At 40.3% G+C, this 72,089-nt stretch overlaps 1 protein-coding gene across 3 annotated transcripts; it reads right to left on the bottom strand.

Moving 5' to 3' along the window:
• Window positions 1–27,919: 27,919 nt before the first annotated feature.
• On the bottom strand, window positions 27,920–53,926 carry DIRAS3 (DIRAS family GTPase 3). 3 transcript variants are annotated; one of them, XM_059924348.1, is made up of 2 exons: window positions 53,767–53,926; window positions 27,920–29,339 (listed from the first exon to the last, which is right to left on the bottom strand). In XM_059924348.1, the coding sequence occupies exon 2, from the start codon at window positions 29,272–29,274 to the stop codon at window positions 28,579–28,581; it is 696 nt and encodes a 231-aa protein (XP_059780331.1). In that variant the 5' UTR covers window positions 29,275–29,339; window positions 53,767–53,926; the 3' UTR covers window positions 27,920–28,578. The 3 variants fall into 3 exon arrangements, with proteins under 3 accessions (XP_059780331.1, XP_059780332.1, XP_059780330.1); XM_059924349.1 differs by lacking the exon at window positions 53,767–53,926 and adding an exon at window positions 47,502–47,517; XM_059924347.1 differs by lacking the exon at window positions 53,767–53,926 and adding an exon at window positions 30,098–30,386.
• Window positions 53,927–72,089: the final 18,163 nt, after the last annotated feature.

Genomic DNA, 72,089 nt, shown 5'->3' on the forward strand with positions numbered 1-72,089 from the left:
GATTCTTGTGAGCAATTTGTGTGACCATGTACCTCATGGGAGAAAATGCTTCGGCTTTCTTAATCCCCACCAATGATTTCTTGGGTGATCACAGTAAGACCACAGGCTCAGAAAACTCAGGCCATAATGATATCCTGGAATATATGGGTTGCCAGACTTAGCAGAAGAACCATAGTGCTTAATATCTGTTGATGCAACATTCCCTAAAATGCATTAATCTGCTTTTCTTCCAAGAGAAGGTCAGTATGCTGAACATGATTGATAGTCTCTCTGTACAAAGAAACCATGGTACAGTTTTTGCTTCAACTGTGATCTTAGAGGAGCCTAAGATGATAAATGGGGTGTATATGGGCCAGTATATACCATGAAATAGTAAAATAATAATGGATCTCCTGTCTTGAGTATGTGCCAGGTAATCTATACACATTATCTCATAATCCTTACAACATGTGTGTGAGGTAGTCACTATCGCCATCCCCATTTTACAGAAAAGGAAAGGGGCACATTTCAAGGTCACTTAGCTAGCAAAAGACAGAGCTAGTTTTCAAGTCCATGTCACTCTCTGTATCTAAAATCATAACCACTGTCTCTCCTTCTTAAGATAGGCAAAATGATGCTCTCCCAGCCCCCCACCCCTGGCAAAAGGTGTCCACATCTTAACCTTTAGAACCTGTGAATATGTTACCTTACAAGGCAAAAGGGGTTTTGCAGATGTGGTCAAGGAAAGAATCTTGGGATGGGGAGATTGTTTTTAGGATTATCTGAATGTACCTAATGTAATCACAGGGGTCTTTATAGGACGGAGGCAGAGGATCAGAGTCAGAGAAGATGCGACTATGGAAGCAGAAGTTGGAGAGATAAGGCCATGAGCCAAGGAATTAGGGCAGCCTCTAGAGGCTGGAAGAGTCAAAGAATTGATTCTCCCCTAGAGCCTCCAGAAGAAACACAGCCCTGCTGACACCTTGATCTTAGCCCTGTAGACCCATTTCAAACTTCTGACCTCCAGAACTGTAAATAATAAATTTGTGTTGTTTTAAGCTTTTAGATTTCTGGTAATTTGTTACAGCAGCAATAGGAAACTAATACAAAGTCCCATTGTACTTTAACTATACTCTCTGATATCACTATTTACCATGTATTATATAAATATATATATATTCCCTACCAAAATAGTTCCTCTATACCTAACAAATCTTAAGTTTTTTCAGTGCCTATATTATACTAGGCACTTTAAAAATAAAGACATTTAATTTTCCTAACAACCTGTGGTAGCGATAGCTTTCTATACAAAATGTGTTTTCCTGCCATAGTGCAGAGTTGTTTCTAGAAATTGGTTGTCCAACCAGAGACTACATTTCCTATAATATTTCATATATCTAGGTATGGCCACATGACTAGTTTTTGCCAGTGAAATCTGAGCAGAGGTGATGTGGTTAGGAAGCATGTATACCTTCCTCACTCTTCCTTTCCCTGCTACAGAGACCTGGAAAACTGTGTGTTAATAGGGGGACCATAAAGTAGAAGCAGCCTTGGTCCCTTTTCACCATTGCAATCTTTTAAGAGGAGGAAATAAACAGCTAGAGTGTAATCCACTGAGAATTGGGGATTTATCTTTTATATCAGTTAGTGTTCCTTAAACCATACTGCACCCCTATTAAGTGTACATAATTAACCTCATGCTTAATGGCAGTGAAATTAGAGCTCAGAATGATGAAATAATTTGACCAAGGTAACAAGTTTGAAAGTGGCAGAGGAAGAATTCTGACTCCAAAGACCATTGTATTTCCACAACGCTACAAAGTGTCATATATAAAACTGTTGTTCAATTGTCCGTTGAACAAATCCGTTTTTTAAAAAAGTCTCTGAATCACAGATTTTAGGTCTAGAGGCACTTTAGAGATTATCTTCCTTAAGTCTCTTACAGTACTTCAAAGACGAGAAAAAGGGGCCTAAAGATGCAAGTGACTGGCCCATGTGAGGGACCAGAACCCAAGCCTCCTTTTCTTCACCCAAATGGTCCTGTATGTCAACTTGCTTTTTAGTTAGAAATGGTTTTCAAACATTTTTATATAATATCACCCATGATCACTGAAGGTAGAGTTTCCTCTTTGGGATTAAAAAATATATTTTTTTTCCAAAAAACCTCTAAAGCTGTTGCACAGCATGATATATATTTTTAGAACGTATATAGAATACTTTACATATGTGTATATATACATACACACACACACATTGTTGTAATTTTAGTCTCTTATTCTATTGAGACTAAGTTATCCTCATGCTATAAAAATAAAAGTGGCAGAGCACTGAACAGATGGAGAGTTAAAAGAATGAGTTGAGGATTCCACATCTTGGCAGTCTGAAAATATGTTCTACTATAGTAAACATATTTTTAGCAAACAAATAATGGCAACCCACATGTTGATCTCTCACTAAAACTCTCTAGTTTGGCTTATTTGTTCTCTAAGTATAGCTGAACTTCTTTGCAATAAATGATGACTTCCCCCACTTTTCAAGCCTGGGAATGAATTTAAGATTGCCAGAGAACAGGGTAAAATTGTAAAACTACAATTATGATTTTGCACTGGGTGAAATTTTTCTCGTGAGATCAAAACATGCGTACAAGATGGACCACTTTGATTTCTGCTACTGAAATGATTTTTAAATTTAACATGGAAATTCTAGTATGGAGTGATTTCTCCAAAAAGTCATAATTTCTTTCATAATGACAGCTCTAGGAAAGGGAGGTCTGAAAACCTAAATATACAATATGTCATGAGATAACAGCAGACCCACTGTATTTGTGGTTCTCCATGATAAATTTTGATTTCAACTCAGCATATTAGCATCAAGGAATCTCAGTGCTGGAATAGAACCGAGCATAGAACTATTCCATAGTTCTACGGCATAGAACAAAGGGTCTCTCCAACTTCTATTACCTGAAAATTACCTTAAAGCTATATCTGCACACTAAATATGCTATTCGTTTCTTAGTAGCTTTTCTGTAATTAAACTTTCAAACTAAAAGTCAATTTAAAAAAATTATTAGCTTTCTTGAGGTGTAACCTACATAAAATTCACTCATGTAAATTCAATAATTTTTAGTGAATTTACTGAGTTGTACAACCATAACCATGATGAACTTTTAGAACACTTTCATAACCTCAAAAGGATCCCTCCTGCCCACTCTCACTCCTGGCTCCCATTCTCAGCCCTAAACAAACAATAGTCTACTTTCTGTCTCTTACAGGTTTGCCTTTTCAGAACGTGATATATAAATGGAATTCCACAATATGTGGTCTTCTGTATCTGGCTTCTTATGTTCCCTTGGAAGTCAGTCAGTCTGTCCAACTAAAACTTTGGCGCAGGTCACTCCTGGGACTCCCCGAGGGAGCTGGAAGGGCAAGCCACAGGTGACACCTCGGCACAACTTGATTCTTGATTGTGATCAGCTCGCCACACTGCATCAGATCCTTCTGCATAGTGCAGAGAAAGAAACAACAGATCTTGATCCGTCCCCATGTTCATTTATAGAAGCCTTGTTATGACTTCTTTTACAAAGTCAAATTCGACCATGTTCTCAGCGCTCCACCAGGGCCATGGCCATTGCAGAGGGGCTGATCCCCAGTGCTTTAACACCATATGGTCAGTAAGAGGGACTGACTGAATATATGAAGGGCAGGGACTCAATGAAAGTTTATGACCTGCACTTACTGGGGACTCCTCCTTCAGGAGGAATAATTGCAGTTATGGATTGGGAACTGAGTTCAATGCATTACCCACACCTCTGACATGTGTTAGGCGCACTCAGAGCTGGTCACTATAGTTGCGGCATCCCTGGCCATCCAAAGGCATCACAGAGTTGATAATGGTCAGTGTGAGGTGGCTGACCACCACTTGTCCCTGTAAGAAGCTGGGACACACTGGCTGCTCAGGGTCACGGAACTAGCTAACGTGCCAGAATCCCCTTCCTTATCAGAATTAACCAGATGAATCGCTCCATCAACTTAGAATGTTCAGTGGGGAGCCATCAATCTTGTCTGTCTGGGCTGGCCAAGGATCCCCCTGTTGAATCAAATTAAGTCACAGGTGCCACTGCTGGGGGTGCCCTTCTTCAATTCCCTTACGTTTAAGCTTTGCAACCATACTGCCCCTAGAACTCAGAGACTGGTTTCCCAGAAGCTGCCCTAAGTGTCGTGGGAATTACATTGTCACATAGCCTAATTTGCATTGCTTTATCTCTACCTTGATCAAGGATGAAAGTTAAAACATTCTTGATAAATAATTCTGTTTCTTCTGTCTGTACATGAATTTCACCTCTAGCAGTGCAATACAAATATCCCCCAGCTGTCCCTCAAACCATGGCTTCGGTTCTGAAGACCAACAAAACAGAACTCTGGAAACTGTGCCGCAATGAACACTGGGGTGCATAGAAGCAACCTAAATGTCCATTGACAGATGAATGGATAAAGAAGATGTAGTACATCTATACAACAGAATGTTACTCAGCCATTAAAAAGTGAAATAATGCCATTTGCAGCCACATGGATGGACATGGAGATTATCATACTAAGTGAAGTGAGACAGAGAAAGACAAATATCATACAATATCGCTTATATGTGGAATCTAAACAAGAAAAATGATACAAATGAACTTATTTACAAAACAGAAACAGACTCAGTCTTAGAACAAACTTATGGGTACCAGGGGGGAAGGGTGGGGGGATAGATTGGGAGTTTGGGATTGACATGTACACACATCTATTCATAATAGATAACCAACAAGGACCTACTGTAAAAAAAAAAAAAAAAAAAAAGAAAACACACACACACACACACACACACACACACACACAGAGGGACGTCCCTGGTGGTCCAGTGGTTAAGACTCTGCGCTTCAAATGCAGGGGGCGCAGGATTCGATCCCTGATCAGGGAACTAGAATCCCACATGCTGTGTGCTGTGACCAAAAAAACCCCAAAAAACCAAACAAACAAAACCCCACATAGAACTGTGGTCCTATTTCCTTATTCATGGCTGTGGTCTCCAAGCGGCTTGGAATGGCTTTGAATACTTTGCTTTTTTTTTTTAAAACAATAAACACTCTAGGCCCGTGGGACACTCAGCTGAGCACATCAAGGGTGTTCCAAGAGGCAAGCGGCAGGGACAAGCAGCGTGATGTTTCTGAGGTTCATCCATGGTGCAGCATGTATCAGTACTTCATTTTCATTGTATGTATGTACACAGTTTGATTATCCATTCACCAACAGGCATCTTGCTTATTCCTTCACTATTTGATGGGCATCAGGATTGTTCCCTCATTTTGGCTACTATGAATAAAGCTGCTATGAACATTCACGTGCAAGTCTGTGCGTATGTTTCATTTTTCTCGGATATATACCTGGAAGTGGAATTGCTGGGTCATATGGTAAATTTATGTTTAACATTTTAAAAAACTGCCAAACTTTTTTCCAGAGTGGTTGTGCCATTTAAAATTTCTACCATCAACGTACGCCAGTTTCTCCACATCTTCCCCCAGCATTTGGTGTTATCACCTTTTTAAATTTAGCAATTTTGGTAGGAGTGTGTGATATCTCATTATGGCTTCAATTTGTATTTCCCCAATGGCTAATGACGCAGAACATCTTTTCATGTGATTATTTGCCATCTGTAGATCTTCTTTGATAAATGTCTGTTTGTGTCTTTTGCCCATTTTCTAATTGGAATTTTTTACATGTCAAGTTTTCAGAGTTTCTTATATATTCTTCATAGGAATACTTTGTCCAATAGGTGATTTACAATTACTTTCTTCCAGCCTGTATATCTGTCTCTTCATCTTTTTAATAGAGTTGTTCACAAAGCAAAAATTTTTAATTTTCATTTTCATGGTGATGAAAATATTTTAATTGTTCCTGTTATAGATCATGCATTTACTGTGAAGCCTAAGAACTCTTCACCTGGTCCTAGGTTCCAAAGATTTTCTCCTATGTTTCTTTCTGAATGTTTTTTAGTTTTGTATTTTCCATTCAAGTCCATGATTCATTTTGCATTAATTTTTGCATGAGGTGTGGGGTTTAGGTTGTTTTTTTGCCTGTAGATGTATGTTAATCAGCTCAGGTTGCCATAACAAAATATCATAGACTGGGAGGCTTCAACAACAGAAATTTCTTTTCTCACGGTTCTGGAGGCTGGAAGCATGAGATCAGGATTGGGTTCTTGGTGAAGGCCCTCTCTCCCTGGCTTGCGGAGAGCTCCTTTCTTGCTGTGTTCTCACATAGAGGAAGGAGCGGGAAGAGAGGAAGAGACCCTAGATCTCTCCCTCTTCCTCTTCTAATATGGATTAGGACCCTATCCTTATGATCTCATTTAACCTTAAATACCTCCTAAAAGCCCTATCTTCCAAATATAGTCACCTTGGGGTTAGAGCTTCAACATATGAATTTGTGGGAGAGTGGGACAGACACTATTCATTCACAACATCCTATCTCTCCAGCACCATTTGTTGAAAAGGCTATTCTTGAATTGCTTGTGCACCTTTGTCAAAAATCAGTTGGGCGTTATGTTACAGGTCAGTTTCTGTGCTCTCTGTTCTGCCCCCTTGATCTGTGTGCCTCTCTCTGCCAATACCATACTGCCTTGATTACTGTAACTATGTATTAAGCCTTAACATTGAAAAGTCTTTATTCTTTATTCCTACTTTATTCCTCTTTTAAAAAATTATTTTGGCCATTCTAGCACATTTCCTTTTCCATATAAATTCTGGAATAAGCTTGTCTATGTCTACCAAACCATGCTAGTGTTTTTTATAGAAATTGCACTAAGTCTATAGGTCAATTGACTCTTATGGACTGGCTAAATACATACACAGGCCTAGAGAGAACATGGAAGGGTGTGCAGAAGCAGTGCCAAAGGGGCAGGTGGCCTAGGATGGGTTAGTGTGCATTTATCAGTGGCAATTCTGCTTTTGGCTGAAGGCAATTGGAGCTCTGTGCCCACCCTTGTTTCTAGATCCTACTGTGGGTTCCTGCCAGAGTCCCCGACAAACCAATCACAAGGCTAGACAACTACCATTGACCTTAGGCTGCCAAGTTTCATGAAAGCAACACACAGAGAACAAGCCTGGGGAAACGGACCCTCTCTATTATTAGCCATGATTTAGACCTAGTCCCTCTGTGGAACCCTTGGTCCCAATGAACAGAGCTGGGAAAATGTTCAGGACTCTTTGCCCCTTTAGCTTTAAGTCTAGGCTAGGAACTGCTTCAGAGACAGAGGAAGCCTCCCTTTTCCCTGAGCCCCTCTATTGGTGCCCTTGTGGCATCTACTTGACCTTCCCAGGGCACCGATACCCCTTCCTTAGCCCCACAGGAGAAGAGAGTTCCAAAGCCAAATCTAGAAGGCAAAAAGGGAAAAGTCAGAGACACCATGGCATTTGGATTCCAGCATTGTTTCTTGTTTTGTTTTTTAATCGTTTTCCTTATCACCCTGGAAGCTCTGCCCCAGCCCTGTGGCTTTATGTCCCAGGGCCTTGACCCCAATCAGTGCTCCAGTGTTCCATGGAGGTGGAGCTGGGGCCATGGGGGGAGGGTAGCCTCGGTCTCTCCTCAGAGGCTGCCTTTCCCCAGGCTCTTCCTAACTGCACAGCTAAATCTGTTTGCCCGTATTGGTGGAGAAATTGAGTTTCATAAATCATCATGCAGTTCACGTGGGCGCTAACATCAGATAAACTGCCTGACAGCCTAGCTGTAACAAATCATTGCTTGTTGCTATGCTGCTCCTTAGAGCTCAGAGAGAAAGATACCATGGTGCAATAACAACCGGTTATGTGTCCCAGGGGCAGCCAGAGCCGTGGCTTTCGCCTTTCAGTGCCTTTGCTCATGTTGCTGCCTTCGTTTCAGGGAGACCCCTCTATCCATCACCAAACCCAGCTCAGCCGCCTTCTGTGGGGTCTCCCTGCCCCCCCCCCCCCCGCCACTGCTCCCGCAGCAAAAGCGTCTGAATCATCCCCCTCCCGTTGCACTAACAGTCCTCTTCTATTATTGTTCTTCTAGCATGATTGGTTTTGTTCCTTATGATAGTAAGCTGTGGGCAGTGGGGAGCCAGGGAATGTTTCTGAGCCGGGCAGAACCCTAACCAGATTTGTGCTTCAATCAGATGACTGCTGGTAATGGAGCATGAGATAGCTGGGAGAAAAATCCGAGGCTGAGTCACTGGGGAGGTAGTTCTGACAATGTGAGGGATGATGGGGGTGGATCCAGCGTGGGGGGCAATCAGAATAGAGAACATTGACTTTAATTCCAATGTGTTGGTACGTTTTACCTGAAACATGTGATTTAGATCTCTCAATCAGCAAAACCTGGCAGGGACTGCTGCAGATAGATTACGGGAGATCAGGCATGTACCGCACCTCGTCCGAAGCCTGGCACTTGATCAGTAGCTGTTGCCCCCCTCCTCCCACTGCAGCAGTCACTTCTGGGCTCTCATCTTTGGGGGGGGGGGGGTGAAGTGTGATGTGGAAGCAAACCAGGGCAGAGGACTCATCGGTTACAGGTGAAAAAGACTGACCTAAATGGAGGCGGATGGATGGCCTACTCACTCTTGCAGCTCAGTGTTGTAATACATCTACTCATCCAAGATTTGAGTTTCAAACATGAACAAGAGTCCGAGTGTCTACACTAAAGAAGGCTGTTGAAATTCACAGAGCAGAGAAGCTCTTTAAGAGACAAGATTCATGATGGTCTTTTCACAAGGAAGCAGAAGATTTATTACAAGCACAGGTTCTAATGTACGTTGTGCCCGATACCCTCCCTCCTTAGCACAGGGAAGAGGAGAGACGCCAAGGGCGTTCATCTGGGTGCTCCCCATAAGCACCTCCCGTGTCCCTTGTTCATGGCTGCTTGAAGACAGGAAAGGCTGGAATTAAGTCACACTGACCACCAGCCACTGGTTTATGCTCTCAGAATCTTTGCTTTTTTACATCTATAGTTTGGAAGTCACCACACTTTTTCTTGTCTACCCTACAGGGTTTTGTTAAGATTGAGGCAAGGGAAAGGGAGCTACGACCTGGTGTCACATATCTACCCTAAGCCCACGCGTCGGCTACAGAGTTCTTTTAGAAACACTAACCTGAGTCTGTGGCTTAAGCCTTAAAACAGCCTCCTACTGCCCTTACAAAAGTCCACAGTCTTTAGCAGGTCCCAGGATGCTCTGGCCCTACTCACCTGTCACCTTCGGCTTGTACCATGCCCACCTCTGTTCTTGGTACTCAGCTGCATTGGCCTTTTCAGTTCCCTTAAAGATACCACACTCTTCCCAAAGTTCTAGGCCTTTGAACATACTGTCCCCCTGCCTGGAAAATTCTTGCTCCACATCTTCACTTGGTTAACTCTCATCCTTCTTTTAGGATTCATATTAAATGAACTTCAGTCATTCAAATCACAAATACACCCTTACATACGAACCTTCAATATGCAAACTTTCAAAGATACGAACTCGCGTCCCAACAGTGTCAGGCATGAGTGAACTTGCAGCTTGCCCTCCGTCTCCTATTGCTGACGATCCTTCAGCTCTACCATCTCCCACCCCCTCTCCCTCCTCCAGTCAGTAACTCTTCTTGCCTGTTCACTTGATGCCAGCCCCTGTATGCCAGCTGTTGTACTGTACTACTGTACTTACTGTACTGTAAGATAAAAAACAAACACAAAAAATAAAACATTTTTAATGTATTGTTTGTGTGAAAAGTATTATTAGCTTATTACAGTACAGTACTATATAGCTGATTGTGTTAGTTGGGTACCTAGGCTAACTTTGTTGGACTTATGAACAAATTGGGCTTATAAGCACTCTCTTAGAATGGAACTCGTTCTTATGTAGGGGACTTACTGTATTTGAGTACCTACTGTGTGCCAGGCCCTGTTTTAGATGATGGGGACAGTAGTGAATAGAAAGGCAGAGCCCTGGGTCCCATGAATCATATTCTAGCACTGGGGAGACAGAGTAAACAAGCAAACAATGAATGAACAGGATGATTTTGATGGTTGCTAAAAGACAATAAAGGGATGGAGGAACTCCAGGTTCTCTGTATACACTGATTGGTTCACCTCTTAGTGACCTGAGCTGTGACACGGATAAGAAGGATACACGAGAGAGGCAGCAGCAAGTGCAAAGGTCCTGAGGCAGGACAAGCTTTATAAAGTCAAGAGGCAGGGGGGAAGGCTTGTTCCTAGGGCCAGTGATGGAGATTGAAAAGTATACCATAGGTCATAGAGGTAGGTGGGGCAGATCATCTAGGGCATTATGGGTACAGGGCTCAGATTTTAAGTATAAATGGAAGTCACTGGGACATTTTAAATTATGTTTACATTTTTAAAAGATTACCCTGGATGCTATGGAGAATGAGTAGTAGAGATGACAGAGAGAAGGCATGGAAGGAGAACCTTTGGAGAACCCTGCAGGAGGCAAGGTGGACATGTCAGTGGTTCAGACAAGGGTAGTATTGGTGGAATTCAATAAAATTGGGGTTTATTTTAGAATAAGAGCCTGTAGATCTTGTTCATGGACTAGATGGTGGGGGTGAAGAAAACAGAAGTGACGATACAGAAAGTAAGGAGAAATACCCCTGGGGAGAAATGAAGATTTCAGTGTCTGCTACACTCAGTTACCTTCATACAGAAGACTTCCCTGATCTCCAGTCCTGGTTTGAGCCTTTTATTGGTTGCTCCTAGAGCAATGTATAGTTCTCATCGGTAACACTCCTAACTTTTATCATTTGTATTTGTTCAAAAAATTCCTCCACTAGACCTGAGGGGAGGAACCCACCTGTCTTATTTAACCTTGTTTCTCCAATGCTTTGCACAGTGCCTGGTAGTTTATAATGTAATGTATTGATATTAACAACACTTAAAGAGCAGTTTCACTGTGCCAGATACTATTCTGAGTACTTCACATGTATTAACTCATTTGATTTTCACAACAATCCCCTGAAATGGATACTATCACATCCATTTGACAGATAGGTAAACTGAGGCACAGAGAGAGTAAACTTGCCTAGGTCACACAGCTAGCAAATGCCAATAAATGAATAAAGTTATTATAAACAACACAGGATTTATGCTGCATGCCAGCACAGTGAGGTATGCTTGTGTTCCCTTCATCAGTTTGAGGCCAGTGAGACATACAGACCTGTTTACTGGGCCAATCATGGGAAGCAGAGTCAGCAGGGTTTGGACCATCTGGAGGCTAACTGAGGAAGGCTCTATTGTGGAGACAGCATAGTACAGTGGTTGAGAGCACTCACTTCGGGGCCAGGCCAGCTTGGTTTGAAACACACCTCTGCAACTTACTGTGTGACACCTGCGCTGAATTACTTACAGCCTCTGTGCCTCAATTCCCCCATCTGTAGACCCTGGCACCCTTAATAGTACCTGTCGTCATTTGGACCAGATGTGATAATATTTATAGAGCACTTAGCATAGTGTAGCTGTTATGGGAAGGAACTATAGTTTGCCTATAGGAAATGTCAAAACACGAGGGTTCTCTGCTCCCCCAATCTTCCCCAATAGGGCATTCATCCTGGATTAAGATGTTAGGACCAAAGAATCATTGGGGTTAACGTTGACAATAACCTAATTAATCCCCTCTTTCTCATCATACAGATAAACAAACTGGGGCATGCTATGAGGATAAGTGGGATGAAATATGACAAAACCCTGGGAGTCCCTTGGAGAAATACGAGGCCTTCTGTATGTTAGAGGTTTAAAGAAGATTAGACATGTAATATACAGAGCTAGAAATATCCGGCATCATTATGATTGAAAAAAAGTTCTTCCCAATCATTTCTAAGACAACTTCTCAATTTTCTGTGATTTGAGGGTCAAAGAGCAGGGATTATTAGAGTGTTCACTTACGTTCTAAGTTTATTCTCCCATCAATCAAAAAAAAAAAGCTTGGGCATCTTTGATTTTCTTTTCCTTTTACTCCTTCATTCAGTCCTCTGGTGGAGGTGTTAATGAAAAGTGAAATGGTCAAATCCCATCTCATCAGAAGGAGACAGAACAGGGCTAAAAATTCACAGTAATCAGGCCCTAAATCATCAGGACTGCCTACGTTAAAGCTGACTTAAAAGTAAGGTGTCTGTTTCATTAGGTCCCATTTGTTTGTGTTATTTCCATTTCTCTAGGAGCTGGGTCAAAAAGGATTTTGCTGTGATTTATGTCATAGAGTGTTCTGCCTATGTTTTCCTCTAAGAGTTTTATAGTGTCTGGCCTTACACTTAGGTCTTTAATCTGGCCATCATCAAAAAATCTACAAACAATAAATGCTGGAGAGGGTGTGGAGAAAAGGGAACACTCTTGCACTGTTGGTGGGAATGTAAATTGATACAGCCACTATGGAGAACAGTATGGAGGTTCCTTAAAAAACTACAAATAGAACTACCATATGACCCAGCAATCCCACTACTGGGCATATACCCTGAGAAAACCATAATTCAAAAAGAGTCATGTACCAAAATGTTCATTGCAGCTCTATTTACAATAGCCAGGACATGGAAGCAACCTAAGTGTCCATCATCGGATGAATGGATAAAGAAGATGTGGCACATATATACAATGGATTATTACTCAGCCATAAAAAGAAATGAAATGGAGGTATTTGTAATGAGGTGGATGGAGTTAGAGTCTGTCATACAGAGTGAAGTAAGTCAGAAAGAGAAAAACAAATACAGTATGCTAACACATATATATGGAATCTAAGGAAAAAAAAAAAAAAAGGCCATGAAGAACCTAGTGGCAAGATGGGAATAAAGACACAGACCTACTAAAGAATGGACTTGAGGATATGGGGAGGGGGAGGGGGTGAGATGTGACAGGATGAGAGAGTGTCATGGACATATATACACTACCAAATGTAAAATAGATAGCTAGTGGGAAGCAGCCGCATAGCACAGGGAGATCAGCATGGTGCTTTGTGACTGCCTGGGGGGGTGGGATAGGGAGGGTGGGAGGGAGGGAGATGCGGGAGGGAGGAGATATGGGAACGTGTGTATATCTGTAGCTGATTCACTTTGTTATAAAGCAGAAACTAACACACCATTGTGAAGCAATTATACTTCAATAAAGATGTTCTAAAAAAAAAATCCATTGGAGGAAAAAAAAAAAAAAAGTAAGGTGTCTGAAAAGCCAATCCTCCCATTTCTTTAAAGAGCTTTATCCAAGTTGCATTCCTTTCTGTCAGGCAATGAGCTCAATGACGTCAATTTCATTTCTACTCCCATGACATAAACAGTTCCTTGTCAAATGCCCCGGCCACTGCACAAACCTGGCTTCAAGAAAGAACTCTCCTGATCTGACACATGATCCAAGTCAAAATATTTGAAATCCAATTTAAAACTGTGGTCTGGCATAATTGACACAATTCAGGGCCAGATATTTTAAAAGCTGATGCAGAATGTACAATCTACTGGCAGAACATTTGCCCAGGGCTGGTGGATATGCAAATTGTTGCAGTCTTTCCAAAAAGCAATTTAGAAATACAGATCAAGAACCTTAAAAATGCTCAGACCCCTTAACCCAGTAATTTCACTCGTAGGAATTAAACCTGAGGAAATATTCAGAGACAAGGGGTAAGGTTAACGTACAAGGTTGTTCCCTGCAGTACTATTTGCAAGTACAAAAGCAAAATAGGAATCAAAGAAAATATCCAACAATAGCAAATTACTTAAATTATGCCATATTTCAATCAACCAAATACATGGTTGTTTAAAGAAATGTTTAATAGAAGGGGAAAAACATTCGCAATTTGACCATGGAGGTGGGGTGGGGGAAGGGAACCCCGGGATTCAAAACGACAAGCAATACAATTCCAATTTTGTCAATCAATTCTATCTATTTATCCATCCATCCATCATCTCTCAATCTACCTAGAGGATATATGCCTAGAAAAATCCCTGGAAGTACATAAATATGTTAATGGTAATTACCTTGGAATACTAGTCTCATGGGTGTTTTTCATCTTTACACTTTTCTGTATGTTCTAAATTTCCTATAGTGAGCACGTGTTACTTTAAATGTGAAAGGGAGTTATAAGGAATATCAACTGCAGAAACAAGCTAACCCTATGTCTTCTTTCAAAGAAGAGGATCAAAGAATCACTGGGAATCACTGGGGTCCTAATTCTATATTCCCCTGCCTTCATTCTCCCTCCTTCAACTCTTCTGCTATACCTTCTGCCATGTCACTTTTTCTAAACCATTCTTTTTATTACATAATCCCTTGCTTTAAAGATTCTCTGGCTCTTCACTGCAAATATATATATATTGTGTGTGTGTATATATACACAATAGCTCCTAAACTTGGCCTTCCAGGTCTTCGGAAATCTTGTAACAGTATACGATCTGTGTACTTTTACTAGCACTTTTCCTCCCTCAAATCCTCATCCAACAGATGTTTATGAAGCGCCAACTCTGTGCCAGGTTGGCTCCATGCCTCCCCCCTTCACCTCCCATTACGCTCCATATATTGCCTCTGCCCCGGACCAGTCTCGTATGCGCCCACCTGCAAGTTTCTGCTCCTTGGCACACTCCACTGTGGAAGACCCAGTGCACTTGCAAACATCCTCTTCTTATTGAACCAGGTTCGTTTCTCATTTCCCCGACGTGCAGCAAGTCAAACGCTGAGACTCTGAGGTTTGCAGCAGAGGAAGGGTTTATTCACGAGACAGCCAAACAAGAGAACAACTCTCAAACCAACCTCCCCTAAAAATGCGAGGCTGGGGGTATTTATGGGATAAAGCTGAGGCGTGCAGAGCGTGGGGAAAGGTGAGTGGAGATAAAAAGGTGACGTAATCATCCTTCTGCGCAGGCGTAACTAAGCTACAACCTTCTTCATAGGATGCACGTTCATGAAATGGAGGCATTAGCACGTTCTGAAGGTGGAGTTTTGGGCCCTATGACGTCAAAAGGCCACGAGCAAACACCCGTGCAAGCCCAAGTTGGAGGGTTGGTGGTCCTAACAGTCTTAATTGGCTTGAGCTTAAATTGGACACAGCTGACTCCAAGTTCCCGAAAACAACTTGGGCAAACTTCTTTATTTTTTAGGCTACGTGACACTTGGAGGACATGCAAGTTTTTTTGTAGCAACAATTAAAGTGAGCTTGCTCAGTGAAGACAGGTTACAAGTTTAATGGACCTAAGTGATGATTACCCTTGGTTTCACTCTCAGAGACTTTAACTGATCCCCCCCCAACGGGAGCACATGTTCTAGGGATTTAGGCAAGTGCCTAAATTCCGGCTTGCTTCAGCTTTCCCATTTGAATAACGAGAACTGTAGTAATAACATGTGCCCTATACATTTATTGTGAAGATCAAAAGACCTAATACGTGTCAAAGGCTTAGAACAGTGCCGAGCATAATGTAAGAGCTAAGAAATGTTCCTTATTCGTGTTAGAGGCTGTAAATTCCTTAAAAGTAGGATCCTAATTTCATTCCACTTAGTAACTCCCACAGGACCTGCCATCTTGTTTTTGACTCCTATTGGATACTCAATGAATATTTGTTGAGTGAATGTATGACTGAATGACAGTTATGTGAGCCTTTACTGACCATACCCCTCACCCTCTGGGCACCCTGTGACTATAAATCGTATCCACATCATTCATGTGGTCAGTATCAATGCCAACACAGGCAGAGCCTATGCAGTAGCTGTTTAACTCGGCACCGTGTTTCTTCCGCTCCTAAAGCATTGAGGTGGGGTAAATGCCTTATACTCTACTCCCAGGTTTCTACACTACTCAGATTTTTCCATGGCAAGTTGCAGAATAGCTACCTAATATTTTCCAATCTTACTAATTTTCCTGGCCACAGCTGAAGAAAATTGCATTAAGACTTTCGCTTTAAGCCCACACATTGTACTGTCGCAAATGAACGTCAGGAACTGTGAGTGGACTGCACGGGGACCACCTACACAATTCATTTCCAAGTTAGAGAAAAATAAACAAATACAGGCAAAATATAACCAATTTATTTGCATAACCACCATCGTGTACTAGGTCCTGCGATAACATTTTCATGCAGTATCCTGCTGAAAAATTTTAAAGGTACTTAGAAGCTGTATGACCACAGTCAAATCAATTTGTCCCTCTAAACCTTGGCTACTTTCCCCAGGCCACCTCTTTTCTGCCCAGATACCTCTCCTATCCTCTGACCCACCTGTCATCTGTCTACTAGAAAACTCTACTTTGCATGTGCAAAATGGAGTTAATTATTTCCTGCACCAAATCCACTCTTCCTCCCCACCACCCACTCAGCTGCCTAAGGCAGAAACCTGGGGGACACCCTCCCTACCTTCTTCTCCCCTCACACATAACTCATCACAAAATTGTTGCAACTCTACCATGCTGCCCTTGTTCTCCAGATTTACTGCCACGACTTCAGTTCAGCCCACTTTCATGTCTCATCTGCTTTATGGCAACAACCTCCTGGCTGGGCCCTCACACCATCCCCTCTCAGCCTTTCTAATCTAGTTTCCTCATTAGAGCCCATGATCTTTCCAAAATAAAAGTGACCTTGTCACTCTCCGGCTTTTAAGCCCTCAGTGGCTCTCCATGAACTCCATCAGATGCCATCTGGCCCCTGCTTCTCTCCCAAGCTTTATCTCCAATCCATCAGTTCCTCTACTGCATACTTTGGACTTTGTACATGACACAAGAGGTTCTCAGAATAAGATTTGAGGACCCATGGGGTGCCCAAGGCCCTTTCAAGGGGTCTGAGGTCAAAGCTATTTTCATAATAATGCTAAGACAATATTTGCTTTATTCACTTTCATTCTCTCATGAGTATTCAGTGACGTTTTCCCAACACTACATAATGGGCCATACTCCAACAGACTGAATGCAAAAGCAGGTACAAGGAGCCAGCTGTCTTCTATCAAGCCCAACAAGAGATTTGTAAAAATGTCATTATGTTAGCTTCTCGCTAAATTTTTTTTCTTATCAAAATACTTTATTTCTACTGACCTTTTCACATATAAGGTATCTACTTCTTTTTTTTTTTGAATTTTTGAATTTTAGTTTATTTTTTTATACAGCATGTTCTTATTAGTTATCCATTGTATACATATTAGTGTATATATGTCAATCCCAATCTCCCAATTCATCACTAAATTTTTTGTTTTGGAAAATGCATTTAATATTCATAAAAGATAGGTTATTGATGTTAGTACCTAATCGGCTTATTATTATTTTAAGTTAATAAACACATTTAAAAATTTTTAGTTTTAACTCAGTGTTTTACAGTAAATATCCATAGATATGGCCCACATAAGAAAAATCTTTTGAGGGTCCTGAATAGTTTTTAACACTATAAAGGGGTCCCAACACCAGAAAGTTTGAGAACTACTGCGCTAGCCCAGTGGAACCACACAGAGTATTCCAAAGTGTCATGTTCTCTCTCTCCTTCTCCTTCAGGTTTCTTTTAATGACTCTCTTTGGCAGGGATACCTTCCCCAGTCACATAACTCTCCCCTGCCCCCCCTTGGCCTTCCAATACTTCTGCACATTTTAGTCCTCAGCTTGAGAGCCATACCTCAGGGAAAGACTCCTTTCAGCTCCCCAGGGCAGCTCCAGGGCTAACTTTTACTGAAGGCTTCTTATATGCCAAGCATAGTAATCATTGCTTTACCTGCATTTTCTCTTCCTCAGAGTTAGGCTGGGGCAGGGAAAAGAAAGCTCAGGGAGGGGGGAAATATAATCAGTTCCAGTCTAGAGCTAAGGAAAGTTAGGCTCAGAGAGGTTTAGAAACCACTCGGGTCACACAGTGAGTGAATGGCACGGTTGATTTGAATCCACTCTCTTTCCACTCTGTCAGTCGTTCTTGTACTTGAGGGTGGTAAATCTTCAACAGCTGGTTCTCCAGAGGGACCAAGCCCTGATCTGTAGTGTTTGGCAATTTCCAGGGTGTAAATACACCTATGGTAGCCAATTTCCAGCTACCAACGTGACATCACTGAACCCAGGGTTGGGAAGGGCCATGCAGTAGCTCATGTCATAGAGTATTCCCACCGTACAAATATAGTCAACGTAAAAAACCCAAGAGCACAGATAATAGTAACCTGTAGTAAAATAATTAGGAATGATGATGTTGAATTTGGGGTATTTTGAGTTTGAGTATATTTGTTTTAAATATGATTAAACATAATTTATTTAATTGTGGCTTTATATAATCTAATTTTTCACAATGGCCGTATTTAGCAACCAGCTCACAAAATTCCTGAATATTTAACGATTGGCTCTGGTACCTTAGAATTAACTGTTCAGCGTTTGACAATTTCAGATGCTCAGGCTCTACTCCACAATTACTAATTCCCCAGGGTGGGACCAGGCTTTTGCATTTTTACCAAGCCCCCCAGCTATCACCAAGCCCAGAGAGAGTCATTTGTACAATCTTCCTTTCATTCAAGTATTCAACCCACACATTGAATGCTGAAGGGCCTGTGTTGTGCCAGACACTGTTTCAAGGTGCCAGGAAGATCACACTGAATAAAACAAAATCTCTGCTACTGATGTTTAAGTGGAGGAGACTGCGCATAAATGCAGAAGCAGATGGACTACTCTGGTGGTCCAGTGGTTAGGACTCGGCGCTTCCACTGCAGCGGGCACGGGTTCGATCCCTGGTCGGGGAACTGAGATCCTGCATGCTGCATGGCGCGGCCAAAAATAAAGTGAAATAAAATAACACAGAAGCAGAAATTATACACTATATGTGAGGATAGCAATAACTCTTTGAAGAAAATAGGGTAGGAAATGGAAAGCAGTGCAAGTGCAGTGAGTGGTGAAAGGTCTGAGGCAAGAGCAAGCGGGGTGGGCTTGAGGAACAGCAAGGGGGGCAGGCTGGGTGGCACATCTGAGCAAGAGGTGAGTGAAAGGAAGTGAGATCCAAGGAAGGCAGGGCTGAGCACGCAGGGCCTCGGGTTGGGGGGTCAGGCTGAGGGGCTCCAGCCTTCACTAGAGCTCCCATCCCAGCACTTGCACCAGCCCTTTCAGCAGACCTAGTGTTCTCTCTGCTGTATTCTAAGTGCCTGCCCAGTTGTCCACATTCCTACCAGACTGCGTGCTCCTTTAGAGCATGGACAGTCTATTTCCCAGAGTTTGGTGCAGCGTCTCATACATCATGCAAACTTCACAGATATTTGTGCTAGAGAAAAAATAATAGCAACAAACCAGCATTTATCTGACTCAACTTTGACCAGCCCAAATCCCTGGGATTGAAAAACATCAGTGGCAAGACTGTAGGCTTTGGCATCAGAGGGGCTTGAGTTTGACTCTAACTCTTGGACACAAGTTAATTTACTACTGTCCAGTTTCCTCCTCTGTAGGAAAACTGGTATGTACTGCAGAGGAGAAGCACGTGCAATCATGTTTTTTGTCCCATGCTTAACAAAGTGTCCTGGCCATGTTATCTAAAAAACTCCTCTGACAGTCTTGAAATCCTCATCCTGTGTTATTTTTCTTCATAACATTTATCACTGAGGTTATATTATATAATATTTATGTATCTGTTCATTGTCTCCTCCCTCTACTCTCCACCCCACTAGAATGTATGTTCCATCTGGGCAAGGGCTCAGTCTGCTGCATTCATCTCTATATCCTCAGCATCTAAAAAAGTCCCTAGTACCTAATAGGCCCCAAGTAAATATTTGATGGGTGGGGATTGATGGATGGATGGATAGGGATGGATGGAGATGGATGGGATGGATGGATGGATGAAGTTTGATGATTCGATAAATGGATGGATGGTTAGATGGATGGAGAGCTCAATAAAAGTTGGTTGTTATTAATAACTTAATATTTTTTCAAATATCTCCCTTTGGATTAGGGGCCCCATTGGGTGGCTCACTTGTACCTGCTTGGGTCTTGAACTTGCTTCCTTTTCATCCGTGGCACCTGCCATGGCCTCCTCAAGCTCCTGGCCTCTCATCATGTTATCAGTTCCAAGACATTGTGGTGACACCATCCTCCCCAATGTGTTCTGGGGAGGTAAGAAGTCTACTTGAGAATTTTATTTCTTATTCTGCCAGGAAATCTTTCGGTCTGTTACTAGGATCTGACATCCCAGAAGCTTCCCTACTTCATACCTGATGAAGCCAACCTCAGAATGACAAGTTTCCCGGCAACAATGGGGTAATTGCACTTCAAAGCATATATTTAGCTCTTGTTTTCGATCTGCACAGAAAAGTTGGTTGATGACTCTGACTTAAGAACAAAATCCTACCTTCAGATTTGTTTGACTTGTGCTCTCCCTTGGGAGAGTGAACTTGGGAATAGAACATGAGGCTATGCTCTTGGTTATGGTGGTTAGGAGATCAGGGCTTTTGGAATCGGGCAAATCTAGGCTTGAATCCTGGTTCTGCCCCTTACTAGCTCTGTGCCTTGGGAAGATACTTAACCTCTCTAAGCCTCAATTTCCTTTATAAAATGTGACTTCCTCCATTAATATGTATTTATTCAGCACCTATTAAGTTCCAGGCATTGTGCTAGACTTTAGAGGTACACCAGTGAGCAAAAGCCACTCATGGCCTCATGCTCATAGTCTTATCCTCTATCTGCTTGCAAAACCATTAAACGAGTAACAATGCAAAGGGGAAAGACGAGGTGTGATGGGAACTTACAATGGGGAAATAACCCAGTCTGGACAATCAGAGAAGGTTTAACTGAGGCAGTGAGGGTTAAACTGAGTTAGGCGAAGAAGGGATGTGGGTGAGTGGGCTGCAAGGAAAGAGGAAAAAGTTTGATGTTGAGCTACGGTTTAGGATTAGAGATGAAGATTCTGTTTCCATAAGAGGTTTGGTAAGATTCTAGGAATAGGTCATGCTACTTTGGGGACCAGGTGACAAAGTACACAGTATCTGAGACAAGGCAATTATCCCAACTTCTGCATGAAATTCTGACATTTTCGAGCATTGGGAACAGCATCACGTGAACTTGGCTTTGGACCTTGCTATTGGGAGACTGAGTAGCTCTGGAAGAACATGGTAGATGCCAAGTGGGACTGCAGTTAGTTGAACACTTTGTATATAATTGTAACTCAAGGGGCTCTCAGAAATTCTTGGTGGGAATGGAGGTGGTGAACGCTATATAACCAAGTGAGGGTGAGAATACAATCTTTTATATGAGGTGTTTTCTCATGAGTTTGAGATAATTAAAGAGGGAACACATGTCACTAGTACAGTCATAAACAGAAGCAAAAATTCTAGCACCTCAACTAGTATTTGATAATAAACTGGTCATCCAGAATATGAATATGTTAACACTTTTATTTATTTATTTAAATTTCATTGAAGTAGAGTTGATGTACAGTAGTATATAAATTACAGGTATACAATATTATGATTCATAGTTTTTAAAGGTTATACTCCATTTATAGTTATTACAAAATATTGGCAATATTCCCCATGTTGTACAATATATCCTTGTACCTTATTTTATACCTAATAGTTTGTACCTCTTAACCCCCTACCCCTATACTGCCCCTTCCCCCTTCCCTCTCCCTGCTGGCAATCACTAATTTGTTCTCTGTATCTGTGAGTCTGCTTCTTTTTTTGTTATATTCACTAATTTGTTGATTTTTTAGATTCCATATATAAGTGATATCATACAGTATATGTCGTTCTCTTGTCTTACTTATTTCACTTAGCATAATGCCCTCCAAGCCCATCCATGTTGCTGCAAATGGCAAAATTTCTTTTCTTTTTTTGGCCATGCCAAGCAGCTTGCGGGATCTTAGTTTCCTGACGAAGGACTGAACCCGGGCCATGGCAGTGAAAGTGCTGAGTCCTAACCACTGGACTGCCAGGGAACTCCCCAAATTTTCATTCTTTTTATATCTGAGTAATATTCCATTATGTTTATATGTATATATATCACCTCTTCTTTATCCATTCATCTGTTGATGGACACTTAGGTTGCTTCCATACCTTGGCTATTGTAAATAATAATGCTATTAATATTGGGGTGCATATTTCTTTTCCAATTAGTGTTTTCATTTTCTTCAGATATATACCCAGGAATAGAATTGCTGGATCATATGGTAGTTCTATTTTTAGTACTTTGAGGAACCTCCATACTGTTCTTCATAGTGGCTGCACCAATTTACATTCCTACCAACAGTGTATTAGGGTCCCCTTTTCTCCACATCCACTCCAACATTTGTTATTTGCAGATTTTTTCTTTTTTGATGATAGCCATTCTGACAGAAGTGAGGTGATATCTCATTATGCTTTGGACTTGCATTTCTCTGATGATTAGTGATGCTGAGCATCTTTTCATGTGCCTGTTGGCTATCTGCATGCCTTCTTTGGAAAAATGTCTTATTCAGTTCTTCTGCCCATTTTTACTTGGATTTTTTTTTTGATATTGAGGTGTATGAGCTGTTTACATATTTTGGATATTAACCCCTTATTGGACATATCATTTGCAAGTACTTTCTTCCATTCAGTAGGTGGTCTTTTTGTTTCATCGATGGTTTGCTTTGCTGTGCAAGAACTTTAAGTTTAATTAGTTCTCATTTGTTTGTTTTTGCTTTTGTTTCCTTTACCTAAGGAGACAGAGCCAAAAAAATATTGCTGTGATTTATATTAAAGAGTGTTCAGCCTATCTTTTCTTCTAGGAGTTTTATGGTTTCTGGTCTTACATTTAGGTCTTTAATCAATTTTGAGTTTATTTTTTATATAGTATGAAAAAATGTTCTAATTTCATTCTTTTACATGTAGCTGTCCAGTTTTCCCAGCACCACTTATTAAAGAGACAGCCTTTTCTCCCTTGTATATTCTTGCCTCCTTTGTCATAGATTAATTGACCATAGTGCATGAGTTTATTTCTGGGCTCTCTATAGATTTGTTCCATTGATCTATGTGTCTGTATTTGTGCCAACAATTTCTAATTAATTGTCATTGTTTAAAAATTGTGAGATTCCCCAAAAGATCGGAAAAAATTTGTAACACTGGGTCCACATCTCCCAATAGAACTGAGTAGAGGTAGCTCCCTATGGATGGGCATAATCTTCCTGCATACCATCAACTAGACTCCCTACTTGCCCGCTGTGGACCTTGAGTATGAGATCCTCTCATTTCCAAGATGAAAAGAACTGCAGTCCGCAGAAGTTTCCAAAGGCTGCCAGCTAGTTAAGAATAGCAGAGCTGATATCATAGTTAGTATCTTAAGGAGTCCTTCTACCAGCAGGATAGGAGGCATTTTTCACTCAGGTGGGCATTTTCAAGCAATAATTCCAAACGTGTGATAAACTGCCTTGTCCTCAAACAGCCTGGCCTGATAGCACTGCTTAATTCACATTTAAATTACACTGGGAACAAATACATTTCACAATGTTCAGCTCCAGGTTGCAGAGAAAAACACACTAATAGAGCTCTGCAATTACGAGTAATTTTTCTCTGAATCCCTCTCTTTCTCTCCCACTCTGGGTTAATGACTGCCTTCACAAAGAGTCCACATGAGCTTTCAGAGCCAAAGGAGTAAACAGGAGGACATGCATTAACGTGGAGGGCCGGTTACCTCCCACGCCTGAGTATAGAGCTTTTAGAAATGGAATTTTTTAGATGATGTGTGTCTCCTACAAATATCAGGTGAACATAATCTCTGAGGCAGTGGATGTTGGGTAGAACAACATTCGCATTAGTCATGGAATAAATATCCAGAAGTAAAGAGGGAAAGAAACAACAATCCAATTCAACCGAGCAGTGGAGCACTTACTATGTGCCTGGCATTTGTGTACAATGCTTTCACAGGTTTTAGTTTATTCCCTTTGCACAACTCACAAGGCTGTGAGCAGCAAAAAATAAAAAATAAAAAATAAAATAATAAGGAAGGAAAGACAGTATTGAACCCACATTTTTTGATTCTGGGTTCATCTTAGTGATGTCAGGAGGATCTGGGGAAGAATTCCAGCTCCAGTGATCCCAGTGTGTGACCTTAGGTTAATTATTTAACCGTTCTGAGCTTCATCTGTTCCTTGTCTGTTAAATGCCATATGCTATGTGCACAATACACATAGTTTTTTTTTTTTTCTTTCAATTAGACTATGTGGTTCCTCACTGGGGTTACTAATATTGAATATAATTTAAAAAGCACTGGGAGCTGGTGTTAGAAAATTTGGATTCTTGTTCCCACTCTTTCCTTTCCTGCTGAGACTCATAAGGAAATTATCTGGATTTTTCAATAATTAGAAAAACAACATTGCATATGGCAATATAATTCAAACTGTATTAAAGGTTATAAAATGAAAAGTGGGTCTTCCCTCCCCATTAAACAGCCAGTGCCTTCCTCAGAGGCGATGCCTATTAACAGTTACTTGAATATCCTTCTAGAAGAGTTTTCTATTATGCATATACAACCACATACACACACACTGTAACCCTCAAATGGGAGCAAATTTAAAACGAGACTTGGAGATATGGTGTGTTGGCCCATATCACCTCATTATTTTAATGTAGCTAGGCCCATACTGATAGTCAGGTAGGTAATTTCCAGTCTTCTGTTGATAATAGCGATAGCTAATATTTATGGATTGCTTGGAATGTGCCAGGCACTATTCTAAGTACTTTATATGTATTAACTCATTTAATACAACCGTCCTGGATAGAAACTATTATTATCATCCATTTCACATCTGAGGAAAACGATGCCCAGAGGACTTGCCCCACAGACACACAGCAAGTGGGAGAGGTAGAATGAACAATGCTGTAACACATCTTTGCATAGTTTTGTGGACATTTGTCAGCATATCTGGCAAATGATGGCTCTTAAGAACAGCAGCAGTGTAATCAATTTGCATTTTTGAAAGATCAATATAATAGCAGGGTGGAGAATGGACTCGTCTTATAACACCTGTCACACTCTGCTGTGCATGTTTTCCCGTCTCCCTTGTTAGAATATGAGCTTCTTGAAGGCGGGGACTCTGAACCCCAGGGCTTAGCACTGGGCCAGGATATTGCTGACCCTTAATAACATTTGTGAATAATTAGTATTGAAAAATAAGGAAGGCTTCAATGGGACTGGTATTTGGTATTTGGGCTGGGTTTTGAAGGGTGAATAAAATTTTGATAGGCAGAAAATGAAAGAAAATGTTTCTTCTTTGTGTGAAGAAACAACAAAGGAATGACTACATAGGATGTTTGAGGGAACAGAAAACTGTCCAGGCTGTTTGGGGAAAGGGTACGTGGTGTGATGTGCTCACAGAGGAGACTGGAAAGGAAATTTGGAGGCAGACATGGGGGATTCTAATGCTATGCTAAGTTTCTGAGATCTTTTCTAGGCCACGTCCATTACCCTGAAGGACAAAACAGATGAACATCTATGAATGCACCCACATAGACCCTCAATACTGGTGTCAAATAGTTACATTTTTTGAATCTCAGTTTATAAAATTGTATTTATGTCCATACCAGGTTTCTTTCCTCCACGTTTTCACTTCGCGACATCAAACGGATGGCAGATTTTTCAGCATCAGTAGCCTGAAAAAACATCATATCAGTGCAGTGGGCATATTGTCAGTTTTCATTTATTTTAATCCTCACCAACTCCCTGAATTCACTCTCTTACGTATTTATTTTTCCAAGTTCTGGGCCTGTGGGTCCAGGTTTATAGATGTAGCTTATAGATGTACTATTCACATTCATTTATATGCAGACATACCTCGCAGTGGATTTTGTTACATTTCTGTTAATCTTGAATTTCATGAAGTTACATAGACATCTGACAACATATATTATTCTAACTACATGCTAACGTTTTTCGGCACTTGATTGTTGATCCTAGCAAGTGTATGTAATAAAATTCAAATTAGAAATGAGTTCTGCTAGCCACTCTTACTACGTATCAGCACTGCCCGACAGGAATATAATGTGAGCCAAAGATCAGCCACAAATACAATTTGAAAATTTCCAGTAGCCACATTTAAAAAAGTAAAAAGAAATACCAAATTAGTATGTTTCATTTAACCCACTATATCTAAAATATTATCTCAACATGTAATAAATATTAAAAATTATGAGATACTCTACCTTCGTTCTTTTTGTAATAATGTGTGATATATTTACCATACATCTCACTTTGGTCTAGCCATAGTTCAAGTGCAGAAGTTACGTAAGGCTAGAGGCTACTGTACTGTATAGTGCAAAAATAGAAGCTATAGGTTCCAGCTCCTTTGAATAACACTATTAGCTCGAAGAATGGTTAGAATGGCTTATATCTTCCCTGCTCCAAGCAGTAATAATGTAAAGCTTCTTTCTTGCTTGTAATTATTTTTGGGAGAGCCCTACTAAGTCTCTAGGCATAAAAGATTCCAACCATGTAATCCCTTCAGGGAAAAGTTTTCTAACACCTCGCATAAAATGCTCTCTTCCCTGTTTCTAAACCACCCTGAGCATTTTGTAATTGTCAATTTGCTTCTTTGCCTACCTTCTGGATTCTAGGGAGGCTCTCAGAAAGCTTCCTTTTCCACATCTGTAGAGCACAAATAGAGAACAGAAAAGTCAATGCACTTGTCCTTGGACTAGTCATCTTAGAAAGGAAGTACATCATGGTGGTTAAGAGCACCGACTCTGGAGCAGAACACCTGGCTTTAAATGTTGGCTCTGTCACTTACTGGTTTTGTAACATTTATCTGTCTTCAAAATGGGCATAACAGTATCTACTTCACTGAATTGTTGTGAGGATTAAATAATATAATGTAGAAAGATTATATAAATATTTGCTCTAATGTAATCTAGAAACATTGGCATGTAGATAGACTGTACATATATTTGCTATAATTTAAAATATTTTTTACTAAGCATTACCTGCAACATTAAATCTCCTCCTTCCCCTTTCTAAAGGGTAGTATTTGCCACTTAGTAATCCCTTTGCTCATCTACAAAGAACAACAATGAATGCATATATTTTTTCAAGGAAAATTCACCTGGAAAATAGCCAAGATAGAGTGTTTTCTTTTAGAAATGGAATTACTCCATTTGGGATGTTAGCTAAGAAATATTTTTTAAAAATAGACTACATTAAAAAGCAATATGGAAGAACTACTTAGGTATTTTCTAGTGGTTGAGAATAACTGCTTTGAAAGTGAATAGGAAAAATTTTAAATAACTATTTAAAAGGATCCACTGAATGAATTTTCTGAGCTCAAAACTCTGACTCTACTACTATGAGATAGATGTTTATGATTCCTTCTCAATGATGTACTTCTCCCCTAAAAATCAAGTTATAAGAAGCCATTTTAAAAAAACACATTTAAATTGTTCAATAAATACTTATCCAATAAGGGATATTTTATGGGGAAAAACCCCACCAGACTAAAAGCCTCCCCCCTTCCCCTTAACTGAAAAAAAAACCCAAAAACTTGAAAACAAGAACATGTATAGATATGGATTCCCTCACTCAAAAAATTATGTTCAAATATAAAATGAGTCTTTAAAAAAACTCTCTTAAGGAGAAGTTTCTCAGATTTCAAATCCCACCTGTTTCTCCCCTTACCTTCCATCCCACTCCCCATTCCCTGTATCCAATACTTGTTGAGGAAAGACTTTTGAGGCAGCCAAAGGCTGAGGTTTGCTTTTCACCACCCCACCTACCTCCAAGACAGCAGCAGAATGAACAAGCAACCTCTTCAAAGATGCCTGGAGTTCTGGATGTCAGTCCAGGAGTGGTGATGGATACAGACCAGCTCTGCATTGCGGGGACCCATGAACCAGCACCCCCGCTCCCCCGCCACTGGCTAATTTCAAGAGGGCAGGGGCATCAGTGTGAAAAATTCTTATTAGAAATCTTCTCCAGATGTGACTGGCAATGGGTAATGGATAATGCAATGGGTGATTTTTGTTGTTGTTCAGTGAAAAAGAAATTATTACAGCTGATTGCATGCAGGAAAAGCTTTATTAAGTCACGGAACTGTTACAATTTTTTTAAACTGAAGTGTAGAATACTCAAACATTTTTAAATGACTTAGGAAACAATTGGCATATATTTAGTAAGCAAGTTCCACTATCACAATTTTCTCTGCTCCCACACTCAATGCTCAACTATAGAACATTCATTTATTTATCATGTTTAGTATCTCTGTCTCACAGTCATCTGTCAGAGATTTTGTTGCAAAAACATCTCTCTTAACAATTAAATACACAATGGGAAGATATGATCAGACATTTACAGGACTTGAAATGTTTAAGAGTAATACACAATAATAGGATTACAAGAAGGGCAGTGACATCTTTCAATTCATTTTGCTATTTCCATTCTCTTTCTTAAACATTAATCTCTAAAGTCCGTCCAAGTCCCATCCTTTAAAATGCATCCTGTTCCTTTTTCCTCTCCTCCTCCAATGTCCATATTTTAACAATTCGAGTTCTCTTGCCTGGGGAAAAGAAAAGTTACTAACTCACAAGGGACATTTATTGACATTTAATTGTTACAACCCAAACCACAGCACAAAAGTCAGTCATGTACAGGTGACAGAGCACAATGGGGTCGGTCCATGTTTTCAGCACACTGAAGGAGAAGAGGGTCGGGCTCCTTAAGGCTCAGGGTTCACATGATGATGCACTTGCCCAGCAGCTTCTCGGCGGTCTTGGGGATCTGGGATTTCTTCTGGGGAGGCTGGGCGCCGGCGGCGGCGGCGGCGGGCTTCTTCTCGAAGTTGATCAGCATCTGGAACAGCTCCTGCACATTGATATTCATCTTGGCGGAGGTCTCCAAGAAGGCGCAATTCCACTCCGACGCGTAGGCGGCACCTTCCTTCTCGCTCACCTCCCGGTGGCTCTCATCGCACTTGTTGCCCACCAGGATGATGGGGCACTTTTGCGGGTTGTTGCCTTTGAGTTGACGGATCAGCTCATAGAGGGGCTTCAGCTCCTCCAGGGTTTGCTTCTTGGTGACGGAGTAGACCAGGATGAAGGCGTGACCCCTGGCAATGGCGAGGCGCTGCAGGCCCCGGTAGCGGCGGCCGCCGGTGGTGTCGGTGATGTGCAGCGCGCCCGCCTTGTGGCTACAGCCCAGCGCCTGGCGGTAGGTATCTTCGATGGTCGGCAGATACGCCTCACGGAAGTTGCCGCGCACCCACCTCTGCACCAGCGCGCTCTTGCCCACGCCGGCCGAGCCGAGCACCACCACGCGGAAATCTCTGCTCCTCCTCTGGGGCAGGCAGGTACGGATGACGATCACGGTAGGCAGAGGCCGCAGCCGCTTCATCAGCCGTTCCTTGAGGCCAAAGCAGGAGTTGCCCATGGTTGGGTATTGGCGGGGAGATGCGTGCACACCTTCTCTGGCACTCGGCCAGCAGTGAGGGAAGCCTAGGCAGGAAGAGAGAAAGAGAGGAAGAGTGAGCGATGGGAGTCTAACCCGGAATGGTGTCTTGTCGCAGCGCCTGCCTGGCCCGCCGCTCCCTGGGGACTGGGGGCGGGGGAGGTGGGAGGGGTGTCTGCCTCATCTCGCTCCCTAACCCCACCCTCCTCCCCCCCTTCCCTCCTCCCTCCTCTGCGGCGAGCCCGCCACCCACCCCACGCACCTACGGAAGGCAATGCTGGCGGGGAGGAGGGCAGGCTCGCCCCGCACCTCTTCCAATGATACCTTACTGTTACTTTCGCGGTGGCTACGCACCCATTTTTATTTCATTTTTATTTTTCACGCCACACTACTCCACTCTAGAGAATGCCGCAATAATGGACAGCTTGCCAACCCTTAAAACACGCACGTCTGAGCGATGTTACCAAACATATTTTCCCCAAATAAGCCCTTGTTGTCTTCCCTCCTTCGGTATGAAAAACTGTGCGCGTCTCTGACATGGATCGATCACTGCGGGCAAGGTTAGGTTGCTGCAGACATCGCGATCCAGGGTGTGGTCACGGGGGCAGCGAGGGGCGCCCAGGGAGCCCACAGAGTCCAGGATTCGTGGCGCTAACAGAGACCCCTTACCTGCAGCAACTGTCCCCAGGTACCCGCTTCCCTGACAACGCACCCACCGGTTTCCACCCCACGATAACCCAGGCTGGTTCGCCCGCTACGCCGCGCGTTCATGTGCCCGAAAAAAAAGGCGGAAGATAGCTTTTACCTCTTTCCGAGGCGGGAACCTCGCGGCAAATTCACTCCTTGCCGGGGTGGGCTTTGGCCGCGGTCGCAGCCGCGGCAAGTAATTGCGTAACCAAGCTCCGAGCTGCAGCTGGCAACCAGCGCGCTCGGAGGCTCGGGGCGAAATGCTCCAACGGGGGGACTGAGGCTGGTTAGCCAGAGCCAGGGGGCGCAGGCTGGGAGACTCCACTTGCATGGCTCACGGAGGGGGGATTGGGCTATGAGGGGCTGACCGAGCCCAGACGCGCCCCCCACGCAGTCCCCCCGGCGTCCCCCACACGGGTACCCACAGCCCGGGTGGGGGCGGGGGTGGGAGGCGGTCCTGCGTTCACAGGCGCCCGCCCATTGAGGGGGCTCTGCTTACAGCGCTGGCGATGCAGGCATTTCTCACCTACTGCATTCCTCACCACTTCTGTGCTTTTGCCCCCTGCGGGGTTAGCCTTTCCCAAGCCTCGCCACCTTCTTTTCACTGCGGAATGGCCAGTTAGAATTCTTCCCACTACTGGTGCCAGACACTTCACCGCATCTCGTCCACTTCACTTAGTAAACATTTGTCCAGCGCAAAACCCAGTTTCTGTCTTTGTAGGGGAAGACCAACAGAAGTCTCTTCTGTTACACGAGACTTCGGAACGTGCCCCCTGATAGGATTTCCTGTTGTATAGACATGTGCTGTGTTTAAGGGTTGAGGGGTATCCTCTGCACCCAGCGACATTAAGCAGCTATCACATCCATCATCACTATGTGTACAATACGTCTCATTTAGTCATCATCACAAAAACCTCATAAGAGAATCGAGACTGGTATGTGGGCAGCCTTCTAGGAGCAGAGAGCGACCCCTGGCTGACAGCCAATAAGAAAACATGGACCGCAGCGCTAGCAACCGGATTTTCCCAACAACCTAAATGAACTTGAAAGCAGATTCTTCTCTACAAACTGCGCATAAGATCAGACCGCCAACACTTTGATTTTAGGCTTAATTAAGCAGAGAATCCAGTTGAGCCCATCCAGACTTCCTACTTACAGAATTGTGGGTTCTGCGGTTGGGAGTCGTTTTAAGCCACAAAATTTGTGGTAGTTTGTTACACAGCAAAAGAAAACTAATGCAGCAGGTAAAGTTACTTGTTCAAGGCTACAGGGCTCATAAATGATGAACCTAGGCCCAAACCTAGTTCTCTTCACTCCAAGTCTTTTTTTTCTGGTATTATCATTCTGTGTCTTTAAGCTGATACACTATATTTTACTCACTAGTGAAAACATGTTTATAGCTTTTCTTTCTTACCCAAAAGCTCACGCGTGTTAGGTAGAGATCAAGAGCACACGTTTTAGAGGCAGAAAACTAGGTTTAGAATGTTTGTGGGTTTTTTCCCTTTTCCTTCTTTTGAGTACATCTTAATATGCCTTTGAGCTGTGGGGTCCTGGAGAAATTACTTTTCTGTAGAAGGGGAACTGATACCTGTGAGAAAGAATTGTGGGGAGGATTCAAGGAGCTACTGCCTGAAGACTAATTAGAAGGCATATAGAATGCAATAGGTAACATAAATGACAGCTATTGACCTTCACATAGTAATACAGAAGTCTGTATACACATAATCCTGTAGTCTTTGAGCATTGTAAGAGTGACTTTTTTGGAAGTGGCAATGATCTTTTTAGTTAATCCAAAGAAGAGCAGATTTCAGTCTGGAAAACATAGCAGGTTTGGGGGTAAATAAGTTGATAGAAGAACCTGGGTCAGGGAGGAAGTAGGGTGAGAATTCTAAGCATTAATGAAATCTTTGCACATTCCTCCTAAACCACAAGAATCACTCTGTCTGTTGAAATTAGGGCAACTAAAAAGTCTTTAGAAATGAGAAAAACTAGAAAAGAGGCTCCAGAAACTGAAACTGACAGGCATCGGTTTACCCCAGAGCAGGCTACTTGGTGCTTGACAAGTTGTCCTCTATATTGGGGGGTAGTTTTAATTATTAGTGAAGTTTTCTTAGTTTACCTGTCACTCCACCCACTGATTCTAGTTTCATCTTCTGGAGTCTGGAACTGCATTGATCAATCTGCTCCCTTGGATAACTTTATATCCTTTCAGCCATTTGAAGACAGTCATGTCCCATCACTAAGTCATTCATAACATTGGAAGTGGCCTGAGGACCATCTAGCCAAGCCCTTCGTTTTGGTGATGAGGAAACTGAACCTCAGAGGCCACGTCATGCCCCGACTCCTGACCAAGCTTACTCTTCTCTCCCTCAACCTCATCTTCTGTTTGAAAACAACTGTTCCTTGTGGGGTATGGGTGTCTTTTTCTCCACTGCTTTTTAGATTTTTCCAATTTTTATAATGCACATTTGTTTTTTACAGTAAAAAAACACACAAAAAACTAAAAATACATGTTTTAAACATAAAAAAGCAAAAGAAAAGAGGCTCCTGAAAACACTGATATGGAAGATGAATGAAGGTGCCTCTGGAGGCAAGACATTTAAAACAAAGAAACACCCAAAAAGAAGATGAGAAGCAGAAGGTGGAGGTGGAGGAGGAGGAGGAGAGGAGGAGGAAGAAGAAGAAGGAAAAAAGCTAGGGGGTGTGGAAATATATATTCCAAAGCTAAAGCCTTCACATGCCAGAGAGATGAAATTAAGAGATTATAAATAGAACTCACAAGGAATGATGAAAATTTGAAACCATAGCTTCTACATCCAAACTGAGTCTTGCACCTCAAAAGCCAGTATAAAATATCTCACCTTAAGAGCCCTAGCCCAGGAAACCAGCACTGTGGTGGGCCAGAAGTGTCAAAGGAATGGGCCATTGAGTAGAGTTCCCTGTGCTTTACAGTAGGTTCTCATTAGTTATCTATTTTATATATAGTAGTGGATATATGTCAATCTCAATCTTCCAATACATCCCACCCCCTCTTCCCCCTTGCTACATGTATAACTGATGCACTTTGCCATACAGCAGAAACTAACACTACATTGTAAAGCAACTGTACTCCAATAAAAATAAATTAAAAAAAAAAAAAAGGAATGGGCCAGACCAGAGTTCTGGAGCAAATATTGGCTAGTTAGGATCCACAGTTTGGAGATATATCAGGGAGAAAAGACAATTAATTGAAACTAACACTGAGATGAAACAGATGTTGGAATTATCTGACAAAGACTTTAAAGCAGCCATCATAAGAATACTTCAACAGGCACTTACAAATTTTCTTGAAACAAATAAAAAAATAAAAACATTCAGCAAAGACCTAAATAGACATTTCTCCAAAGAAGACTTACAGATGGCCAAGGGGCACATGAAAAGATGCTCAACATCGCTAATTATTAGAGAAATGCAAATCAAAACTACAATGAGATATCACCTCACACCAGTCAGATTGGCCATCATCAAAAAGTCTACAAACAGTAAATGCTGGAGAGGGTGTGGAGAATAGGGCACCCTCCTACACTGTTGGTGGGAATGTAAATTGGTACAGCCACTGTGGAGAACAGTATGGAGGTTCCTTAAGAAACTAAAAATAGAGCTAGCGTATGATCCAGCAATGCCACTCCTGGGCTTATATCTGGAGAAAAACATAGTTTGAAAGGATACATGCACTCCAGTGTTCATTGCAGCACTGTTTACAGTAGCCAAGACATGGAAGTAACCTAAATGTCCATCAACAGATGAATGGATAAGGAAGATATGCTACATATATACAATGGAATATTACTCAGCCATTAAAAAGAAAGAAAGAATGCCATTTGCAGCAACGTGGATGTACCTGGAGATTATCATACTAAGTGAAGTAAGTCAGACAGAGAAAGACAAATAACATATGATATCACTTATATGTGGAATCTTAAAAAAAAATGATACTAAATGAACTTATTTACAAAACAGAAACAGACTCACAGACTTAGAGAATGAACTTATGGTTACCGAGGGGAAGGGTGGGGTGGGGAGGGATAGACTGGGAGTTTGGGATTGACATGTACACACTGCTATATTTAAAACAGACAACCAGGGACTTCCCTGGTGGCACAGTGGTTAAGAATCCGTCTGCCAACGCAGGGGACACGGGTTCGATCCCTGGTCCGGGAAGATCCCACTTACGTGGAACAACTAAGCCTGTGTGCCACAACTACTGAGCCTGCACTCTAGAGCCCATGAGCCACAACTACTGAGCCTGCATGCCACAACTACTGAAGCCCATGCACCTTGTGCCTGCACTCCACAACAAGAGAAGCCACTGCAATGAGAAGCCCGCACACCACAACAAAGAGTAGCCCCCGCTTTCTGCAACTAGAGAAAGCCCGCATGCAGCAATTGAGACCCAACACAGCCTAAAACAAATAAATAAATAAATATTTTTAAAAATAAAAAATAAAATAGATAACCAATAAGGACCTACTGTATAGCATAGGGAACGCTGCTCAATACTCTGTAATAACCTAAATGGGAAAAGAATTTGAAAAAGAATAGATACATGTATAGTATAATTGAGTCACTTTGCTGTAAACCTGAAACTATCACAACATTGTTAATCAACTATACTCCAATATAAAATAAAATTTAAAAAAACGTTCAGCAAAGAAATAAAATGTATAAAAAGGATCTAAATGGAAATTATGGAACTGAAAAATACAATAATAGAAATTTTTAAAATTTTCTGAATGGTCTTGATAGTATCATGGAGATGACATTGGATGAATCAGTGAACTTGAGGGAGGATAAAGAAATAAAATTTACTCAATATAAACAATAGAGAGAAAATAGACTGGGGAAAAAAATGAACAGAGTCTCAAGGACCTGTGGTACAGTAACCAAAATCCCAACATTTGTATCATCAGAGTCCCAGAAGGAGAGGAAAAGAAATCTAAATGAGTATGGGAAGAAATTATGGCTGAAAATCTCCCAAATTTGGTGAAAGACATAAACTTACAGTTCCAAGAAGCTGAGCAAACCCCACCAGGATAATTCCAAGGAAATTCATGCCAAGACACATAATTGAATTCTGAAAACTGAACACAAAGAAAAATTCTTGAAAGCAGCTAGAAATAAACAATGTATTACCTGTCAGAGGAACATTATTTCAGACGATGGCAGATATCTCATCTGAAACCGCAGATGCCAAAGGAAATGGCATGACATTTTTCAAGTGCTGAAAGAAAAGAACTGTCAACTGCAAATTCTATATTCAACAAAATGGTCCTTCATGAAAAAAGACATGTTCAGATGAAGAAACACTAAGAGAATTGGTTGCTAACAAACCTACCCTTAAAGAGTGGCTAAAGGAAGTTTTATAAACAGAAAGGAAAAGATAATTTGGAACTTCATAAAGGAAAGTAGAATATCAAGATAGGTAAAAGAAAAAGTAGAGGTAAATATGATAGACAATCCTTGTTCTCATAAGTTTTTACAATCACGATGATCAAAACAAAAATTATAACACCTGATACTCAAGGCAATGATATTAAAAATTGGGGAAGGCAAAGGGACCTGAATAGAAGTAAGGTTTTCATACTTCACTCAAATGGTAATAGATTATGATGTCATATGTGCATATTATAATACCCAAAGCAATAACTTTCTATACAAAGAGATATACTCAAACACACTAAAAATAAATCAAAATAGAATCCTATAAAACATTACAGTAACCCACAGGAAGGTGATAAAAGAGAAACAGAGGAAAACCAGGAAACAAATAATAAAATTGCATACTTAAGTTCATATATATCAAGAATCACCTTAAATGTAAATGGTGTAAATACACCAATTAAAAAGGCAGATTGGCAGGGTGGATAAAACAAACAAACAAACAAACAAAAGAAACACAAGCCAACTGTATGGTGTTTGAAGTAAGAAGAAATTCACTTCACATTCAATGACATAGGTAGGTTGAAAATAGAAGGATGATTTTATATAGTAAAACAGAATATATGGAAACCAGAATAAAAAAACACAGTATTATTTACAATCACTCTATAGAAAAGTTAATACTTTGTGTATAATTTACAAAACACATAAATAGTCTGAATGCTGAAAATTATAAAACGCTAATAAAAGAAATCAAAGAAGACCTAAATAGATGGAGAGACACAGTGTGTTCATGGATTAGGAGACAACTTAGTAAAGATGTCAATTCTCTCCAAACTGATCTATAGGTTTAATGAAATTCTTGTCAAAATCCCAGCAAGGATTTTGTAGGCATAAACAAGTTTATCCTAAAATTTATATGAAAAGGCATAGTATCTAGAATAGCTAAAACACTCTTGAGAAAGAGGAATAAAGTGAAAAGAATCACTCTTCTTGATATTAAGGCTTACGATATGGCTACAATAATCATGGAAGTGTCATATTGGTGGAGGGATAGACATATAGATCAATGGAACAGAACAGAGAACCCAGGAGTAGGCCTACACAAATACAACCAACTGATTTTCGATAAAGGTGCAAAAGCAATTCAATGCAGGAAGGATTGTTGTTGTCCTTTCAACAAATGGTGCTAGAGCAATTGGATATCCATAGACAAGAACAAACAAGCAAACAAAAAAGTCAACTTAAATCTCACACCTTATATAAAAATTATCTTAAAATGGATAATGGACTTAAACATAACATGTAAAAATACAAAATTGTGTTTTTGAAAAGAATATCTTCAGGATTTAAGTCTAAGGAAAGAGTTCTTAGACTTGATGCCATTAGCACAGTCCATAAAAGGAAAATTTGATGAATAAAAGGAAAATTAAAAACCTTTATTCTGTGAAAGACCTTGTAAAACTAATGGAAAGAGAAGGAATACACTGGGAGCTATATTTGCAGGCCACATTTCTGGCAAACGACTAGTATGCCAGAAATATAGAACTCTCAAAACTCAATAATACAAAGTCCAATTAGAAAATGGGCAAAAGACATGAATAGACATTTCACTGAAGAAGACATACAAAGAACAAATAACCATATGAAAAGTTTTTTAACATCATAAGCCACTAGAGGAATGCAAATTAAAAGCACAATGAGACAGTGGAATATTATTCAGCCATTAAAAAGAATGAAATAATGCCATTTGCAGCAACCTGGATGGACCTGGAGATTATCATACTAAGTGAAGTAAGTCAGACAGAGAAAGACAAATATCATATGATATCGCTTATACATGGAATCTTAAAAAAAATGATACAGATGTATTTATTTACAAAACAGAAATAGACTCACAGACATAGAAAACAAACTTATGGCTTCCAAAGGGGAAAGGGGAGGGACGGATAAATTGGGAATTTTGAATTAACAGGTACACACTACTACATATAAAGTAGATAAACAACAAGGACATACTGTATAGCACAGGGATCTATATTCAATATCTTGTAATAACCTATAATAGAAGAGAATTTGAAAAAGAATATATATGATATATATACATTAGTTATATATATATATTCATTTGTTATAAAATTAATGATGCAACTAAACATACAACCCAGTGTACATACCTACTACTACTAAACATACATACCCAGAGCTCTGGGTATTTATCCCAGAGAAATGAACTTATGTTCACACAAAGTGCACACAACTTTATGTGTGAATTTTGTACACAAATATTTACAGCAGCTTAAATCATAGTAGTAAAATACTGAAAACAACCCAGCCATCCTTTAGCAGGTGAATGGTTAACCTATGGTACATCCATATCATGGAATACTACTCCAAAAAAAAAAAGAGAGAGCAAGAGAGAGAGAATTATTGATACAGGCTACAATTTGAATGAATCTCAAGAGAATTATGGTGAGTGAAAAACAAACCAGTCACCAAAGGTTGTATACACTATGATTCCATTTATGAAACATTCTTGAAATAAAATTACAGAAACGGTGCTAGTAATAGGGCTTAGAGATGAGGGAAGGGGTATGGAAGGAAGGTGGGTATGCTTGTAAAAGGGCAACAGGAGAGATTCTCATGGTGATGGAACTGTACTGTATCTTGACTGTTGTAGATATGCAAACCTATACATTTGATAAAATTCCATAGCATTAACTGCATACACAGATGAGTACAAGTAAAACGGGAAATCTGAATAAGAGCAGTGGATTGTATCAATGTTAACATCCTGGTTGTGATATTGACTACAGTTTTGCAAGATATTACCATCGAGGGAGACTAAGTTACTCAGGCTCTCTCTGTATTATTGCTTACAATTGCATGTCAGTCTTCAGTTATCTCAAAGTAAAATCATTAATTTTAAGAGGCATTTGTTACAGTGGAGGATTACTGGACTGAATGTCAATATTATGACATAGTATGAGTGTGTTTCGTGTTTGGTAATTGCAATCATTGTTGCTTTTGTTGTGGTCATCCATGTACAATGCTTGGTGTCAGTCTATTTATCTCTTGTAAAAATAAAATACAGTGTGTGTGTGTGAAAAAAAACAAAAACAAAAACAAAAAAAACCTGAAGTCCAGCTGAATTTAGTAACTTACCTAAAAGAAAACTTAACTTTACATTAGTGTGATTTTATTACAAATCATTAAATTACAAATATACAAAAAAAAAAGAGGCATTTGCAAAAAAGCCAAAAACAACACATCTCTTGTGGCTCCCTGTTGCCTACAGAATTAAAGTTCAAACTATTTATCTTCAGATTTCCAGCTCCCTGCAAACAGATCCCAGATTCCCTTTCAAATCTTACCTTCCACAAGTCTGCACACACTGGCTTAATAACTGGATATTCCTGGGAGTTCCTGTGTCTGCTTCTCCATTCAGTTCATCCTCCAACCCCATTCCCTCATCCACATGCCCCAATCCTGCCCTCCTTCTAGGTTCACCTCCAAATGGCACATCCAGCTAGAGGGAATCCCTCCCTCTGAGTTCCCACGCACCTTTTCACCTTGTATTATAGCTTTGTATATACTTGTTTTATACTCCACAAAGCTATGAGCTTTTCTCAGATGGAACTGAGATTCATTTATCTCTGATTCCCTCACAGATGTTAGTAAGCACCGGCATGTAGCTCTCAGAGGTGACCAGGATGGTGTGGGGTAATGTAGCTTCCATCAAGAGGGGTAGAAGTCACTGTAGGAGTTCCCAGCTCTGGAGCCAGCTGGCTTCTCTCCAGCTGTGGTTCCACCACCTGTTTATAATTTGGCCTTTAATTCTATCCTTAATATCCTCAACTGATAATAAAGAAATACATGGCAAGTGCTGACGTGTTAAAAGCACCTTCCTCAATACCTGGCAACAAGTAGACACTCAAAATGCAGCTGGAGTTTGGAGACCTGGTCTCCAGTTCCTGTTTGCTCACATACCGCTTTTTTGGACTTAGACAAATAACTTGTTTTCCTTTTATATTCAGTTTCTTCATCTGTAAAAAGGGGTCAAAAGTACCCCTGTTTGAAGTAAGATTGACTTATGTGTGTAAAATTCAAGCAGGGTATTGCTTGTGGAATGTGAATAAGCTAACATCCATTTGAGTCTTTGCTATGAGCCTAATATATTACATGAGTTTATTCATTTGGAACTTATATTATGAGTCCATGAAGTGGAACTAATACTGTCTCCATTTTACAAATGAGGAGACTAGGCATAGAGAGATTAACTGCATGGTAGAGGCTAGGAATTCTGGCTACCTCTCGGACTTGTGTATTTCACACCATGCTGCCTCTCTAGCAGAGACAGGTGGTGATGTTTAGGACCCTCACAATCATAATTTGGGGAATCTGTTTTCTTTCCATTTCTTTCTGAGTTCTTCCCCTCTTTTAAGCTCTGTAGACAACTAATGGCAGTTGTGTTCCCCATCCTTCACCAGAAAATAGTATCTTCTTTACAGTTTTGATTTCCAAGATCAGTGTTGCTTCAGACTCTCTTCCTTTATCCCTGCAAGGATCTTCTCCCATTCCTATGACTTCTATTCCCAGCCTGACTGCTTTCTCCTAGCACCCTGATGCTATAAACAGCTCCTTGTTCATAGAGACATTAGCTCCTACCTCATAAAGAAAGGAGGACATCAGATAAAACTCCAGCAGCCCCTAGCCCACACATACCCTGCAGCATTTTCTCTTTTCTCCATCCAAGGCTGATGCCTTCTTCTGAGCCCTGGAGTGCTTTTCAACCTGAGGTCCTAGGATCACCTGAATTGGCATCAACTGGGATGCTTGTTAAAAATACTCAACCCAACTTACAAGATGCTACATGTCAAATTTTTTCAATTAAAAAAAAATACACAACCCACATCTACAGAATGAGAATCTATGGGTGATACCTGGGGGTCTGCATTTTAACAAGGCCCTCAGGTGATTCTGATACAGAAGAAAGCTTGAAATTACTTCTTTAGCACCTTGCTTGATCCATCATCCCATCTCTAATCTAACAGAATGAGTGAAGGGGGGTCAAAAGGTAAAAAGGAAGAAGAGATAACAACAAGAAAAAAGAAACACAAGAGGAAAAGCAAAACTGGAGGGGAAAATTTTGAGTATGATTTTGAATATGTTGAATTAGAGATGCCTGTGGGACACACAGGAGACTATTTCTAGTACTCAGTTGGAACTATTGAATAGAACTCCAGGGAAAGATGGATATAAATCCACTATATTTAAAATGGATTTCCTGTAAATACATATATATATATATATATATATATATATATATATATATATATATATATATGGTTGGATCTTCTTTATCTACTCTGTCTCTGTATTTTAATTGGTATATTTAGACAATTCATATTTAATATGATTATCAGTGGTTAGACAGATATCATGATTATATTTCCTGAAACAAGAACTGGAAACCATGGTTTGCAATGGATTTCTGTGCTTCTCCCAGATTCAAGAGAGAACATTTTAATACCAAAGTGTTGACATTCTTGGGATATTTCAGTATTTTAGGCAATTTTCTTAACTTCTCTATCCTCAGTCTCCTCATCTGTAACATTGGGATAATAGTAGTATCCTACTCTATAGAGTTCTTGTGAGTAAATAATGAGTATTTCATGAGTAGATAAATACAAAATGCTTGGGACAGTGTCTGGACATTGTAATAACTCAGTAAATGTTAGCTATTCCCACTTATGGGGACAATAGGGCTAAATATTTAAAAAAATAAAAGGTGTACAGGTTGGAAAGGAAGAAATAAAACTGTCTTTGTTTGAGGGTTACATGATTGTCTATGTACAAAATCCCAAAGAACTGACAAAATAAAAAACCCACCTGAAATGGGTAAATGACTACAGCAAGGTCACAAGATACAAGGTAAATGTACAAATTCAACTGCTTTCCTTCATACCAACAATGAACACTGGAATTTGAAATTATTAACACAGTACCATTTACATTAGCATCAAAAACCTTGAAATACTTAGGTATAAATCTATCTAAATATATATAAGATCTATATGCATAGAAATAAAAAACTCTAATGAAAAAAGTCAAAAAAGATCTAAATAAATGAAGAGATATTCTGTGTTCGTGGATTAGAAGACTCAATATTGTTAAGTTGTCAGTTCTGCCCAACTTGATTTATAGATGCAATATGATCCAAATTAAAATCTGAGCAGCAATTTTTTGGATATCAAACAAACTAAAGATTATATGGAAAGGCAAAAAAAACAAACAAACAAAAAACAAAACTAAATAGCCAACACAATACTGAAGAAGATAAACAAAGTCGAAGGACTGCAATTACCCAACTTCAAGACTTACTGTAAAGCTATAGTGATCAACATGGCATGGTATCTGTGTATTCTGCTATTGTTGGATAAAGTATTTTATAAATGTCAATTAAGTCTAGTTGATTAATGGTGCTGTGTCAGTTCAACTGTGTTATTACTCAGTTTTTGCCTGCTGGATCTATTAATTACTGAAGGGGTATTCAAGTCTCCAAATCCATAATAATGGATTTGTCTATTTCTCCTTGCTGTTCTATTAGTTTTTGTGTCGTGTGTTTTGATGTTCTGTTGTTAGGTACATACACATTAAGGATTGCTATGTTTTCTTGGAGAATTGACTCCTTTATCATTATGTAATGACCCTCTTTATCCTTGATGATTTCCCTTGTTCTGCAGTCTAATTTGTCTGAAATTAATAGAGTTATTTCAGCTTTCTCTTGATTAGTGTTACTATAGAATATCTTTCTCCATCCCTTTACTTTTTTTTTTTATCCCTTTACTTTTAACCTATCTGTGTCTTTATATTTAAAATGGATTTCTTGTAAATATATATATATAGAGAGAGAGAGAGTTGGATCTTCTTCTTTATCTACTCTAACAGTCTCTGTATTTTAATTGGTATATTTAGACAATTCATATTTAATGTGATTATTGGGATATTTGGTTTAATATCTACCATGTTTGTAGCTGTTTTATATTCATTGTACTTGTTCTTTGTTTATTTTTTCCCTCTTTTTCTGCCTTCTCTGGTTTTAACTGAGCATTTTATATAATTCCATTTTCTTTCCTCTTAGCATATCAATTTATAATATACATTTATAACAAATTTAAGTCCACTTTCAAATAACACTTCAGATGAAAGGCAGGTGACCTATAATATTCCCAATTAATCCCTCTCATCCGTTATAAATTTATTTCATTCATTTCACTCATCCATATGCTATAATCACCTAATGCATTGTTACTATTATCACTTTGAAGTTATCTATTAGATCAATTAATAAAAAAAAATTTTATTTTACTTTTATTTATTCCATATCTAATGCTCTTCTAGTCTTTATTTAAAACTGAAATCTGAGGAAAAGCTTTAGAGAACATGCTGTCTGGAGAGAACCTTGAAGGGAGAAGAGGCTATTGGGGAAAAGACGGACAGAAGAATGATGCCAAAAGGGCACAGAGCCAAGAAAGCATCTATGGATGAAATAGTAGTTGAATTGGAATCCCTCCTAGAAATCATCTGTGGTTTAATTACCTCATTTCCTAGGTGAGTAATCTGCCCAAGTGTACACAGCTAGAAAGTTGCAGAACTGGGATTCAAACCCAGGAAGAGTGACTTCAGCACCTATTCTAACCACAGAAGGACGTAAGGACCTGCTCAAGGTGTCTCAGCAAATCAGACACAGCCAGGACAAGATCTTAGTCCCTGTCTCCCAGACCCTCACCTTCCATTCTCCCACAGGTACGCATCCTGAAACACAATTAATACTCAGAAATACTATGGGGATTTTAGAGAGTTAACATAGTTTTCTGGGGTTAACATAGTTTTCTGGGGTCAAGGTTAACACAGTTTTCTGGGGTCAAGGTTAAAAAAGGAATCAGAAATGACATATCCTCAGGAGGCAGAGAGGATTTGTAGAGTTTCACTCATTACAGCTTTGAATAAGCTGCCAGCATAGTCTTCTTTTTTTTTTTTACTTTCTTTTTTTATTTTTTAACATCTTTATTGGAGTATAATTGCTTTACATTGTTGTGTTAGTTTCTACTGTATAACAAAGTGAATCAGCTATACGTATACATATATCCCCATATCCCCTCCCTCTAGCATCTCCCTCCCACCCTCCCTATCCCACTCCTTCAGGTGGTCACAAAGCAGTCTTCTTAATGAAACGAGCCAGAATCCTTTGGAAACTTTCCTAGACAATCAGGTCTATGTAAGTGAATACCTATACCCTAGACCCAAGGGCATGCCACCAACCAAATGAAGTCTCCTTGAGGAGGGGGTTGGTGGGAAGAGAGTGTCAGACACCACAATGGGACTGGTAGAGGAGGTCTTTCCTTCTTTCTTGGAGTATTACAGGTAAAAGATTATGTATTCACATAACAACAAGGATAGGTGTTAAAAACATAGTGCTCACTGTAAAAAAGTAAGAAAGTGGGATTACATAATTACATAATTATATAAATTAAAGATATATGCCCACAAAACAATATTATACATTTTGCAGGAACACACACATACAAGATACATATTAACACATTAGAATAGCTGCATATGGGAGGCAAGGAAAGACAGTGAGCTATACAGGACATATATATATATACATACACATATATATATTACATATTTACATTTCTTATACATACTTGATTTATATAAGGATATATATAATTTTATCTCCTATATAAATCGTGTGTGCACGTGTATATTACAACCCTGAACAATGATAAGGTGCTTGAGGGCAGCATCTGTAAATGACTCATTTTAGAAACTCTCACACTTCCTGGTTTATAGTAGGCAAACAAATATTTCTGAATGAATGGCTTCATTTTCAACTTCCCCAATGTTCTGAGCAGTACCTGCCAGACAGAGCAAAGACCTTTCTTCCCAACACCTCCCTTGCCCCTGCTCCCCGTTCTCTCTGAGCCACTAAGTTCTATTAAAGTAGCAGGAAAGAGCTGCCTACAAAGAGAGGACTAATTATTAAAGAATGAAAATAATTATCCCCATTAAAGACAAGAAGCACATTTTATGCCCCTTTTAAGTAAAAAAGTTTAGTTTTTCAGCGTATTCCCCTTTGATTTTTTCCACATGCACAGTATTTCCACTGTAAAATACTCATTGCCTAAACAAAAGCATTCTTTGTACAAGTCAATAAAGAGAAATAAGTTTTCACCCCATTGTGTTATTTCAGCAGGACTCTGAATGTTATTTTTTTTGTGGAACACAATGGTATATACTCCTTGTTTCACTGTTTTCAAACAAAATCATATTTCTGCCAGTTAAATTGAATTTGGCAAGACTGAATTTTTAAAAGGATTTTAAAATATTATAACAGTTTTAGATTCCCAGAATTATCACAAAGATAGTAAAGAGAGTTCCCATATACCCCACAGCCAGTTTCCCCTATTATTAACATCTTACATTTGTATGGTACATTTGTCTCAATAAATGAACTGATATTGATACATGATTATTAACTCAAGTTCATTTGTTATTAAGATAGCCTCATTTTCTTTCCTAATGTCCTTTCTGTGTCTCAGGATCCCAGCCAGTTTACCACATTATATTTAGTTATCTCCTTAGTTTCCTCTTGGTTGTGAGTTTCTCAGACTTACCCTGTTTTTGATGACCTTGATAGTTTTGAGGATTATCGGTCAGATATTTTGAAGAAAGTCTCCCAAGTGGGGCTTGTCTGATGTTTTTCTCATAATTAGACTGGGGTAATGTTTTGGGAGGAGGACCACAGAGGTACAGTATCATTCCCATCATACCACATCAAGGGATACACCATCAACATGACTCATCACTGTTGATATTATCCTTGATCACCTGGTTGAGGTGGTGTTTGTCAGGTTTATTCACTGTAAAGTTATTCTTTTTCTTCCTTTCCATCCTATACTTACAAGCCTGCTTTTAAATGTTAAGACTAATTAATGAAATTCCAGAGGCTGGTCTTAAAAATGAAGTCTTTACAATTAGCAAAAGGATTCTTAGAAAAGAGCGAGAAGAGGTTTCCCTTCCACTGTACCAGCTGTGGGAGAGCTGTTTCCTTCTGACACATGAAGAGTGCATGAAGAATCTGATTTGATAAAGCTTTAAATTGACAAGACTCACAAGAATGTTACTTTTGTTTTCCTGCACAATATGGAGATGTGAATATGTGTAACTTTCCAATTGGTTCTGCTCTTTGCTAATGTACATTTGCCCTTGGCAACATAATGTGAGAATACTGTAACATATCATAGAAATAACGTAGGAATCAAATGCAGAGATTAACAAAGGACTATGAGAATATTGGAAAAAAGAACAATTTCAACCAGGCAACTTGAGGACAGTTTCATGAAGGGTAGGACATGTGAGTATGATTTTAAGAGATAGAGGAGGCTGAAGGAACATCACATGCACTAACACAGAAAAGGAAAGGACAAGGCACAGGAAATGGAGAGCTCTAATATGTGAGCACACAGGATGAGCAGAACTTTTATACTAGGCTAAAGAGTTTACACTTTATTCTATGAGAATAGGTGTGGGGGACATTGAGATTTTGGGGTAAGGACAGTAATATGATCATGTCTGAGTTTTAGAAAAGTAACTGGCAACTGTCTAAAGGAAATTGGAAGGATAAAAACTTAGAGAAAAACAGGAGTTATAAGGGCTTCCCTGGTGGCGCAGTGGTTAAGAATCCACCTGCCAATGCAGGGGACACGGGTTCGAGCCCTGGTCCGGGAAGATCCCGCATGCCATGGAGCAACTAAGCCCGTGAGCCACAACTACTGAGCCCGTGCTCTAGAGCCTGTGAGCCACAACTATTGAGCCCACATGTCACAACTACGGAAACCTGCACACCTAGAGCCCGTGCTCCACAACAAGAGAAGCCATCACAATGAGAAGCCCACGTACTGCAACGAAGAGTAGCCCCCGCTCGCCGCAACTAGAGAAAGCTCATGCACAGCAGCAAAGACCCAATGCAGACAAAAATAAATAAATTAATTAATTTTTTTTTTAAAAAGGAGAGGAGCTTCAAGATGGCGGAAGAGTAAGACGTGGAGATCACCTTCCTCCCCACAAATACATCAGAAATACATCTACATGTGGAACAACTCCTACAGAACACCTACTGAACGCTGGCAGAAGACCTCAGACTTCCCAAAAGGCAAGAAACTCCTCACGTACCTGGGTAGGGCAAAAGAAAAAAGAAATAACAGAGACAAAAGAATAGGGATGGGACCTGCACCAGTGGGAGGGAGCTGTGAAGGAGGAAAGGTTTCCACACACAAGGAAGGCCCTTCGCGGGCGGAGACTGCAGGTGGCGGAGGGGGGAAGCTTCAGAGCCACGGAGGAGAGCGCAGCCACAGGGGTGCGGAGGGCAAAGCAGAGACATTCCCGCACAGAAGATCAGTGCCAACCAGCACTCACCAGCCCGAGAGGCTTGTCTGCTCACCCGCCGGGGCGGGCGGGGGCTGGGAGCTGAGGCTTCGGAGGTCGGATCCCAGGGAGAGGACTGGGGTTGTCGGCGTGAACACAGCCTGAAGGGGCTAGTGCGCCACAGCTGGCTGGGAGGGAGTTCGGGAAAAAGTCTGGACCTGCCTAAGAGGCAAGAGACTTTCTCTTGCCTCTTTGTTTCCTGGTGCGCGAGGACAGGGGATTCAGAGCGCCGCTTAAACGAGCTCCAGAGACGGGCGCGAGCCGCGGCTATCAGCGCGGACCCCAGAGACAGGCATGAGACGCTAAGGCTGCTGTTGCAGCCACCAAGAAGCCTGTGTGCGAGCACAGGTCACTCTCCACACCGCCCCTCCCGGGAGCCTGAGCAGCCCGCCACTGCCAGGGTCCCGTGATCCAGTGACAACTTCCCCGGGAGAACGCACGGCGCACCTCAGGCTGGTGCAATGTCATGCCGGCCTCTGCCGCCGCAGGCTCGCCCCGCATCCGTACCCCTTCCTCCCTCCAGCCTGAGTGAGCCAGAGCCCCTGAATCAGCTGCTCCTTTAACCCCGTCCTGTGTGAGTGAAGAACAGATGCCCTCAGGCAACCTACACGCAGAGGCGGGGCCACATCCAAAGCTGAACCCCGGGAGCTGTGCGAACAAAGAAGAGAAAGGGAAATTTTTCCCAGCAGCCTCAGGAGCAGTGGATTAAAGTCCACAATCAACTTGATGTACCCTGCATCCGTGGAATACCTGAAAAGACAACAAATCATCCCAAATTGAGGAGGTGGACTTTGGGAGCAAAGATATATATATATTTTTCCCTTTTTCTCTTTTTGTGAGTGTGTATGTGTATGCTTCTGTGTGTGATTTTGTCTGTATAGCTTTGCTTTAATCATTTGTCCTAGGGTTCTGTCTGTCTGTTTTTTGGGGTTTTTTTTAATTACTTTTTAAAAAATTTTTCTTAATAATTATTTTTTATTTTAATAACTTTATTTTATTTTATTTTATTTTATCTTCTTCTTTCTTTCTTTCTTTCTTTCTTTCTTTTTTTCCTCCCTTTTATTCTAAGCCATGTGGATGAAAGGGTCTTGGTGCTCCAGCCAGGCATCAGGACTGTGCCTCTGAGGTGGGAGAGCCAAGTTCAGGACACTGGTCCACAGGAGACCTCCCAGCTCCACGTAATTTCAAATGGCGAAAATCTCCCACAGATCTCCAGCTCAAGACCCAGCTCCACTCAAGGACCAGCAAGCTACAGTGCAGGACACCCTACGCCAAACAACTAGCAAGACAGGAACACAACCCCACCCATTAGCACAGAGGCTGCCTAAAATCATAATAAGGCCACAGACACCCCAAAACACACCACCAGACGTGGACCTGCCCACCAGAAAGACAAGATCCAGCCTCATCCACCAGAACACAGGCACTAGTCCCTTCCACCAGGAAGCCTACACAGCCCACTGAACCAATCTTAGCCACTGGGGACAGATACCAAAAACAACAGAAACTACGAACCTGTAGCCTGCAAAAAGGAGACCCCAAACACAGTAAGTTAAGCAAAATGAGAAGACAGAGAAACACACAGCAGATGAAGGGGCAAGGCAAAAACCCACCAGACCTAACAAATGAAGAGGAAATAGGCAGTCTACCTGAAAAAGAATTCAGAATAATGATAGTAAAGATGATCCAAAATCTTGGAAATAGAATGGAGAAGATACAAGAAATGTTTAACAAGGACCTAGAAGAACTAAAGAGCAAACAAACAGAGATGAACAACACAATAAATGAAATTAAATATTCTCTAGAAGGGATCAATACCAGAATAACTGAGGCAGAAGAACGGATAAGTGACCTGGAAGATAAAATAGTGGAAATAACTACTGCAGAGCTGAATAAAGAAAAAAAGAATGAAAAGAATTGAGGAGACTCTCAGAGACTTCTGGGACAACATTAAACACACCAACATTCTAATCATAGGGGTCCCAGAAGAAGAAGAGAAAAAGAAAGGGACTGAGAAAATATTTGAAGAGATTATAGTTGAAAACTTCCCTAATATGGGAAAGGAAATAGTTAATCAAGTCCAGGAAGCACAGAGAGTCCCATACAGGATAAACCCAAGGAGAAAAACGCCAAGACACATATTAATCAAACTGTCAAAAATTAAATACAAAGAATAAATATTAAAAGCAGCAAGGGAAAAACAACAAGTAACACATAAGGGAATCCCCATCAGGTTAACAGCTGATCTTTCAGCAGAAACTCTGCAAGCCAGAAGGGAGTGGCAGGACATATTTAAAGTGATGAAAGAGAAAAACCTACAACCAAGATTACTCTACCCAGCAAGGATCTCATTCAGATTTGGTGGAGAAATTAAAAGCTTTACAGACAAGCAAAAGCTAAGAGAATTCAGCACCACCAAACCAGCTTTACAACAAATGCTAAAGGAACTTCTCTAGGCAGGAAACACAAGAGAAGGAAAAGACCTACAATAATAAACCCAAAACAATTAAGAAAATGGTAATAGGAACATACATATCGATAATTACCTCAAATGTAAATGGATTAAATGCTCCCACCAAAAGACATAGACTGGCTGAATGGATACAAAAACAAGACCCATCTATATGCTGTCTACAAGAGACCCACTTCAGACCTAGGGACACATACAGAATGAAAGTGAAGGGATGGAAAAAGTTATTCCATGCAAATGGAAATCAAAAGAAAGCTAGAGTAGCAATTCTCATATCAGACAAAATAGACTGTAAAATAAAGACTATTACAAGAGACAAAGAAGGACACTACATAATGATCAAGGGATTGATCCAAGAAGAAGATATAAGAATTGTAAATATTTATGCACCCAACATAGGAGCACCTCAGTACGTAAGGCAAATACTAACAACCATAAAAGGGGAAATTGACAGTAACACAATCATAGTAGGGGACTTTAACACCCCACTTTCACCAATGGACAGATCATCCACAACGAAAAGAAATAAGGAAATACAAGCTTTAAATGATACATTAAACAAGATGGACTTAATTGATATTTATAGGACATTCCATCCAAAAACAACGAATACACATTCTTCTCAAGTGCTCATGGAACATTCTGCAGGATAGATCATATCTTGGGTCACAAATCAAGGCTTGGTAAATTTAAGAAAACTGAAATCATATCAAGTATCCTTTCTGACCACAATGCTATGAGACTAGATATCAATTACAGGAAAAATTCTGTAAAAAATACAAACACATGGAGGCTAAACAATACACTACTTAATAACCAAGAGATCACTGAAGATATCAAAGAGGAAATCAAAAAATACCTAGAAACAAATGACAATGAAAACACGATGACCCAAAACTTACGGGATGCAGCAAAAGCAGTTCTAAGAGGGAAGTTTATAGCAATACAATCCTACATTAAGAAACAAGAAACATCTCAAATAAACAACCTAACCTTACACCTAAAGCAATTAGAGAAAGAAGAACAAAAAATCCACAAAGTTAGCAGAAGGAAAGAAATCATAAAGATCAGATCAGAAATAAATGAAAAAGAAATGAAGGAAATGATAGCAAAGATCAATAAAACTAAAAGCTGGTTCTTTGAGAACATAAACAAATAGAAAAACCATTAACCAGACTCATCAAGAAAAAAAGGGAGAAGACTCAAATCAATAGATTTAGAAATGAAAAAGGAGAAGTTACAACTGACACTGCAGAAATACAAAGGATCATGAGAGATTACTACAAGCAACTCTATGCCAATAAAATGGACAACCTGGAAGAAATGGACAAATTCTTAGAAATGCACAACCTTCCGAGACTGAACCAGGAAGAAATAGAAAATATGAACAGACCAATCACAAGCACTGAAATTGAAACTGTAATTAAAAATCTTCCAACAAACAAAAGCCCAGGACAAATGGCTTCACAGGCGAATTCTATCAAACATTTAGAGAAGTGCTAACACCTATCCTTCTCAAACTCTTCCAAAATATAGCAGAGAGAGGAACACTCCCAAACTCATTCTACGAGGCCACCATCACCCTGATACCAAAACCAGACAAAGATGTCACAAAGAAAGAAAACTACAGGCCAATATCACTGATGAACATAGATGCAAAAATCCTCAACAAAATACTAGCAAAGAGAATCCAACAGCACATTAAAAGGATCATACACCATGATCAAGTTGGGTTTATCCCAGGAATGCAAGGATTCTTCAATATACGCAAATCAATCAATGTGATACACCATATTAACAAAATGAAGGAGAAAAACCATATGATCATCTCAATAGATGCAGAGAAAGCTTTTGACAAAATTCAACACCCATTTATGATAAAAACCCTCCAGAAAGTAGGCACAGAGGGAACTTTCCTCAACATAATAAAGGCCATATATGACAAACCCACAGCCAACATTGTCCTCAATGGTGAAAAACTGAAACCATTTCCACTAAGATCAGGAACAAGACAAGGTTGCCCACTCTCACCACTATTATTCAACATAGTTTTGGAAGTATTAGCCACAGCAATCAGAGAAGAAAAAGAAATAAAAGGAATCCAAATGGGAAAAGAAGAAGTAAAGCTGTCACTGTTTGCAGATGACATGATACTATACATAGAGAATCCTAAAGATGCTACCAGAAAACTACTAGAGCTAATCAATGAATCTGGTAAAGTAGCAGGATACAAAATTAATGCACAGAAATCTCTTGCATTCCTATACACTAATGATGAAAAATCTGAAAGTGAAATTAAGAAAACACTCCCATTTACCATTGCAACAAAAAGAATAAAATACCTAGGAATAAACCTATTTAAGGAGACAAAAGACCTGTATGCAGAAAATTATAAGACACTGATGAAAGAAATTAAAGATGATACAAGTAGATGGAGAGATATACCATGTTCTTGGATTGGAAGAATCAACATTGTGAAAATGACTCTACTACCCAAAGCAATCTACAGATTCAATGCAATCCCTATCAAACTACCACTGGCATTTTTCACAGAACTAGAACAAAAAATTTCACAATTTGTATGGAAACACAAAAGACCCCGAATAGCCAAAGCAATCTTGAGAAAGAAAAACGGAGCTGGAGGAATCAGGCTCCCTGACTTCAGACTATACTACAAAGCTACAGTAATCAAGACAGTATGGTACTGGCACAAAAACAGAAATATAGATCAATGGAACAGGATAGAAAGCCCAGAAATAAACCCACACACATATGGTCACGTTATCTTTGATAAAGGAGGCAAGCATATACAGTGGAGAAAAGACAGCCTCTTCAATAAGTGGTGCTGGGAAAAACTGGACAGCTACATGTAAAAGAATGAAATTAGAACACTCCCTAACACCATACACAAAAATAAACTAAAAATGGATTAGACCTAAATGAAAGGCCAGACACTATCAAACTCTTAAAGGAAAACATAGGCAGAACACTCTATGACATAAATCACAGCAAGATCCTTTTTGACCCACCTCCTAGAGAAATGGAAATAAAAACAAAAATAAACAAACGGGACCTAATGAAACTTAAAAGCTTTTGCACAGCAAAGGAAACCATAAACAAGACCAAAAGACAACCCTTAGAATGGGAGAAAATATTTGCAAATGAAGCAACTGACAAAGGATTAATCTCCAAAATTTACAAGCAGCTCGTGCAGCTCAATATCAAAAAACAGACAACCCAATCGAAAAATGGGCAGAAGACCTAAATAGTCATTTCTCCAAAGAAGATATACAGATTGCCAACAAACACATGAAAGAATGCTCAACATTACTAATTATTAGAGAAATGCAAATCAAAACTACAATGAGATATCATCTTACACTGGTCAGAATGGCCATCATCAAAAAATCTATAAACAATAAATGCTGGAGAAGGTGTGGAGAAAAGAGAACCCTCTTGCACTGTTGGTGGGAATGTAAATTGATACAGCCACTATGGAGAACAGTATGGAGGTTCCTTAAAAAGCTAAAAATAGAACTACCATACGACCCAGCAATCCCACTACTGGGCATATACCCGAGAAAACCATAATTCAAAAAGAGTCATGTACCAAAATGTTCATTGCAGCTCTATTTACAATAGCCAGGACATGGAAGCAACCTAAGTGTCCATCAACAGATGAATGGATAAAGAAGATGTCACACATATATACAGTGGAATATTACTCAGCCATAAAAAGAAACGAAATTGAGTTATTTGTAGTGAGGTGGATGGACCTAGAGGCTGTCATACAGAGTGAAGTAAGTCAGAAAGAGAAAAACAAATACCGTATGCTAGCACATCTATTTGGAATCTAAAAAAAAAAAAAAAAATGGTCATGAAGAACCTAGGCGCAAGATGGGAATAAAGATACAGACCTACTAGAGAGTGGACTTGAGGACACGGTGAGGGGGAAGGGTAAGCTGGAACAAAGTGAGAGAGTGGCATGAACATATATACACTACCAAACGTAAAATAGATAGCTAGTGGGAAGCAGCTGCATAGCACAGGGAGATCAGCTCTGTGCTTTGTGACCACCTAGAGGGGTGGGATAGGGAGGGTGGGAGGGAGGGAGACGCAAGAGGGAAGAGATATGAGGACATATGTATATGTATAACTTATTCACTTGGTTATAAAGCAGAAACTAACACACCACTGTAAAGCAATTATACTCCAATAAAGATGTTAAAAAAAAATAGTATGTGGAAAAAATTTTTTTAAAAAAAGGAGTTATAAGATTTAGGATAGAAATTTTTAAATGTGATACTGTAAATAGAGAAAAGTGGAAATCTTTTGGAGGCAGAATAGACAAGATTTGGACCAATACTGTAGTTAACAGTAGCAGAGACCGGCAGGATGCTTACCAAAGCCATCTCTTCTTCCTAGGCACACAGCTGGACTCCATCCCCGGCCTCCATTCTATTAGCTGGCACCACGTGACTGAGTTCCAGGTGGACAGAAGGTTACGGATGAAAGTCAGGGATGACACTTCCAGGCCCATCTCACTCTCTCTCTTTCTCTTTTTCCTTCCCCATCATACTGGAATGGAGTAAACTCCCAAGTTCCCAACTCTGAGAGCCATGCATTGTAGCTGGTAGAACCACCGGGTAGACGGAGCTGTGTTTCCTGAATCACTGCTTCGAAAAGAATGATCCAACCTGCTAGACCTTGAGACAAGTGAGAAGTAAACTGCTTTCTTGTTGAGCAGTTTGACATGACAGTTTGACATGACATGCTTGGGCCTGTCTGCAATCACAGCATTGCTTAGACTACCCTAACCAAATTAGAAATTGGTACTTTGAAGTGCGTGCTTCCGTAACAGAAGACTAAAGCATGTGACACTGACTGTGTGAGGAAACAGGTATTGGAGACGGGCAGGCTGGGGAGTCCTGTTTTGCTATGGCAAAATATTTGATAAAACTGTTGCCTGAGTCACCGTGCAAGGGATTGCGGTGTGCACTGGTGAACCTTCACAGGAAGCCTGAAGGCATCAGTGGCTCCTGAACCCCTGATTTAAGGGGCTGAGGGGCAGTCCTTGGGCTGGAGTGAAGCCTGAACTGCATACATACAGTACTTTATATCAGATGTTGAAAATGCCAATTGTCTTCACCCAAGAATGGGGTGCAGAAGGCGGCAGAATTATGAGGGCCTAAAGCCCTCCCTGCTGCCCACACGCCTGTGGAGGCGGTCTTCTCGGCTTTCCCCCCTCACAGAGCTAACCTCAGAAATGCCTCACCTGGACCTTACCTTCAAGGGCAACTTGCCCACGAGTTGGGAGGTGGCAGATGGGTGCTGAAAGAGGAAAACAGTCCCGTTTCTAACACTCCACAGGTCTGGGGGACCCAGAAACACTTTCAGCTAGGAGGTGTGCACTATTCTGTTTGGGGTCCTAGAATAGTTAAGCAGGAGTGATGGCTGGAGACACCAAGTAACCTATTCAGGGTCATTTAGCTGCTTCTCCATTTAAATGGTTTGCCAGCATGATGCACCAAATTAGAAGCAGAATTTAGACTTTCCTAGAACTCATGAAATCTAAGAGGAGAGCAGAAACGGATGTTACGGTGGCCGTACTGTGGACGATCTGATCCAACTCTCATTTACAGGGGCCCAAACAGAGAAGAAGAGGAAGAGCCCGCTCTCCCACAGGACCTACTGTGTGCCTGGCACCCTGCAGAAAGCTTCCAACATATTAACTCATTTCATCCTCACAACAGTACTACAAGATAAGTACTATCATCTCCATTTTGCAGATAAAAAAACAGGCGCAGAGTGGACAAGTGACTTCAGAGAGGGCGAGTAACTTACCTAAAGTCGTACATCTAATAAGTGACGGAGCCAGGATTCAAATCCATGCAGTCTGGCTCTAGAGTCTGTGCTTGCAGCCGCTGTACTACACCAGCTCTGAAACTAGTGAGGATCTACCGGATCTGCATTTCCAGGCAGCTCGCTGAAGCCTTCGTGCTCACATGCACTGTCTTCCTGCTGCCTGTTGGACAGAGCTCCAGATTAGCATGCACTGATCTGACATGGACCAAACATGGTCAGGCCCAGCCTCATCTCTCCCAGCTTCTCTCCATAACGCTGCCTCAGCCTCCTACACCCTGCACCGCTGCCCTCTCCACATCTGTGAACAGCTCTGTGGCAGAGTGGGGAACATATCCTGACGAGTCAGTTCTGGGTTTGAGTTCTGGCTCTGCAGTTTATTGTCTCTAGAATAACCTTGGGCAGATATATAATAGTATCTACCAACTAGGATTATCATGAGGATTCGATGAAATAATGTAGATGAAGTGTTTCATATAGTGCCTGGCACATGATATATACTTTAACAGCAGGAAAAAAATTATTGATGTGAAATTCCATTATTCCCAGCTTCAAACGTCTCATAGATGGCTGTTCATACCCATAAATGGTTGACAAGTCCCTTGCAGACTATGCATTCTGATTTAAGGTATGGACAATAGGGTCAGTTAAATAGCCGTTAGAGTGAGCAGGAAAGAGCACGCACAGGGGCTGGGAATGGTCAGTGAACCCTTCTGGTGGAAGCTGCATTGAATTCAGCCTTGAAGGCGGAATTGATTCATCTAAGTAGAAATGAGTGGGGAAAGTATGCAACAATGCTTAAAAGCAAGAAGCACACAGTATTTTGCAGTAGTGACTTTTGTTCGGTTAATATAGGCACCACCCAGGGGATCAGTGGGAGATATGTTTGAAAAGGTAGCTTGGGGAACCATTATAAGGGTCTTGAAATCCAGGCAAGAGAATATGAGATTTCTCACTCCCTCCTTCCCTTTCTCGTATAACAACAATGGCAACAGCAAAGACAAAACCTCACAGAGGAGAACAGCCCAGATACCAATCCGTGCTCTCCGATTAAAATTTAAAACCCAAATCTCAGCATCCCACGTGTAGACGAGGGAGGTTGTGGCCATACAGAAGGGTTTTGGCAAGTGTGTTCCTCTTACAATAAAGCCCTCCGAGGGCTGCATGCACTCAGGATGAATCATAGCAATTTGCAGCTTTGTGTTGTTGGAAACATTTCAGTTCTATGAACCAGTCAGTGCTCAAAGAGTTCTGTCCTCATCTGGTCCAAGATTAAGACAAAAGACTCACTGGGACCAGAGGAGGTGTAAGTTAGATATGAACCAGCAAGAGCCTCATAGGCCAGGACAGAGTGTGCTTGAATGCCAGCAGGGCCCAAAGTCTTGAGTCAGGCAAGAAGCCTTCTTCTAAGGTGTTTGATCTTTGTTGAACTTCCTTCTTCAAAATCTTCAGGTTACATTGTGTGTGTAGCTTTCCTTCCATGAGTTCAACTTTATTTTTTATTAGCAGTTATTAACCATAGATAATTTCTCACTTTTGTTTCATCAATGTCACTTATAAATTGTCACATCAACTATTATGTTATTGTAACTGATAGTATAAACAAATAATTCCGTAAGATTAGTCTGATTAGGGCATTGCTGAATTTTTTTTAAAATTATTGAAATGTACCTCACTAAATAAGAATGTACAAATCATAAGCATACAACTTGATATAATCCATCATCATAACCAATAGGACATTTTTAGCACTTCCAAAAGCCAAGCTCAGGTCCCCTTTCCAAAACTACTTTCTCCCTATTTAGTTACTACACAGTCTTCCAAAGCTATAGTTAAGTTTTGCTTGTTTTTGACCTTATATAAGTGGAGTCATACAGTATATATTCTTCTGTGTTGGATTTCTGTTCTCAAAATAATGTTCATGAGATTTGCTCATGTTTTATGTTTCCATGGTTTTTTTCATCATAATTGCTGAAGAGTATTTCACTGAATGAGTACACCACAATTTCTATTATGAATGGGCTTTTGGGTTGCTTCCAGTTTGGGACTGTTTCAAATAATGCTGCAATGAACATTCTCGTAAATGTCTTGGTACACATATGCTTGCACTTCTGTTGGGTATATGCCTAGTAGTGGAGTTGCTGGTCACAGGGTAGGTGTGTTTCAGTTTGTATTTCCTTGATTACTAATAAGGTTGAGCACCTTTTGTAGATATATCAGCTATTTGGATATCCTCTTTTGTAAAGAAGATATATTGAATTATCTGTATTACTTACTGATTTATAAAAAGTTTTTCACATATTTTGGACATAAGTCCTTTGTCAATCATGTGTCACAAGTATCTTCTCCTACTAAGTGGCTTACTTTTTCACTCGTTTAGTGATGTCATCCGATAAACAAAAGTTCTTAATTTAATGTAGTACAATTTATCAATATTTCCTTTATTGTTGGTATGTGTGTCATTTAATAAATACTTTTCTCTATCTTCACATCATGAAGATATTTTCTTATTTTATCTTAAAGAAATTTCACATTTAGAGCTACCATCAATTGAGAATTGATTTTTATGTATGCTGTGACATAATAATCAAGTTTCTTTTCTTTTTTCCATACAGTTACCCAATAGACAAAACATTGACTGAACTGTCCTTTCCCCAACTTATATGATCAAATGTCCAAATATGTGTGGACCTGTTTGAGGACTTTTTTCTTAGTCTGTTTGTCTACCTTTACACAAATACCACACGGTCTTAATTACTATAGCATTATAATAAGTATTGATATCTTGTGTATAAGTTCTTTGACCTTACTCTTTCATAGTATCCCTTTTTATTTCCATATATATCTTAGAAGCAGCTCGTAAGTTTTTTTTCTTTTTTTTAATTGGAGTATAATTGCTGTACAATGCTGTGTTAGTTTCTGCTGTACAGTGAAGTGGATCAGCTATATATATACGTATATTCCCTCCCTCTTGTACCTCCCTCCCCCCATCCCACCCACCTAGGTCATCACAGAGCACCGAGCTGAGCACCCTGTGATTTTTATCAGGATTGTAAACCATGGAGTTTATGTCTTACAGGGTTTTCCAATCCATAAACATGAGATATTTCTCTACTTATATAGGTCTTCATTAATTTCTCTCAATATTGTGTTATTTTTGTGCAGAAATCTTGCACATATTTTGTAAGATTTATTCATAGGTATTTGGTGTTTTGTTGCTACTATAAATGGTATCTGCTTAAAATTTGTATTTTCTAATTTTTGTGCTTTAATTGATTTTGTACCTTGACCTTGTATCCACAAACTTTGCTAAACTCACTTATTTCCGATAATTTAATTGTAAATGAATTTTTTCTGCATACAACACTATTTGTAAACAATAATAATTTTTTTAAACAATAATAGTTTTATTTCTCACTTTACATTCATTATATCTTTTGTTTATTTTCTGTTCTTGTTGTATTGCTAGGATTTTCTGTAAAATGCTGCATGGAAGTGGTGATGCTGGGTATACTTGTCTTATCCTTAGTCGCAGAGAGAATGCTTTCAACATTGCACCATTTAGTATAACATTGTGTTTTTTTTAGCAACCCATTATGAAACTAAGGAAATTCTTTCCTATTTCTAATTTTTAAGAAGTTTTTTTCTCATGAATAGATGTTGAATTTAATTAAATATTTCTTCATCTATTGAAATGTCCAAAAGATTTATAGCTTTCTTAATGTTAATATGGTGAATTACACTGCCTGTTTTTTTCCAATGTTAAACTAGTCTTGCATTCCTAGAAAATATCCAACTTGATTTTGATGAATTGCTGGATTGAGTTTGCTAATATTTTCTTGAGGGTATTCGCACCTAAGTTCATGAATAATATTGGCCTATGATTTTTGATATCAAGGTTATGGTTTCAAGGTTATAGGACCTCATAAAACAAATTGGAAGCTTTTCCTCTTTATCCTCTGAGATAGTTTTTGTGGAATTAGAATTATTCTTTCTTAAATGTTTGGTACAATTCACCAGTGAAGCCCAACTTTTCTTTCTGGGAAAGAAACTTGGAATTAAATTTTAAAAAATATTTATAGGACTAATTCATATATTCTATATCTTCTTGGGTCAGTTTCAGTAAGTAATGACTTTTAAGGAATTTATCCATGTCATGTAAAATTTCAAGTTGATTGGCAAAAATTATTTATATTATTCTCTTGTTAATTTTGTAGCATCTGTTGAGTTTAAGCAAACTGCCCTTCTAGCACATAGCACAGTGTCTATCAGCTGGTAGCATTCAATAAATTACTTGAGGAATGAATTAATAAATTTGAGTGAAACAGAAACACATGAAGACACAATGACCAAATACTACTTACTGTCACATTAAGCTGGGAAGCACACAGTTGAAGAAGACCCTTGTGCATGCCGGGAGGCTGTATATTTGAGGCCTTAGTCAGTGGTTCCCAAACCTATCAGACACAACACCATCATTGTAAATATACATTTGTAACTCCCCCCTTTGATATCTTGAAAAGAAATTCACAAATAGTCTAAATTTTTAGAAAATAATACAATATCCTCTTGAATAGAAAATCAATAAATGAAAAGTAATTTATAATAAAAGGAGTGTGTATTTCAACCTGGAGATGTTTAGGCGTGATTACACTAGAGACATGTTGAAGTTGGCAGATGCTTGCTCCTAGTTATAATGAGCAAATTTGGATGTATGAGAAGTAAGACAATACTCAAATAATGTTTATTGTTGACACTTTTTCTTTATATTGAACATTTTGAGATAAACACTAAATGAGCATATTTGTATGTGTATATATATAAGTAGTATCAATATGAATGTGACAGCTACAAGTGTAAACTGATATAGTATATTGCATTGTTGACTCAGATACCAGAAGTGCTGTTGTTGATGATGGAATATTTCCAAGTGGTGAACAATTCTTGGTAAAGTTCCGAAACAAAGTTCAATCTTCTCTTGATTTACATGGGAGTTGCATCCCTGGAAAATTCAGTATATGTCAAAACCATGTAAAATATCCTTTTAAACATATGTAAAATGGAGTTAGGTGTTAGGCTCTGGTAACCATAGAGATTTTTACCTACATATATTTCCAATGGGGCATTTGTCATTTGTGTGGGGCTGTCTCCCTCACTGTAGGACTTTAGTGGATTTGTCCCTCACCCAGTTTATCCCAATAGCAACCCCCCCAATTATTGCAATAATCAATCCCCTCCCACAATAAATTTTCCGACAACCCCTGCCCCCGCCAGGAAGTACTGTCATCCTTGCTGAGGACCTGAACCTTGTTCCCCTGAAGTAGAGCTGCCTCCTCGCCCCAACTCTCCCTCCCAAACTCTGTGAAAGCACCACACAGACACTGGAGGATACAGCAAGCCCCTTAGAAGGATTCCAAACTTGCATCACTGAATCATCTTTATATTTATCTTTATTATTATTCTTAAAATTTCTTACCATCTTCCCAAAAGGATGTTTTGGTGAGTGGCAAAGAGGTATACTCATAAACAGGGGGAAAAAATTTGGTGGGGTGAAGAATGAGAGGAAAACAGGCAGGCAGAATGAAGCTGGGGGTGAACCTAGTGCCTAAAGCACACACTCTCAGGGCTTGTACATTTGCTAAACGTAAGAGGTAGCCTGGGTTGTCAAGTTAAAGAGGGGCACTGGATCAGTTACACAATTCCACTGTCCAGGAGATAAAAACAAGGTAAGAACATGGACTCTGGAGCTGGACTGCTTCGATTCAACTTGGCTCCATGCTTACTAGTTTTGGGACCTCGAGTAAATCTCTGTGTGCTTCAGTCCCCTTGCCCATCAACAGGATAATAATAATGCCTGGAATACCTACCACATGGACTATTGGGAGGATGAGATAAGTTGATATTCATAAAGTACCTAAAACAGTACACAGTAGTTACTTGTACATGTTATACAAGCATTTGCCAAACAAACAAGCTAAAACAGTTGCTCAGAGAAAACACAGCTTTTCCTAGCAGTTTCTCTCACTGAGTGATGTGAGATTGAATTACTTAGCTCGGATGCTCAGGGGAAACTCAACATTCATCAATCCCAACCTGCTTGTGCTACAGTGCAGGAAACTGTTAGCAGAGAGCGGAAATCTAGTGGCCAAACTCATGTAGCTAAGGTAGTGGAAGAGCCAGGTCACCGGCTCCAGTCTGCTGCTCTTCCCAACACTCCATGGCTGCAGCTGGCCCAGGGAGAGGATGCAGAGAATGGGCCTGTGATCTCTGCACCCAGCGTGTCTGCAGGTTCCAAAATCCCGCCTTCCCCCAACTGTCCTCTTAGTCTCCAGACTCCCATTTGTCCCTAAGTACAGAGAGCAAAGAATGAAACAAATCAAGTGTGAGTGACCCATAAACTCAAACACTCAAGGCACATGCACGTTCAAAGTGGATTTCCTTTGAATAAATCTCCAACTTTGGGGAGGAGGAGGAATGGATAGGTAGAGGGTAAAGGTTCTGGCAAGAATTTAAAATGAAATTGTCTAAGTTGGCAAAGTTCCACCACTTTCCACCGAGACTGCACAGAAAGTTACCTAAGGGTCTCCAAGCCTCCTTTTCCTCATCTGTAACGTGAGGATGATAATCACTGCTCATGAGTTACAGAAAGATAGAGAAGATGAAAAGGCAGAGGGCTATGTCCCAGATGAAGGAACAAGATAAAACCCCAGAAAAACAACTAAATGAAGTGGAGATAGGCAACCTTCCAGAAAAAGAATTCAGAATAATGATAGTGAAGATGATCCAGGACCTCGGAATAAGAATGGAGGCAAAGATTGAGAAGATGCAAGAAATGATTAACAAAGACCTAGAAGAATTAAAGAACAAACAAACAGAGATGACCAATACAATAACTGAAATGAAAACTACACTAGAAGGAATCAATAGCAGAATAACTGAGGCAGAAGAACGGATAAGTGACCTGGAAGACAGAATGATGGAATTCACTGCTGCAGAACAGACTAAAGAAAAAAGAATGAAAAGAAATGAAGACAGCCTAAGAGACCTCTGGGACAACATTAAACGCAACAACATTCGCATTATAGGGGTCCCAGAAGGAGAAGAGAGAGAGAAAGGACCAGAGAAAATATTTGAAGAGATTATAGTCGAAAACTTCCCTAACATGGGAAAGGAAATAGCCACCCAAGTCCAGGAAGCGCAGAGAGTCCCATACAGGATAAACCCAAGGAGAAACACGCCGAGACACATAGTAATCAAAGTGGCAAAAATTAAAGACAAAGAAAAATTATTGAAAGCAGCAAGGGAAAAACGACAAATAACATACAAGGGAACTCCCATAAGGTTAACAGCTGATTTCTCAGCAGAAACTCTGCAAGCCAGAAGGGAGTGGCAGGATATACTTAAAGTGATGAAAGGGAAGAACCTACAACCAAGATTACTCTACCCGGCAAGGATCTCATTTAGATTTGATGGAGAAATCAAAAGCTTTACAGACAAGCAAAAGCTAAGAGAATTCAGCACCACCAAACCAGCTCTACAACAAATGCTAAAGGAACTTCTCTAAGTGGGAAACACAAGAGAAGAAAAGGACCTACAAAAACAAACCCAAAACAATTAAGAAAATGGTCATAGGAACATACATATCGATTATTACCTTAAACGTGAATGGATTAAATGCCCCAACCAAAAGACATAGACTGGCTGAATGGATACAAAAACAAGACCCATATATATGCTGTCTACAAGAGACCCACTTTAGACCTAGGGACACATACAGACTGAAAGTGAGGGGATGGAAAAAGATATTCCATGCAAATGGAAATCAAAAGAAAGCTGGAGTAGCTATACTCATATCAGATAAAATAGACTTTAAAATAAAGAATGTTACAAGAGACAAGGAAGGACACTACATAATGATCCAGGGATCAATCCAAGAAGAAGATATAACAATTATAAATATATATGCACCCAACATAGGAGCACCTCAATACATAAGGCAACTGCTAACAGCTCTAAAAGAGGAAATCGACAGTAACACAATAATAGTGGGGGACTTTAACACCTCACTTACACCAATGGACAGATCATCCAAAATGAAAATAAATAAGGAAACAGAAGCTTTAAATGACACAATAGACCAGATAGATTTAATTGATATATATCGGACATTCCATCCAAAAACAGCAGATTACACATTCTTCTCAAGTGCGCACGGAACATTCTCCAAGATAGATCACATCTTGGGTCACAAATCAAGCCTCAGTAAATTTAAGAAAATTGAAATCATATCAAGCATCTTTTCTGACCACAACGCTATGAGATTAGAAATGAATTACAGGGAAAAAAACGTAAAAAGGACAAACACATGGAGGCTAAACAATACGTTACTAAATAACCAAGAGATCACTGAAGAAATCAAAGAGGAAATCAAAAAATACCTAGAGACAAATGACAATGAAAACACGACGACCCAAAACCTATGGGATGCAGCAAAAGCAGTTCTAAGAGGGAAGTTTATAGCTATACAAGCCTACCTAAAGAAACAAGAAAAAGCTCAAGTAAACAATCTAACCTTACACTTAAAGAAACTAGAGAAAGAAGAACAAACAAAACCCAAAGTTAGCAGAAGGAAAGAAATCATAAAGATCAGAGCAGAAATAAATGAAATAGAAACAAAGAAAACAATAGCAAAGATCAATAAAACTAAAAGTTGGTTCTTTGAGAAGATAAACAAAATTGATAAGCCATTAGCCAGACTCATCAAGAAAAAGAGGGAGAGGACTCAAATCAATAAAATCAGAAATGAAAAAGGAGAAGTTACAACAGACACTGCAGAAATACAAAGCATCCTAAGAGACTACTACAAGCAACTTTATGCCAATAAAATGGACAACCTGGAAGAAATGGACAAATTCTTAGAAAGGAATAACCTTCCAAGACTGAACCAGGAAGAAATAGAAAATATGAACAGACCAATCACAAGTAATGAAATTGAAACTGTGATTAAAAATCTTCCAACAAACAAAAGTCCAGGACCAGATGGCTTCACAGGTGAATTCTATCAAACATTTAGAGAAGAGCTAACACCCATCCTTCTCAAACTCTTCCAAAAAATTGCAGAGGAAGGAACACTCCCAAACTCATTCTATGAGGCCACCATCACCCTGATACCAAAACCAGACAAAGACACTACAAAAAAAGAAAATTACAGACCAATATCACTGATGAATATAGATGCAAAAATCCTCAACAAAATACTAGCAAACAGAATCCAACAACACATTAAAAGGATCATACACCACGATCAAGTGGGATTTATCCCAGGGATGCAAGGATTCTTCAATATACGCAAATCAATCAATGTGATACACCATATTAACAAATTGAAGAATAAAAACCATATGATCATCTCAATAGATGCAGAAAAAGCTTTTGACAAAATTCAACACCCATTTCTGATAAAAACTCTCCAGAAAGTGGGCATAGAGGGAACCTACCTCAACATAATAAAGGCCATATATGACAAACCCACAGCAAACATCATTCTCAATGGTGAAAAACTGAAAGCATTTCCTCTAAGATCAGGAACGAGACAAGGATGTCCACTCTCACCACTATTATTCAACATAGTTTTGGAAGTCCTAGCCACGGCAATCAGAGAAGAAAAAGAAATAAAAGGAATACAAATTGGAAAAGAAGAAGTAAAACTGTCACTGTTTGCGGATGACATGATACTATACATAGAGAATCCTAAAACTGCCACCAGAAAACTGCTAGAGCTAATTAATGAATATGGTAAAGTTGCAGGATACAAAATTAATGCACAGAAATCTCTTGCATTCCTATACACTAATGATGAAAAATCTGAAAGAGAAATTATGGAAACACTCCCATTTACCATTGCAACAAAAAGAATAAAATACCTAGGAATAAACCTACCTAGGGAGACAAAAGACCTGTATGCAGAAAACTATAAGACACTGATGAAAGAAATTAAAGATGATACCAACAGATGGAGAGATATACCATGTTCTTGGATTGGAAGAATCAACATTGTGAAAATGAGTATACTACCCAAAGCAATCTACAGATTCAATGCAATCCCTATCAAATTACCAATGGCATTTTTTACTGAGCTAGAACAAATCATCTTAAAATTTGTATGGAGACACAAAAGACCCCGAATAGCCAAAGCAGTCTTGAGGCAAAAAAATGGAGCTGGAGGAATCAGACTCCCTGACTTCAGACTATACTACAAAGCTACAGTAATCAAGACAATATGGTACTGGCACAAAAACAGAAACATAGATCAATGGAACAAGATAGAAAGCCCAGACATTAACCCACGCACCTATGGTCAACTAATCTATGACAAAGGAGGCAAAGATATACAATGGAGAAAAGACAGTCTCTTCAATAAGTGGTGCTGGGAAAACTGGACAGCTACATGTAAAAGAATGAAATTAGAATACTCCCTAACACCATACACAAAAATAAACTCAAAATGGATTAGAGACCTAAATATAAGACTGGACACTATAAAACTCTTAGAGGAAAACATAGGAAGAACACTCTTTGACATAAATCACAGCAAGATCTTTTTTGATCCACCTCCTAGAGTAATGGAAATAAAAACAAAAATAAACAAGTGGGACCTAATGAAACTTCAAAGCTTTTGCACAGCAAAGGAAACCATAAACAAGACGAAAAGACAACCCTCAGAATGGGAGAAAATATTTGCAAATGAATCAACGGACAAAGGATTAATCTCCAAAATATATAAACAGCTCATTCAGCTCAATATCAAAGAAACAAACACCCCAATCCAAAAATGGGCAGAAGACCTAAATAGACATTTCTCCAAAGAAGACATACAGATGGCCACGAAGCACATGAAAAGATGCTCAACATCACTAATTATTAGAGAAATGCAAATCAAAACTACAATGAGGTATCACCTCACTCCTGTTAGAATGGGCATCATCAGAAAATCTACAAACAACAAATGCTGGAGAGGGTGTGGTGAAAAGGGAACCCTCTTGCACTGTTGGTGGGAATGTAAATTGATACAGCCACTATGGAGAACAATATGGAGGTTCCTTAAAAAACTAAAAATAGAATTACCATATGACCCAGCAATCCCACTACTGGGCATATACCCAGAGAAAACCGTAATTCAAAAAGACACATGCACCCGAATGTTCATTGCAGCACTATTTACAATAGCCAGGTCATGGAAGCAACCTAAATGCCCATCAACAGACGAATGGATAAAGAAGATGTGGTACATATATACAATGGAATATTACTCAGCCATAAAAAGGAACGAAATTGAGTCATTTGTTGAGACGTGGATGGATCTAGAGACTGTCATACAGAGTGAAGTAAGTCAGAAAGAGAAAAACAAATATCGTATATTAATGCATGTATGCGGAACCTAGAAAAATGGTACAGATGAGCCAGTTTGCAGGGCAGAAGTTGAGACACAGATGTAGAGAATGGACATATGGACACCAAGGGGGGAAAACTGCGGTGGGGTGGGGATGGTGGTGTGCTGAATTGGGCGATTGGGATTGACATGTATACACTGATGTGTATAAAACTGATGCCTAATAAGAACCTGCAGTATAAAAAAACAAACAAAACAACTAATACTAAACTTTCATTGGGTTATTTGTATGGAAATATGTTAATATAAATGTTTCAGACATTACATGAAATTTCTAAAAATCTTATATTTGTATTTGTATGGAAATATGTATGGAAATATGTTAATATAAATGTTTCAGACATTACATGAAATTTCTAAAAATCATATTTGTATTTGTATGGAAATATGTATGGAAATATGTTAATATAAATGTTTCAGACATTACATGAAATTACTAAAAATCTTATATTTGTACTTGTATGGAAATATGTATGGAAATATGTTAATATAAATGTTTCAGACAAAAAAAAAAAAAAAATCACTGCTCATGGGATTGCTGTGAAGATTAAATGAAATAACGTAAATTGCCCAGCACCATGCCCGGCACAGGGTCAGGAGCCGATAAATATTATCAGGCATCAGCAACCTACCGGAAGAGAGAGATTTTTCCTTCACGCTCCGAAGAAAGGAGGCCACATGTTATTCCACCCCAGAAAGATTTTATTTCGGTGTTTTCCTCCTCCATGAACCCAGTTATCTCGTGGAGGGGAATGGGGGGCGGGGCGGTGTCTGGAAAGAAAGCACCTGAAAGCCCAGTCACTCTAGGCGCATGAGAAGCAATGCAAGGCAGCACGGATGTGGGCTGGAACCCAACTCGATCACTCACTGCAGTGAGTTCCTGAGCATGTTCTCTTCCCCCTCTGACCCTTAGACAAACATTTGTTCATTGCCCAGAATACAACACACGTCAGCGTTTGCCATTACTAAAGTGCTTGTTCCTAAATGAGGAACTTTGAAAAATCGTACAAGAGATCTAGAAAGGCAGTGAATTGGGGATGAATCTCCCACTGGTGACAGTTCAGAAAGACTGGCAACAAGGGACTTTGCAAAATGCATGCTGACACGCTCTCCTTCTTTGCCAAGGAACGTTATGAAACTCTACAGTTCAGTCATAGTGAGAAATACTGGAAAACTAAAAAAAAAAATGTTATACCCTTAAAAATTCAATAACTCAATAGCGCCACTCTACTCAAACCTGTCATTGGACGGAAATGACGTGTCTTATTGCAGATTTTAATTTTCAAAGGGACTTTGACTTGTCCGCGTATGGGTGGCAGCTGCTGGGAGCTGCAGGCTCTCCATGCACACACAAGGGTGCAGGTGGCCAGACGTCTTTTGTCTGGGAAGCAAGAAGAGGCGAAGTGCGTCCACCAGGAGCCAGCTACGTGCCTCTAGTATTTCACTCAACACCCCCCGGCCCTGTGTTAGGGAATCCTTTTCTCCCCTCCGGCATTCTTGCCAGTCCGCAAAACAGGAATCTCTGCCCTCTTTGGGGTACTGGAGAGCTAGCTCACACCCATCTTTCTCCCTCTCCTTCATTTCTTCCCAGGGAAGGGAAAGACTTCTCTTTCTGGTGAGATTGGAGAAGCGTCCTGAAACGTGGGCTTTCTTTGTTAGGCTGGCTGTGTGCTGGATGGAGAGTGTTCTCACTGCTTCTGCTTTCCTGTAGGAACAACAGTTGGATCCCAGTCCCCAGTCTAGGGGGCCACGTCTTTCTCCAGAATTCATGGGTTCGAGGCAAGCTGCACGCTCTCGTGTGTCTGAGCTGTAGCCCCAACTCTGCCCACGTGCAGGTCCAGACTCGGTCAGGGTTGTGCCACTTTGAAGGTCATTTGGTTGTAGGTCCAGTTGAAGTGCTCCAACATGACCACCGATAAAGCTGCTATTTTCATCTCTATCTGACTATAAGTATGACTATTTTTTTTAATTGTTCCAGTACCAGATAAGTCCTACTACCCAGAAGAGCTAGAAGGGGGCTTGAAAGGGATATGGCTCAAGTCTCTATCGTACAGGTAAGAAGCTGCGAACTGAATGCCCTCCTGCTGGCTGGCCCTCCCAGACCCCACCGAGGCTAGCAGCGTAATGAAGTATGTTGCCCAAGACTGCTGGGTTGCCTGGCCTGGCCCTGCTGCATTAAGCACCGCCTGAGCCCTGCGGCACTGCGTACGCCTGCTCTGCACCGGACCCTACTACACCTCATCATCGTTCACATAGACTCCTCGCCTCAAACTGTTCTGTGCTCGTTTCCACTCACTCAGAAGCACCTGAGTCTTCGTTCTCCTCGCCCTGCTCAGACCCCTCTGCTTTGCTGGGGCGCTGTCACCAGGGTCTCGGGATGTCTTCCTGTTCTGGATCTGACCCCCGTGGACTGGAGCCTGCATATAGGTCTCCTGCCCCCTCGCCCAGTGTTGTTTCTGCCCACACCAGGTGGGTACACGTTGTGAATTATAGCTGGACTTCTCTTAACAGTGGACTCTATTAAATAGAACAATAGTTTTATCTCATTGTGTGATTCAGAGATGGTTGCCAGGGAAACCACTGGGAATATGTTTAATTTGTAAATCCTATAATTGCCCTAAATTAGAGAAATTCATGCTCTCGCTTCAAAGGCATTTGGACTGAGCTGGCTGGGAAGCAGGTGAGGAGAGAATGATCACAGGTTGGCTCCCATGGCAATCTGTTCACACTCCTTATGAAGTGTTTTTTCCATCGCTTTGCCAAAAAGGCTATGGGGATTAGAGAGGAGGCCAGAGGGAACACCATGGTGTCCTTCTACTGGACCCGGAAATCCAGAAAACCCAAGAGGGCAGTCTCTCCCTTCTTATGAATTCAGGTGGTCATAGCAGAGGGACTGAGGGTTACACCGATAGTGATGGAGAGAGGTTAAGGAACGTCTGCAAAGACTTTTTATTTTAAAATGGATTCAGAATCCTAACACTGTAATTCAGAGGGGACTGCTAACTCCAAACGGGGAGGATCAAGCTACTTGGAAAATTTTATCACCAGCAAAAAGCAGCGTGGTCTAAATGTAAGATCATGGTGTTAGTTTGGAGGAGGGCCCAGCATCAGCTCTGCCAAGCCTTTTCTCGATCCACGTTCATTTTCAGAGGGTCACCCACACTCTGCTCTTGCACATTTCCAATGATGAGGAACTCACTCTTTCCCAAGACAGCCGATTTTACTTTTAAACAGCCTCGATTGTTAGGAAATCTGCCTTCTAGTGTGTCAAAAAATGGGATGCGGGGTGGGTGGCACTTTCCCTGATTGATGCAGTCGACTGGCTAAGTTCCCAGAGGCTTGTTTATAAGTTGAGACATATCCTTCCTCTGTCCTATATGCTCATCATCAACAAGCCACACTGGCTCTGGGGCCCAGGCCCATCCATTCAGTTGGGGACGCCTACCTTCAGATGGAGGGGAGCAGCAGTGGGGAAAAAACAGAATGTTCCTTGATACAACGCTTGATTAAGATCAAAGAGAAGAGCCACTGTCTCTAGGGCCCCGGGATGTTTATTTCATTGAGATAAAAAACCAAAATCAAAGCACAGACCCTGTTGCCCAGCGTAAATGTCATATGAAACTCTTCTTTATACAATATCAGCATCAACAGAGCATGACTCGGTGGTTCAGATGTCGCTAAGTCTGGGGGCGGGTGTGGGGAGTCGCTGTGCTCTCTTTTGGAAACACCATAGTTCCGTGGATGCGGCTGAAGGTCACATTAGCTCATGGCTGCTACATCCCAGTGGTGATTCATGTTGGAGTCTGCAATCAGTGAGAACCCCCAGACTGCTTCTCCTTTCCTGGTGCAACATTACATGGCCCCCAAATGAAGCTCCACTGGGACCGTGGATGTCCAGGGCTCCTAGCTCCTTGTCTGCTTCTGTTGTCAAGTTTATGAGCTCACCTTCAGCATTGGAAAATTCAGGATCGTAGGGGTGGCAGCCTCCTGTCTCTGGCTCTTTGGCACCTCTCCTGGTCTTTAAGGTCCCAGGAGGTCACTGCCTGTGGATAATTGATCTCACTGGCATGGTCCCGTTCTCCTCAGCTCTAACTTATCCAGACCAGTATGTTTAATGAAACTAAATATCTAATCCACCCTTTATCAATGTCTAGTCTCTCTTTCCAATTCCTTGACAGAAAAGTTGGAGGAAAGGCAGGGGCTGAGGAGTCCTGCTCCTTCTCTGATCTACTGAAGCATCATAATTAGTTTATCTGATAATATATATATATATATATATATATTATCCATGTGAGAGGTAATAGTTTAGGATTTTGGAAAAAGACTTCCAACCTGAATGTTTATATTTTGTGTAGCCCTTTCACATTGTTTAGTATTGCTTGTTTTTGTGCTACTTAATTGTTTTAACGAAGAGTTCCTGGGTCTATACAAATGGACACATTCAGTTCAGTCACTTTTATGGAAAATCTAGTCTTATGTGCCACAAAGCCATAACCAAGGTCTGCCTCATTGGAGAGAAAGATTCCAGGAAGAAATAAATGGTCATGAGTGGCAACTTTGCAAATTTCAAGCTATGAAACGATGGCAGACTTCACTGTCAAAGGGGCCCTGGGCTCTCCAGAAAGTCCAAATCCCAGACAAGAAAGGATCCTAGTTTTCTCTCTGAATTCTGCTCAAGAATTACTAAGAAACTAGCTACCATGTAAAACTGGAAAATTATACTTATTAGAATGTGGAGGGTGTGGGTAACCTCAGTCTTAGAGCAAGGAGTCTGACTTAGGAAGCAGGGGTGGGAAGGCAGGACTGGATTCTGAGGCTACATCTACGGGAAACCTTTTAGTACTATACACTGAAAGTCAGAGGAACACACAAAGACGTTCAGTAGGAAAGTGGGAAAAGGATTATTCTATAAATCGTGTGTGTGTGTGTGTGTGTGTGTGTGTGTGTAGCTTTACACTTCATAGCTCTGCATCTTTGGTCAACTCACTTTACTTCTCAGATTCTCAGTTTCTTCATCTTTTAAAAGGGGGCTTAAACAGGGGTCATAATGTACCAGGATTTTCTTGAGAACCAAATGAAGTCATGGAGGATATTAGAAATGCCCACCACTGTCTCCCTGCTCCCTCTAAGGCAGTACACTCACCTCTCCTGCCCTGCTTTGTGTTCTGTGATCTACCCCCAGCCCCCAACTCCCGTCTCTACTGGGGTTGATTAGGACGAGGTGAGCAGCTACACCAAAGAGTGGTGAGCTGGCCTCAAAGAAATCCATCAACATGCTGAACGGAGTCACTTGGAACACCTTTCTCTTTTGAGATTTTTCACTGAGAACTGAATTTTTAATTTCATTTAATTTTGATTAATTTAAATTTAAATAGCCACATGGAGCTAGTGGCTATCATACTGAACAGTGCAGGC

The sequence above is a fragment of the Balaenoptera ricei genome, chromosome 1 (assembly GCF_028023285.1).
Source record: "Balaenoptera ricei isolate mBalRic1 chromosome 1, mBalRic1.hap2, whole genome shotgun sequence".
In the NCBI taxonomy this organism is placed as follows: domain Eukaryota; kingdom Metazoa; phylum Chordata; class Mammalia; order Artiodactyla; family Balaenopteridae; genus Balaenoptera; species Balaenoptera ricei.

Bases quoted from the DNA above. Each gene is read 5' to 3' on its own strand.
- DIRAS3 (XM_059924348.1), bottom strand. From the start codon at position 29,274: ATGGGCAACTCCTGCTTTGGCCTCAAGGAACGGCTGATGAAGCGGCTG.